The 72,089-nt window shown below is 37.7% G+C and overlaps 1 protein-coding gene and 1 long non-coding RNA gene across 2 annotated transcripts; both read right to left on the reverse strand.

Moving 5' to 3' along the window:
- Positions 1 to 24,010: 24,010 nt before the first annotated feature.
- On the reverse strand, positions 24,011 to 29,918 carry LOC107079197 (uncharacterized). Its single transcript, XR_001480158.2, has 3 exons — positions 29,842 to 29,918; positions 29,259 to 29,406; positions 24,011 to 24,334 (listed from the first exon to the last, which is right to left on the reverse strand). It is a non-coding gene; the product is annotated as an uncharacterized lncRNA (long non-coding RNA).
- Positions 29,919 to 30,681: 763 nt separating this feature from the next.
- gmnc (geminin coiled-coil domain containing) lies at positions 30,682 to 36,104 on the reverse strand. Its single transcript, XM_015361559.2, has 5 exons — positions 35,999 to 36,104; positions 34,448 to 34,622; positions 33,837 to 33,922; positions 33,118 to 33,234; positions 30,682 to 32,858 (listed from the first exon to the last, which is right to left on the reverse strand). The coding sequence occupies exons 1-5, from the start codon at positions 35,999 to 36,001 to the stop codon at positions 32,199 to 32,201; spliced, it is 1,041 nt and encodes a 346-aa protein (XP_015217045.2). The 5' UTR covers positions 36,002 to 36,104; the 3' UTR covers positions 30,682 to 32,198.
- Positions 36,105 to 72,089: the final 35,985 nt, after the last annotated feature.

The raw sequence follows: 72,089 nt of genomic DNA on the forward strand, positions 1-72,089 counted from the left end.
TTTTGCTAATATTATTGGAATGATTACTGTAATGATACAAAGCATTAACACTTAACAATTTGACTAAGCTATTTTCTATATAATTTTAATTAGCTTAAAAGTACTTTTCCTAGAGGACCTACCTTTTCAAATATTTGGTTTAAATCCACTTACTTGAGGATAACAAAACACAAATTCAGTAGTTTGGTTAGATTCTAAAAGTACAAAACAAAATGACAAATACAAAGGGATAGTGAGCTTAATACTTCAGCTCACTACTACTTAATACTCACTTGGCTAAGTAAATGACAGTGCTGATCTTTGGCCAGCTCCATCGGAACCCCCTTCACGTGTAAGGAATGAACCCGGGAGGCAGCTGTAAAGGTGAAATTGGGGTGAAGGGAGGGGAGCTAGTGAAAATGCACAGAGCCAGGGTAGCCAGGGAGTATTAATATACAGGAAAGTGGAAGTGCAAAATTGAACTTTGACCTCCTCCCAAATGTCTTTCCAATGTAATACCATGAGGTGCCAGAACGCAATGTGAGTGAGAACAACCTAAAGCCTTAAATCATTCTGAAGGGTATAAAATGTTCAACAGACAAGTGTCTACATCACAGAAGCTGTGCGTGTTTTGATCTCCCAGGCTGAGTACAGCTGGCTTGGAGCCAGATCTAATGAAAATAAAATTTGTAACCAATATTTTTCACTTTCCACTGCCAAGTTCTCCTCTGACAATTTTTCCTCAGCAGGAGGCAAAACACTGTTCCTGAATAAAATAGAGAAAAATGTTGAAAAACTGCCCCCTTAACATTTTTCTAATTATTGGCAGGCTTACATCCTTCAAGAAATATAATACTCTCTCGCTACTTTAATACTAAATTAATGGAACAAGCAATGAACAAAAGTCTTTACGGATTTCATCATAGTAAACTTTATATTCGCTACCCTTTGACAGGTGATGACATGCATTGTTGTTCTATGTTGTTAGTCAAATGACTATCAGGTAAGAAAGATTGTTGTTGTCTGGGAATAATAACTTACTAAGGTATCACATAGAGCCTACAGATAACTACTTCTTAAAACTGGTTTAATCCCAAAGATTCCTAAAGTGCTTCACATAAGAGAAAGGATCCATTTAATTTACCCCTAGAGTGCTTTCATATTTGTGGCTCTCAAAAGCCATTATACAGTACATCAGAAGCCCCACTACACAGCTGATCAGAAAGAGCAGTGAGAAAATACTTCACCATATACATTGAGGAGAAAATTTGGCAAGGCCGACCCTACAATCCATCCACATGACAAAACCCAAATAGGTATTTAGCTATGACAATAGGTTTAACAATTCTACCCTCACAAATGGTGCAAATGTGCAAATGGTCAGGACATTACATTATCATCTCACCCAAATTGTGGCACCTCTTACAGCACAGTGGTGCCAATCACCACACTGGAGCAGTACTATGGAACTTCTTGTCCAGAGGAAAAGTATCCCCGAAATAACAACCAGGTTCTGGTGTGCTATCTGCATGGAATTTCTATGTTCTACCCACATTCGCGTAGGTTTCCTCTAAATGCTCCAGTTTCCTCACATCGTCAAAAGACATGGCTTCAGGGAAAATTGGCCCTGGTGTCAGTGTAACCCCCCAGGACCCTGAATTGGATGAAGCTGTTAGAAAATGGATGGATGAATGGTCTAAAAGAAAGTGTTGCATGCTTCTCTCAAAACAGAGGCTTATAAAAGTATGTAAGTTGTTCTTTCTGTGTCACAAATACAGCTTTATCTAGCTCTACCAATACTCAACCAAATGCAAGAAGGCCCACAGTGGCTCCATGTTAGGGTTAAGTTTTCATGAAATGTTTCAATGCCCATTGTTCTCCTGCTTCTGTTTTATTACTGACCTGAACTCATTTTATTTCTGAATAAACTCCCCACATTCTTCACTGGAAAAATATCTGAGTGAACGAAAGGAATCTCATTCTTTGTAGAAATGGCATTGTACTCCTGGATTAGGGTGCCAGTGTCCTATTTTGTGGCAGTGCTGTTGGTGAAGGTAATAATTTTCTCTGAAAAGAGGATGGTGTTTGTCTCCATTGGTGTAATAATAGAGGCAACTACTTAATTGCATACCTGAAAACAGTGGTGTAACACGTGCCAGCCACCTTCCTTGTAAACAAAAGGACTTATCCATTCTTAATACTGTACTTCAATAAAGTGGTGTGATGTGAACTCAGCTAAAGGAAATTGTAGATCTCTGTCAGTGCAATGCAATTGGACATGAAATAAGTCAACAATAATAACAATGATAAGTAAACATAAACAGTTGTATATACAGTAACATGCAACAAATTGTTTATTGACCAAGCTAATTGAAGCAAAGAAGAGTAATCCTAGAATCCTTTTTCACAGAATTTACCATCTTCTAAATCTAGCTAAAAACAGCACTCTAGAACATTCTCCAGTACTAGGCAATAGATAGATAGATACTTTATTGATCCCGTGAGGGAAATTGCAGTGCAACAGCAGCTTAACACAGACAACACAGCCACAGTGTAACAAATTATATAATAATAGTACAATACATACAATACAAGAGTTACTCACAGTCCGGACACACAAAGAACAGACTAGAACAGAACAGTACACAGAAAGATCGTATCACACATATGAATATAAATATAGATGTAAATATAGATATAGATATAAATATAGATGTAAATGTATTGCACAGGTCCCTGGCATATATTGCACAAAAAATGGTTGTAAACGGGAAAAGAAAAAGAAAGAGAACAGATGTAGCAGTAGATGTGTAGGTGCGTTCAGTCCAGAAACAGGTCATTGTCAATGTCGCCTCTGCCCAGACGCAAGGTGGATGCGATGTACAGTCTTATGGCAGAAGGCAAGAATGACCTCCTGTAGCGATCTCTGTCGCACCGTGGATGAATCAGTCTATTGCTGAACGTGCTCTTCATTTCTGCAAGCCTGTCATAGAGGGGATGGGAGATGTTGTCCATGATGGCCTCTAGTTTGGACACCATTCTCCTCTCAGCCACTACTTCCAAGGGGTCCAGGTCAGACCCAATGACAGAGCTTGCTCTCCTGATGAGCTTGTTCAGCCTTTTAGAATCCACTGCTCTAATCCCAGAGCCCCAGCACACCACTGCGTAGAAAATGGCACTCGCTACCACCGACTGATAGAACATATGTAGCATCTTACTACTACACAATAGCTATTTTTCCAATTTTTCAATCTAAAACTGATAAGATCCAGAATAAGATTGTGGGGGGCACAACAGTTAGCATTGCCGTCTTGCTGCACTGGGGCCCTGGGTTCAATTCACAGCTTCCAGTCTTCTTGTCTTTGAGTTGTTAGAAATCTAAAAAAACTGTTCAGTGACTCATTTAGATTCTAGGCATAAAAGTATGTGGTTGTCACTGTTAGAACTACCATTCTTAGGGCCAATGTGCATCTCAGACAAACTAACTTGGTTTTATACACAGTACTGTTAAAACCTGTGCAATAATAATAAATTACCTTGTCCTACTCATGTAGGAACAGCTTTCTAGCAAGAAGAGAGAATGTGACAGTTGTGATGTGAATGCCCCTCTTGCTGGACTTGAGCAAACTGAACGTCTGAGGAATGAGCTAGAATGAGATGTGGTTTCAACTAATTGAAGAACAGACACTTGCTTATGTCCACAAGAAATCATATGCAACCTTATGGAAAACATGAATAACTGATATACTGTTTAATAATAATAATAATTGCTTACACTTATATAGCGCTTTTCTGGACAATGCGCTTTACAGGTAATGGGGACTCCTCTCCACCACCACCAATATGCAGCCCCACCTGGATGATGCGACGACAGCCATAGTGCGCCAGAACGCTCACCACACATCAGCTATCAGTGGGCAGGAGAGCAGAGTAATGAAGCCAATTTATACATGGGGATTATAAGAAGGCCATGACTGGTAAGGGCCAATGGGAAATTTGGCCAGAACACCGGGATTACACCCCTACTCTTTTTGAGAAACGTCCTGGGATTTGTAATGTCCACAGAGAGTCAGGACCTCAATTTTACATCTCATCCAAACGACAGAGCGGAGTTTGATTTGTTTCCAACAGTGGTCACACGCACACGTCTAGCCTGTGTCTTTCACAGTAGCTTTCCTCTGCTGATGACAAATGTTAAGAAGCGTAATAGCTTTAACTGTAAACCAGCAGCTATATCACCCTCCAACACAACTGGCAACCCACTGAAGCTAAGCAGTTATGAGTCTGATCAAAACCTGGATGGGAGATCTTCTGGCAAAACAAAGGTTGCTTCTGGAAGAGGTGTTAGTCAGACCAGTAGTGAGAACAGTACGGGGTGCTCACCCTGCGGTCTGTGTGGGTCCTAATGCACAAGTATAGTGAAGAGGGGAACTGTACTGTCACAAAGCCGATATTCTTCGGAGTTCTGAGACATGACTCCGAGTTCCTGATTCTCTGTGGTCATTGAAAATGAGAATGAAAATGAGAAGGGGTGTTACCCCAGTGTCCTGGCCAAATTTCCCCACCTGGGCTTTACCAATCATGGCCTCCTAATAATCCCCACCTATGACTTGGCTTCATTACTCTGTTCTCCTCCCCACCGACAGCTGATGTGTCCTATTTTCGAGTGAATTTATGGGAACTATAAGTGATAATGTTTCTTGTAATACTGAGAGTACTAGGAGAAATGGTTATTATAAACACTTTTTTTAACTTAGTTTCATATCTAGACATTCTTCATTTAAGCACAGCAATGTTTGTGCTCAAACATAAAAGAGTACGACCAGGTCCAACATTTCCATTGTACCAGGCTGTGTGCCACACAGGACTGTGGCAATGACCACAAGAGGGAGTGTATCACACGCTTGGTTAGTCATGCATTAGCATAGTGATAGGCAGTCCTTTCACTATGGAGGACGTGCAGTCTGCAGGTTTTCTTCAGAGCACAAGCGCCTGAAAAAAATACACATTTTTGCCCCCATTAAATGCCAATAATGTCTTATGAAATAAGATGGAATAAAAACCTGCAGACAAACTGGCCCTCAAGCTCTATGATTTCCTTTTGCTGTTCTAGCAATATGTTACAAGAAAACTACCTCTTTATTAGCATTCAAATCGGGGGACAAAAAGCTGTACAGGAAATCACGGTATGCATTAGAGGAAGCCATAAAACGCGCCAAACGGAGCTACAGAGTACGGCTTGAAACGCAGTGCGCTGACACCCGGAGGCTGTGCCAGGCTGTGTACAGTCAATCACAGGCTACAAGGGCTGCAGCCAGGAGATTGACACGAACAACGCATCCCTGCCTGACGAGCTGAACCATTTCTATGCCCGCTTTGATGCTCTGAACACGGGCAATGCTGAGAAGACACCAAGTGTGCAGGGCGAGTTTGTTCTAAAACTATCAGAGCAGGACGTGCAGAAGACTCTGAGTAGGGTGAAAATCCGTAAGGCTGCAGGGCCTGATGGGATACCACCTTGCGTCCTGAGGACATGTGCAGCCCAGCTGACCACAGTGTTTATGGACATCTTTAACTTCTCCCTGTCACAGTCCATGGTTCCCACCTGCTTTAAAATAAACACTATTGTTCCACTCCCCAAAAAGGCAAAAGTGACTTGCCTGAATGATTACCGCCCAGTAGCATTAACATCTGTGGTGATGAAATGCCTGGAGAAGCTGGTGTTGTCACACATCAACTTCTCCATCACAGAGTCCCTGGACCCCTTGCAGTTCGCCTACCAGAACAACAGATCAGTGGATGATGCTGTCTCCCTGGCTCTGCATACAGCCTTGGAACACCTGAACACTAAGAACTCGTATGTGAGAATGCTGTTTGTGGACTATAGTTCAGCATTCAGTTCCATCATACCCAGTCAACTGGTGACAAAGCTCAGGGGATTAGGTCTCTGCAACTCTGTCTGCAACTGGCTGCTGGACTTTCTTATCGAGAGAGTACAGGTGGTGCGGATAGGCAATAAAACATCAACACCACTCACCCTGAGCAATGGAACCCCACAAGGCTGCTGTCTGAGTCCAAGGTTGTACTCCCTGTTCACTCACGACTGCACAGCAAGACACAGCAACAACCGCATCATTAAGTTTGCAGATGACACCACTTTAATAGGACTGATCAGTGATGATGACGAGTCCACTTACAGGGATGAAGTCGTACAGCTGCTTAGGTGGTGTCATAGCAATAACCTTGACTTGAATGTAAAGAAAACGAAAGAGCTAATACTGGACTTTCAGAGACACAGGCCACACACTCACAGCCCACTCAGTATTGATGGAACGGAAGTGGAAACAGTCACCAGCTTTAGGTTTTTGGGAATTTGCACCTCTAAAGATCTAACCTGGACTGTGAACACTGACTCTATCATGAAGAAGACTCAGCAACGCCTTTATTTCTTGAGGTGCCTCAAGCGATGGGGGATGCCAATACATGTGTTGGTGAACTTCTACCGCTGCACCATCGAGAGCGCCCTCACCAACGGGATCACCATGTGGTATGGCAACACCTCTTCGCGAGAAAGAAAGGCACTGCAGAGAATGGTCAATATGGCCCAGAAGATCATCGGCTGCGGTCTCACCGAGATTAAACAGCTCTATGAGGACTGCTGCCGTGGTAGAATTCTGGCCATCACAGAGGACAGTCACCACCCCGGGCGTGAGCTCTTCACCCCACTGCCCTCAGGCGAGATATAAGAGCATCCGGACACTTACCACTAGATTCTTCAATAGCTTCTATCCACAAGCAGTGAGATTGGCGAACACATTTAGCCATCCCCCTCGGACCACACCTACACCATCACCATCTACCTCATTATGATTTCTTATCTATTGCACATCTCCAGTCATTGTTTACACATCTGTATTGTTTACATTCAACTGTCTTCATGTTTACTTGTACATTGTCTACTGTTTGTTTGTATATTGTCTTGATGCACTGTTTGCACTTTGTTTTGTTTTTTACACTTGTTTTACAATCGAGAGACTTTCTGTAAGTAAGAATTCCATTGTACCAGTACCGGTTACATATGACAATAAAGTTCAAGTTCAAGTTCAAGTTAACACAGAAGCTAACAGATTGTGAATTTGGGGGATATCATAGCTTTAGGAACAATGGGCATCATGGTTGCATAGTGGTTAGCATTGCTGCCTTGCAGCACCGGAGCCCTGGGTTTAAGCCTTGGGTTGCTATCTGCATGGAGTTTGTATGTTCTCCCTGTGTTCATGTGGGTTTCCTTCAGGTGCTCCAGTTTCCTTTGAAGCCCAAAGACACACCGGTATGCTTCTAAGAAAACTGACCCTGGTATGTGTGTGTGTTTGCTCTGCTGAGATCCAGCTTCCCTGCATAAATAAAATGGGTAGATAATGGATGGATAGACATCAGGAACACAGAAATGGTAACTGCAACAAATCAGCTGTGCAGGAGTCAAGAGTGATGGCTAACAGTGATTTAAGAGCAATTACACTGTCAAGAGGGGGTTGGCTTGATTTAGCCAGGCTCTATACAGCCTGCTCTGCAAAAGCGCCAAGCTAACACATTGGTCTTGCCAGATGTCTGTGAATACAGTAGTTATGAGTGCTGCATCAGTCCTTCCTTCGACGCTGACTGTGCTGTGAGCACTGTGGGTCTCTGACACACAGCAGGTGGAACAAAACTGACTTGTACTGGCTTAAGGTTAAAACTGGTATACTTTGACTGACAATGAGCCATTCCATGTTCTTATATAAAGAAACAACTTTGTGGGGATTCTATTTTATAGTCACAAAACTGTTAGAGGGTGGCACTGTGGTGCAGTGGTCAGCAGTGCTGCCTCACACAGAGAACCTGGGTTCAATTCTGGCCTAAGGTGCTATCTTTGTGGCCCTGGCATTTCTGTGTCTGTGTCTGTGAGAGCCCTGCAATCAACTGGTGTCCAGTTTAGGGTGTATCCCACCTTGTGCCCAGTGCTGCCTGGGATAAACTCCGGCTCGCCCATGACTCTGTATTGGATAAGGGGTTACTGAAAGTGATGTGATATGAACCCTGTTATGCAATGTTATAACAAAACAATATAATAACATTGATCATTGATACTGCTCACTGACTGTATTAATAAAACTAATGGCATCTGAGATAAAGATATTCCAAATTATCAACAGGACTTTACGGCCAGCAACTTTTATAGATAGCAACTGTATGTCTGATTTTCTCCTCCTTCCCTTTCCTTTATAGTTTCACTGAAGGATAAAGGAGCTAAATGCAAGCAGGAAGCAGCAGACACAAATGTACACCCTGTGTGCCAAAAGGAGGCCCTGCCCATGCTAGGCTCTGCTGTAGCTTTTACAGTTTGTATATTAGCAGGTGCAGCAGGACTGCCTTGTTCTTCCTATCTGTCATCACCAGGTGCAGATGGATAAAGGAAAGAATCAAAGTTCATGTTTGCACATAGCTGCACTATCTGTTTTTAGGGAAGAATTAGAGCCTGACATTATGACTGACAACACGCTTCTCTGATTGTAAAAGATAAGCGAATAATAAAAAAGAAGATGAACTTCAGTTTATGGAATTCTTCTATCTCACATGCTTGGAGACACTTAAGAGATGTTGATCATTGCATTTCAACATTTATGGCAGGTGTAATTGAAGAAAATGTGATTGTAGTGGTAGCACCTCACCTTACTGCCTCGGAGTGAGTGATGGGTTATCATTTCGGAAGAATAAAAAAACAAAGTAAGGAGGGCTGAAGTATAAAATTTGCACTTCTACACAAAGAGGGGGAATCAATACTTCTTTGCGCCATTTCTTTATTCACTTCCTAGAAATCTCCTATCTAATTAAATTAATTAATATACCTTTATTAAAATGTCTCACATTCACACAAAAACAGAGTTTTCATATGACCTCAAGTTCCTAAACACTTTGCTTTTACAAAGTGGCTTTGGTGTTTCTCTGAAGGTATTAGTGTGGGGAGTAAATAATTACATAGGTGTGAAGAGAATAAAGCATTTCAAGTGCATAATATGTAAATAATTCCAAGGGCATAATATGTGAATGACTATGTGGAATTTCTTTACTAATTCCTGATTTCTGCAAGGATCAACATTAAAACGATTTAATCCTGCCAAACGGGAGTGACTTCTGGCTTCCGAGGTGCCTATCTGCCTACGCTACCATTTGAAATAATATAATAGTCTACAGCATAAATAGCAATTATAATGGACATTATTATTCATGCAAAAAATACTTTAATTCGATATCTTCACACCCTTCAAATTGTCAACTACTTCCTTTGCTCACGTAATCTCACAAACATCCCTTATGTTTAATGTTTTTTTAACAGTTTAGGACAAAAGAGAAGCTGACATCAGTGATAAATTAACATAAAGATACTTTAAAGTGGAAAAATTAATGCTTCTCATTCCTGTAAACTGCAGCTTGAGATAAGAAAAACATCTTCATCTCAAAAATGTATCTTCATAGCTTGACTGTAGCTTTTTTTGGTCATCTGTTCCTAAATGATGGACAAAACTGAAAGATAAATCCCCTTCCACACACACTCACTTCTTTGTGTAACTGGATAGCTGCATGATGCCAACACTTAGGACCTTGACAAAATGGACAACTGTCCGGATCAAGCAGTTCAGCATCATGGGACTCTGAAGGCTAATATATCCAAGCCAGTAATTCCTGACTAGACATTTAAAATCCATCCATAAAATGGATTTAAATAAAAGAAAGTAAACAGCAAACAATGAACCCACTACAGAACGCAATTCTTCCAGTGATTGAACTTCATCCAAAACGAAGCATAACTGATATCCATCAGGGGGACAGTATTCTATTTCCATTCAATCATTCTAACTGCCATTATATATTTTCTAAGGATTATGGTGACATACCTGTTATTAAAGCATTGCTTGAAAATCATTGCTTTCAATATCACAGTAGTGCTTTGTGTTTAATTGAGGTGCAGAGCAGAAATCTGAAAAGGCGCCTCTTCTTCCTGTTGGAAGTAAAGATTGAGAAAACTACCCATAAAACCTCTTTTAATTGTAAAACAACTGTGTCATTTAAATACATTTTCTCTCTCTTTCAAACCTTTGTATATTTTAACCCTCACAATGTTTCTGATTCCGGCTTGTTATATTAGTTTAAATTATTCTAAAGATACACTGTAAATATGTGGGCCCTAGGGTGAGAGTGTGTGTGTGATGGACTGGGGTCCCATCCGGGGTGTACCCCGCCTTGTGCCCCATGTTTCCCATAGGTTCTGGGCCTCTGTGACCCTGAACTGGATAAGCGGTTATTGAAAGTGATAATGATATGATAAAAATATATAGACATATGGTATGTATATAAATATGTACATGTATACAGTATGTACAGTATGGGTAAACTCTAGGATTATCAACAAAGAAACTCTCCCATGAAAATAATTTAACTGAATGCTGACTGAAGCCAGGGAATTCACTGAAATAACGTGGATTCTGCACCAGATACTCTATTTCTCCTTACAGTTCAGAGGATCAGAGCAGAAATTATATCAGTGATGTAACTGTGTGTTCTGAATGTAGCTACTGTCTAACACCTGCTGAAAGGCTCCTGTAGCATTTGTGATATTCCAATTTAAACCTCTCTGTAAACTTCACAAATGCACCTCCTAACGTTACCACTGGTCCTAATCTAGACCCTAGCTGTACAGAAACAGTGAGTATTAACATCCCTTATCAGAATTTTCAAGTTGAAAGTAATCCACAAGGCTGTGCAACTTCTTCTTTCTTTCTTTTTGACTAACGAGTCAAATTGTTCACAACCTAACAGTATGGAAGGATATCTCTTCGTAGAGGTCGGCATTAATCACACAGTCCCTGTTTTAATTTTAGTAGTAATTTTTAAATTTTTCACTTTCACACCCCTTTATTTATTGAATTAATATTTATTTACCTTTGGTCCTTAATTCTTAGTTCGTAAAAATTACTCCGAATAATGTGATTTGCCTCACAATGGGCCCTATATTTGAACAGGTGTTTTTACGTGATCAATTAGCAAGGATTTTGTCTTTCATTTTTGTTTTGTTTTTTAACTTGTGACGGGGGAAGGGGTTGATATCTCAGACAGGTGTAAAACAGCAACAGATGGCAAACGTTGTGATAGCGGACGTGGTACCGTATATATTTCCCAGCGGTAAGTTACACTTTCCTTACAAGGTTTGAGAACACTTGAAAGAAAAAAAGCACTTCATATCTCTCGGGTAAGTTTGCCTTTTTTAAGGGTAAATGTCCAGCTATGAATTAAGATTCCTTTAAACGTTTTATAAGAACGCCATAAATATAGGCTAACGAAGTACAATTGCTGACCCATTCACTATATGTTAAAACTCCAATAGATTTTAATTTCAAAAGAAATAATTTGCATTTTTCAACTTTGTAGGCGTTAGTGTCTTACTACCAATACGAAATCCTCTTTTATTACTGATTGTGAAATTTCGACCATCAAGCGGTACAGTATGTGACGTGTTCTCGATTTTATTCTGAGAAGGTTCGAAGTACTGTACATTGTGAATCGTGCACTATTGTCTGTGTGTGTTTGCGTATCTCATTTTTATGTCCACATATTTGTATCGTGCACTGAGAATATATTTTGAAGTATTTTGAAATATATTCGACTTACCTGTTAAAATATCAGTGGGTGTTCGAGCTAATTCATAATACTTGGATTTCAAATACGGCAAATTCTCGTTGACATGTGAGGGAATGCGATCTTTCAACCCTAGACAAATTCAGTTAAATTGAAATAATGGTTGGTACGAACTTTAAAATGTTGGCCTATTACCGTTAATAGGCAAAGCGTAAATATGCGTAAACAAGGTTTTGCTTCACAGATTAACAATTGACTTCAGGAGGTACACTGTGCTGGACAGCGCCGAACATACCTCGCAAAACACAGTTGTAGCGACAATTCAAGAAAGAATTTAAAGTTCAACAAAATTGCAGCGATACGACATTTTGCAGTTTCTACCGTATTTGTTCAACACACAAACTGATCTCCTATGCCGAGGTCTCTAACTCATATTCTCTGTCATGTGATGAAATCCTCAAACTCAGATTTTCTTATCTCTAATCATTACAATGTCATCACTATCCAGGGAATATTCAAACAAATTTCTTTGATAAAGATTATTTTGATCACAAATCGAAAATGAAACGCTTATCAGCTGAAAAGTGTTCAAGCAATCGAAGTGTTTATTGTTCAATATGGATTACAGGGAAAATGTTCTCTGCAGCCTATCACTTTTTTAAATGGTTACAATTTTTATAACACTTAGACTTCGAATGACTAGATGCGCTTTCCACGCCGCGGACTTTCTTTCACTGACTTCGAGGTAAAATGACAATTCTAAAAAAGTTTTTTTTTGGGGGGGGATTTGTATGCACGTAGGGTGTTATTTCTTATTTACTGGAGTTGGAAGCTGCGTCAGTTTGTGAGCTGAAACCCCGCAAGCAGAATTTTGTTCCACACTGAAAAGCAGCAACTACAAGACTAAAAATGTTATTTTTTTACTTCTACAGTCAGTGTGGTACGGACTCTTCGTATTACTCACACTGTAATCTTTAAATGTATCAAATTAAGTTAGAAGCGAAACTGAGTCGTTTTTCGCTTTTTGCCTAAACACTACAAATGGATGCAAAGGAACAAGTAATAGGTTTATTCCTTGCTGAAAAGAGAAGAAAGAAAACACAACGTTTCGGCTGTGGAGCCTTACCGAAACGTAATGTATTGCCTGACAATGCAAAAGCTTATAAATTAGCCACCTTTAACCATTTTAACCAGTACAGGGTTCGCGGGAGGAACCGGAGCCCGTCCCGACAAGCAACGGGCGCAATGCAGGGTACATCCTGGGCAAAACACCAGGCCATCGCGGGCACATACAGGCACAAACACGCAGAGTCAGACCACGGTCAAGTTTCTTAAAAACCACTGCACTTACCATATGTGTTTCGACTGTGAGAGAACATATACATTTCACGCAGATAGCGCCTCAGGGTCTGAATTGTACCAAGGGCCCAGCGCAGCGAGGGAGCAATGCTATCCACTGTGCCACCTGCTTACAAATTAAACAATTTAAAATCTAATTGAAAAACGTGATATATTTAAAGAACACCATGGGTCTTACGTAAAGCATTTAAAGTTTTATCTAAAAAAATGTTTTTGTGTACAACACGCCTCACGTCTTTAGACTCAAATGCTTTAAAATAAAACAATCATAGTAGCCCAGTGTTGCACGAGTTATTTTTGTTAGATAAACATACAAGTTCATAAATCAGTTGCTGCTAAAAAATTATGCATTAAAAATGTTACCCCCTGAAACACGTTTTATAACATAGTGCAATGTGTTTTTCATGCCAGTAGGTGGCACATAATACGCGATGAATTGTCATTTAAAGAAATTAATAGTTTGATTTATAAAAACAATTCTCAACTCTTATATTAATTTCTCATATTTTCTACTGCAAACATATGTATAGATATCTTACATTTTGCATATGTTTATGAAGTTTATTTTTTTATGTTGCATGGTCCGTATCTGGTTTACATTTATTCAGGGTTAAACAACATTACTTTTATGACATCTCAACCTCTTTTAGGGTATCTATGATTGATATGATAATCTTCTGTATTTACAGCCTCCAAACCATGTTGACTACTCCCTTTTTTATTCATTAACCATCTCTAAATGAACTTGTACAACATGCATAATATCCTTTTGGTATAAAGCTGGGAACTTTGACCTGCTATAGATGTATGTTTTAATAAATATTAAAGTTTCAAACATTCCAGTTTGAATTAGTTTTCAACACTGCTTAGTGGGGATATGGAACATTGGAATGTTTCTTATTGTCAACACATAGCAGAAACACTTGACTAATTGCACTCAGGCACTGGATCAAAGCTTCAGCACCTGTGTAGTTATGACATTTACTCTTCAAAGGCAGCAATTGAGACCCCTCTTTGGATATTTCATCGATCCAGTTTAACAACCTAAAGCACATTGGTGGACTCATACTCGTTTCTTGTGACAGCATCAACATTTTAACACTGTTAAAAAAACAACAATTTTGTGAGGTTCATGTGTGTTTTCCTGCAGTCTCTTGACAGTTATTCTTTGCCCTGAAGCTCAAGTCCTAGTTGGTTATTTTACATTTTAGAAAATTGGATTTTGCTTCTTCATGTCCTCAGACTGATAGGCCCAATCTGCAACATAACTCCTACATACAGGAGGTTCAAACGCATGATCCTGTCAAATCAGTGATGCAAAGACCCACCAGAATATAAAACATGAAATTTTTTTTTTTCAACAGATGTTGAATTCATTGCATGCATTTTAACAGAGCTCTTTGGGTTACCTAAATTGTGATTTATTTTGTTCTATGTATTTTAAAAAACTCTAAATTACACTGGTAATTGTCTTTTTGTTGTTATCTAATTGCTTTTAATTAACAGGATTATTTATGCACCTGAAGGGGTTCTTTGTATATTATTCATTTTTGCCCAGCTGTAATGTCTTTAATTGTGCACTTCATTGTGCTTTCATGAGGCAAATTGCTGTAGAGGAAGGAGAGAATGTGTAAAGGTCTTGGATAAAAGGCAGATTAAGGTAATGAAACCTGTTAAAAAAAGAGTACAGAGCACTGCAATAATGTGGGCGTAAAGTTTAGACATTTACTATTCTTTGCACCCACAGCCACGTCTGAGACAGATGCCCAAATGCAACAAGCACAGGGTAAATTAAGATAGATCACATATTTGCCCCAGCAGAGAAGGCCACAGTAACCCCGACCTTGCCTCGATGTTCCCAGAACCCTTGGAGTGTGAATTCCGAGCAGTTCTTTCCTGAGCTGGGGAGGAGTCCAGCTGGGGTGTGCCTCACATGCTTGATGAGAACGCCTTGTGCAAGGTCAGGCACACGTCTTCTGTTCCTGCCGCCCGCAGTGCCTTTCAAATGTTCACTGACCGAGCCGTTACAATGCTTTAAAAAAAAGCACATACACCTCTAGACAAATAAAAGATAAAGGGCGCTATTTGATAAGCCTCAGGTGTACCAAACACTGCCCTGAGTATTTCATTAATATTGGCTCTGCTTTGGCACTAACGTTCAAGAAAGTGTGCAGGACTGTAGGAATGGTAGAGTTCAAGTTGAGGAGAACTGTACAAGTGAAAATAGGTCATTATCCATCCATTTTTAGTAAGCTGCTTATTCCTGAGGAGAGCCACTGTAGCACAGAGCCTAACCCACAGAGCATTAGGATAGACTACACCCTGTACAGGACACCAGCAAACAAGGACTATTTAGAGATTCACCTTAGATTAAGATTGACCTATTTTTTTAAATGTGGGAGTGTAATGGAACCTGGAGAAACCCACCCAAACACTGGAAGAAAATACACCTAAGATTCAAACTCGGAACCATGCCCCTGTACCACCTAAAACAGCTAATTTTTCTGATGCTAACCTTTACTTGCACATATTCATAATTGATTCAATGTCTTTAATACTTCAGGTCTTTTAATTTTATTTTTCGGATGATGTTGGGTTTTACTGTATATTTTAGATTGTTTGTATTGTATAATTTCTATAAAATGCTTTGAGATTGCTCTGTATTGAAAGGTGGTAAATAAGAATATATTGACTGATGATTTACATTGATTTGATACTTCAGGAAAGCACAAAAGCATATTCGAAGACTGTCACCTTACAGTATGTATTACATTGGTTAATTCATTAGAACATCTTTAACTATCACTTACTAGATTAGGTTCAATAACCATGAATTACATTAATTATGCTTAATAAACCACTAATGTATGCAACTATATATGGAACCAGTGTTTGTTTCTACGTACCATTTTGAAAACAGATCTAAAATAGAGCACTCTGTTGTACTTTGCTGATATTGGCAATGCTAAAAGAAGATGGGGAAACTGCAATCATTTCATTGTGAATTGCACTGTGTACATTTTAATTTTAAATTTATTTTTAAAGAAGCATTAAAGACCACAATTATATGATCAACTTTCATCCCACCCATAAAAAGCCTTGGATTGTTGTAGCTACCAGGATCTAATCTTGATTAATTATTGACCACAGTGCCTATTTTATACCCAATATGTTCCTTGCATTCTTGAGGCATTAAATACTCTTTGGATAGATTATTTACTTAAAAAACGTGCATATCATAAGGCCTTCAGACACAACTGCAATATAATGTTTTAATTTGAAAACCACAAGTTACATAAGAAGGCATTATCAACGCTATGCTAACAAGAAAACGCCCTGAGTACATTTATGTGATGTACACAAGCTAGTAAAGCACTCTCCCAATAATTTAGAAGCACAGTCTAGAAATTTGAAATTTTATAGGATTTTTTTTCCCTATAAGTGTTTCATTGGGGACCTCTGATCATCGATTTCTCGGATTGTTTAATGTTGATCTAGTGAAACTCAGCCTTCCCCCAATGTCTTGAGAGGGAAAATGATAACAGTGTAATGGAAGGAAGGTCCTCAAACACTTTTCAGAAGAGCAGTGGGGACTGTGCACAGTGGGCCAAAGTTTTTTCACTTTTTATTTATAGGAGGACACTGCCACTGTTTGAGAAAGTTAGGTAAGGGAAGGTAAGGTAACTAACTAATCTATGTCTTCCCTCATTGTTTTCTCCCCTGGATGACCTGATGAGAGGATTATAGGGCTCAACCAGCACCGACATCCGACTTTGAGTTCAGTGAGTTCAATGAGTTCACACATTTTTTACTTTAGCATTGTAAATTTGTGGAAACACATTTTAAGCAATTTTGATCTGTGTTCTATTATTTTTCAAACAAATCATCAGGGTTTTATTATTATCTCTATATTAGGTAGACTTTTAAATTATTTTAAATCCAATAATATAATGTAAAAAAGAAAATAAAACTGTTAACACTTCATCTTGGACAGGTTTGCCTTTTTAAATTGTCTGTTTAACGTCTGAAGGCTTATCTTCATTTTCCTAAAGTGATTTATAGGTGTTATTGAATATTTTCATCACAACTACAGTAAAGTTAATTCTACAGTAAAGTTCTTTAATTCTAAACAGTTTAATGAGTGGGCAAATGTGCAGGACGGTGAACTGTTTTATAATTGTCAGGTTTTGGAAGCACATTCAAACTGTACTCCAGGACACTACTTCTCACTTCCCTGAATATTACCATGCTTTGTAGAATAGTGAAAGTATGGTAGGTGAAACTTGTCATCTTTTTCTTTAAGAGTCCACCTTCACTTGTTGCCCAACATATTACATTTCTGAAATTGGACCACTTGCCTCGTGCATTGTCTTAACCCTATGTATCCCTTCAGAAAGAGAAGAACACCAGCAGCCCTCCGTCCCATCTTGCACGACTTGAGGCTTGACCACAAATCTGACCTTTCTCTGCTCACTCCACCGAGCCTGCTCTTCTCTCTTTGCTTGGCTTGTGCTGTCTCCCTCTCCAGCGGCTGTTTAATTTTCCTCCCTTATACTCCCCGATCCTCTCCCACTCATATTGCCCACAGATCAGCAAAATCAGATCCTTCCAACTACTCTACAAGTGTCTGGTCCAGACTGCTGAGGTGTCCAGCCCTAGTCCAGGAGGACCACTGTGTCTGTGATATTTCAGTCCTACTTGGAATGAATGAAAGACTCACTTGCCATCTTCATCAAGAAACCGAGAATTCGTCTCTTCAAGATATATCTAACTTCAGAGGCTCATGACTATCCAATACTATGGGTTACTGACTATGGCCTTATGTTATTGCTTCTTGTCTTTCAAGGAGCTCTGAAACTCTTTAGCATTGTGCAAGAACGTAGAACTGAATTCATGCTGCTCTCACTGTTTTTTATGGTTTTATTGTTCGTTTATGCTACTGTTGTCCACACCCTTTGCAGTGTGCCAGGGTCGCTGTGATTGGCTAACAGCATCACACACATAAGCTGTGACTTGCTAACAGCATCTGCCAAATGAATAAATGCAAACTCTTAATGAGCTAAACCAGCTGATTACAGTCTGAACTGGACCTCTTAGACCGCTTCTCAAAGCATTTCAGGTGCTGCTGCTTGAAAACCTGCAGACACACTGGCCCTCCAGGACTAGGAATGGACAGCTGGTGTCTGTCCCAACCCTCCCCAGCTCTTCCAGAACTCCTCAGCTCATCTTTTCTCTTGGCTCCCCTTTCCTCCAGCAGGTCCTCTCTTCTAACTCAAAAGCCACACTCTTCTCTCTCCCAACACCCTCTCTTGCTCTCTTTGCTCCTCCTTTTCTGCCTGTTTCCATTCTCCCACTTTGCAGAGAGAAAGGATTGACTCACCACCCTCTCTCCTCAGTGATGGAGAGTTATCTACCTCAATAAGAATGGCTGCTGATACGGTACCACTTGCCAGAGGGCAGTGGGGAGAACAGTTTGTGGCTTGAGTGGTTGGGCTTTATTGCAACAGTGGATGGTGTGAATCTCACCAACTGATGGTAAATCACATCCTATAATCCTCTTTGCCATTGCCACAACCCTTTGCAGTGTATCTTTAGCGTTTCTATTGTTTCCTTGTATAACTGATCTTGATATAAAACTTCAGAATCGCTGACCCTGGGCAAGGATCAAGGGTTTTAAGTAAAAATAGAAGCCCAGTTGAAAAGACCACATGGTTAATGAACAGAATGACAATTTCAAGTACACGGAGCTACCATCTTTTGAAACTGAAGATCACAGAACTCAATGGAATTGAAAGCTGTCTCAGTTCTTTATGTGATTATCTAAAACACAGACATTTGTAAGAGAACTGTATGGTATTTTCTTTGCTGGAATTTTTACTTTTCTACTGCAGTTATCCACTTTGGTAGTTACTCATAAAACAGATTGAAAATTACAGGCACATCCTAAATGATCTTCACGACATTCACTCCTGACACAAAATGGCACAATAAAAAAACATTAAACATTAAACACTGTGGAATTCAGCATTAAAACTAAAATGAATACAATTGTCTAAGGAAACCTCATTTTATGTTTGTTTTGGTCAACTTATGACCCCTCAGTTTGTGTCTGACATGCTTCTAAGGATTAGAGATTGAACAGAAGTATATTATACATTATGTATTAGTAGAATCCAATTAAGTTTCTAGATAATAAGTATTGTTAATTAGAAAAAGACACATTGCCTCTGGATAAAATTTAACTCCTCGTCTGTCAAGGCTCTGTAGTTTCAAAAGAGTTACCCCACCCTTTTTCTACTATTTTCTAATGCCAGTCAGATGCTTGAATAGAAAAATAATTAAATCTGAAACAACAGCTCATAAATTTAATATTTATATTAAAATATAATTTAAAAAAGTTAAATAATAATAGATGACCAAATAAGTTATTCTTCTGATTCTTTTTTTTCCTGAGACATCAGAACAATCATAAATAGAAGAATCTTATGACGGCAGGAAAGAGTTGAATTGAACATTGGTACAGTTCATTGACATCCTCTTTCTATACCAAATTATTAACTGATTTAATAACTGCAGTAAATATTTTTTGTTCTGTGCTTTGGGTCAGCGATACACCCTTTACATTTATCAAAGTTCTAATTAATTTACAAAAGTAAAATAAGATATAAGGACTAGTAGTGATGACTACTATTCCTTAGACATTTACAGAGATATTGATAGAAGCATTGATAAGCTCATTAAAAGTAGAAAACATGTCTTTGACAAATAATTAACATACTATATTTATTACATTAATTGGAGAATTAAGCTTGTTTCAGACCAATAGTCCTAATGTTTAGGACTGCCATTATATAACACCTGTTCAGGATAAAATGCTTATTCACACATTGAGTTTATAACATTAAAAATGTAGATTTGTCCATAATAAATAATAATCCAGCTCTGAACTGTTTGAATTAAGAAAGAACAGGAGAAAAAAGATAAATACCAAATGTATAGTCACTTAGTTGATCTTGCACATGTGATTACTATAAGCTAATCGATCAGAGTGGACCTGATCAGTCTGCTGCATCATGTTTTTAACCATGTGATTAAGGATTCTGCTATTGTCAGTTAAAACGAGTTCAAAATCTTATGTATTGATTAGTTTGCTTTCAACCTTTTTTAGCATTACTTTTAACATCTGCATGGAGTCTGAATGTCTTTTGCAATTGTTTTCAACAAAGCAGGTACAGACAAATTAAATTTCTCAACTTGGACTGATTTACAGGTTAATCCCAATTTGTTTGACTGAATCTGCCACTTCTGCACACATGAGCAACTTTGATGGGCTCATTTAAAATGAATATGTAGCTTCACGGGAGGAAGCCACGTGGGGGACCAGAGTTAATGCTATACTGACTTCAACTGCTTTCACTTAATCAATTGCCTAAGACTGACATCTGGTACATGCAGTGCTGGTTACCAGCTACGCTCCTCAGAACAATACTAATCCCAAGTGAGCCAAAGAAAGGACCTGCTCTTAAAAGTGGCTTCCTTCAAATCAGACATATTTGTGGTTAGAGGTATTTAAATAACACCAAAGCTGGCTCGCATTAAAAGGGCAAAGTAAAATTACAGACAGACCCACTGGATAAATATAGAACTTGCATCAAAATCCATAGTGGCCTAGACGTGTAAAGTACATAACCTAAACTCTTTTTATAAAGCCTTTTTTTATCTACACTCAAGATCGCAAATATTTCACGAACTCTTACAGAAAGGATGAATTGCTGACGCATTAGACTGTATCCAAGCAGAGCAAGGCCGCCGCCTCGGACGTCTACACAAAAAGGCCTTAACTGTGACCGTTTCCTCCCTGATTGTTTTTACAGCGTCTTGCATAAGTATTCACACCTTTGTAGGTTCAGACCATTGCGTGTCTTGTTTTTAAAGTAGCAAAATGTGAAAGCTTTCACATTTTATTGTTTTAAAAAGCTGTAGGCATGGCACATAAAAGCAGCAGTTAATATTTGCTATTTGCAAAACCCACTCCATGTGTTCAAAGCAAAAATAAAAAGAAGGAAGTAAATTATATGACAGAAAATTTAAAATCCATGAATACAATAGTATACAAACCGTTTGTGTGGCAAACCTTAATTTAGGTGCACAAAATTACCATAATGATTGAGACGATTAGTTTCATATCCTCTGTCTGTGCGCAATAACAGTTTTCTTATGATTTCAGAATAAAAACTTCTGCCTCTGCGAGGTCGTATGGTCATGCAATGAATTTCAAGCAAAAACGTATCCATGAAGACTGTTCATGGTGCATCATAACATGTAGATACTTCCTAGATTAGGCTGTCCCTCCAAACTCAGCAGTCAGGTAAGGAGGAAACTGGCGAGTGACACATCTGTGAGGCCAATGATATCTGCCAAAATGCTGCAGAATTCTGTGATGTGGAAAAAGTCAACAATATCCCAGTCACTTCACAAATCCTGCCTGTATGGCAGAGTGGAAAATCCTTCTTATATCCCACGGGGAATGTGCAACAGAGCACCTAAGGGATCCTGAAAGATGTGACAAAAGGTATAGTCAGAGAAGAAATGGGAACTCTTTGGTCTAAATGCCAAAATTTACATTTGGCACAGACTCAATAGAGCATGTCTCCATGTAAACAATATCCCTACAGTCAAGCATGATGGTGGCAGCATCATACTATACGACCCCTCAGCGATAACTGGAAAGTTTGTTAAGATAGAAGCAACATTAAACAGAGAAAAGGCAAACACTAAAGGACAAAATGGTTCCGTCTATTAAAGACCTTTCAGCGGAACAATGATCCATAGCACAGGGCCAAAGTTACACAGCAGTGGCGTAAGAAGAAAAGCCAAAGTTCTAACTTCAATCCTACTGAGAATCTGTTGAAGAATCTGAAACCTGTTGTACTCCCATGAGAGAACTTGAGCAAACTTGCTAAGAAGAGTGGGCAACATTTGCACCAGGCCAGTGTGTGGAGTCCGTAGAGAACTGAAAGACTTGTGGCTATAGTTCCTGCCAAAGGTTCTTCCAACAAATACTGAGTTTATAGGTCTGAATAATTGTGCAATCAACATGATTTTTTTTTTTTTCTTTTTAGTTTTTGTTGACATTAACTGTAACTTAACTTCAGTCTCCAGTTTGAGCATTCAGTTTTAGAATATAATATAAATTCTAAAAAATGTCTAAGCATCCTTCTGTAATATTACAAACTGGATCTGAAATCATTTCCAAGACACTGTATATTCAGACCTTTAGGATGGCTGTCTATTCTTTTTCTTTTTTGACACATTTGTCTTACTTTTAAAAGTATAATATTTGTCTTATGACCAAACATTCTTTACATGTACAAGGAGAAACATGTTAGGATTTACTGTAGGTCCAAGCCAAAGAAAGATGTGATACAGTATTTAAAATAAAATTCCAGATTTTTAACCAAGCCTAATTTAAGGCAGCTGTTTTACATTGACTTATCACAACCGTTCTGCTATTTTTTAGGCAATATTTATTTTGCTGATGCTGTCATTCAAAGCAACTAACATTTTGTGCATTTACACACCTGGGCTGAGTGAAGTATTTTTACGCAAGGCTAAAAACAGCAGAGCTGTACGCAGGACACAAAACCACAACCCTCCTCTAACAGATCCTTAACCACCGCTCCCCACTTTGGTCAATAAAGCTGCAAGACCTTTTCACTACTGCTTATGATTATACTCTCTATGCTACCGCACCTACCTCTTACTATTTGAAATGAATGATAATTATTAAACTTGGTTAATGGGCACCAATAGTAAGCCCTCAGGACCAGTCTAGAAAACCCAAACACACCAAGTCTGCATGTGGTAGGAAACCAAACTGCCCAGAGAAAACGCACACAAATATGAGCAGAACATGAAAACTCCATACAGACAGATCTCTAGGGCCAGAACTGAACCCAGTGCCCTGGAACTGTGAGGGAGCAGTTTAAATGACAACCAAATATTTTAAGATAATACAAGGTAAAGAAGAAGCACAATAAAAAAACTACGCTCTCATTTCTAGTGTTGAGTGTGACTCTAAGTAATGCAAAATCAGTCCTTTCAGTGTCAAACAAAATCAGTTCAAGGTCTTCACTTAACAATTGAAAAAATGTTGTCTTTCCTGATACTCAATGCGATGTGAGTGGCATAACTCTTTCTCTGAAGAGTACTACCCATTTTATCCTTTAATTGTGAACAGTGAGTCATTACACTCATTAAAACCAAAATACATACACTACACTATAATGATAAATGTTTGCAGTCATAATCCATAGAGTGGACTTTTAAGCTTCTTTAAAGTTGTCTAAAGGGAGGGGAGGAACACTGGATTGATTTGCTTTCATGGTTTCAACAATTATGAAGTGATCAAAGCGGCTTGTTGTCAGCCGTAAAATTTGTTTAAAGAAGTTCATATTTACAATGAAAATCCATGGAAGAGGTAATTAGATTGTTGACATTGCACAGCACAATTTTTGGAAGCTCTTTTTAAATCACATTTGTAAAACATGTGTAGGCTGTAAAGACTCGTCATGAGAAGAACTCCAATCATGAAGTGTCATTTCTTCTCCAGTAAAGAAAGACGGTTAAAATACATATGACACCTACGTGCAGCTTCACCATGGACGTCTACTTCTCCTGAGAAATAAATCCACAGTTGCCTTGATCGGCGAAGCACATCCATTTCTGATTAATGCTGACTCCCATACGGAGGAGGACCACGGAGCCAACACAGGCCAAATTCTGTGTGATGGGTCTGTTCCTTTTAAAATGGGATGATTTATTTAAGAGTACATCAGTTCAGCACTGTAGATTCATCATGGTAGATTCCCATGTGTCACCCATGGGAATCCTGTTGTTAAGATTTACCTGTGGCTCACAAACAGGTTCAGTCAGAAAAATCAGTCAGTTCAGTCAGAAAAATCAAGGGCTTTGATGGAAAAATTAAATGAATCTAATACATGAATGATGTTATCGCACACTCTTTACTGATGCAGAAGCGTGGCTGCAAAAAGATTTTGTTAAGCAGTGGGATAAATAAACATTTTTGAGCAAGAGGCTTTCAGGTGTCTCAGACAGTAAAGTGCTGTTTGAACTCTATGGCAACTCATTGCAGCCTTTAACCTGGTTCACATCACTAGGCTCTCCTGGATGAACTGGAGATGTGGTCCTCCAATGAGTGCCAGTTCTCCCAGGAAGAACTGTGGAGCCTCCAGCAAGCCAAAACCTTGAATGTATGCGCTGTCTGAGTATGCCTGCCCTTCTTCATTCTCTTCAAGCTGTGCGGGAGCTGTTGTAAAGAAATACAGGGTAGGAATAAAATGATAAATACATTTAAAAAAAGGGAAATCTATGTAATGATTGATGAAAAATGCCCCAATGCAGCTTAAATGTACACTTGGCACTATATACATTTTATCCATGCTGCTCTGATTTGAGGGTGATGCCATGGGATCAACTATGGAATGGAATCATGCCAGTTTATATTCAGTTTTTTAATTCAGAAATCTTTTTGATAATACAAACGCTCTTCATTTGCAATACAAATTATATGGAAGGTTTTAACCCGAAGACCTCCCCTATTCACAGTTTGCATTCATGTATTTTCTTTCGAAGGTTTGGAGCCTTTTCATGATCATGATTTTTCGTGAAAAATATTCATGATCATTTTGTACTATAATATTGCAATATGCTATTTAGCAGGTGCCCAGGATGATTGTTGAAGTTAAGCGTCCAACGTTGGACTACAAGCAGTCTGATGTTCAGAATACAATAATACAACTGACTAATGACAGTCGTGTGGCTATAGTAATTTATACAGAAACACCATTGTATGATACTGCTGTTGAATTTCCCCCAGGATGATAATTTGGATAGCTTTTGAACAATAGTAGTTTACTCTGTCCTTTGATCAGTTTCTGTGCTGCTACAGGCACAATTTGTGGTATAGGCCATGCATCAGCAAGAGAACAAAAGGGCAAACAGGAACAGTCAACCCTTTAATATTGCCATTTGGATGATACATATTATGCTTGGAATTAACTGGCCAAAAAGCTTTTTTACAGGACCAGCCTGTGTGTTATTGATGTTTTACCAAGCAAGCCTATTGTGGGTATAAAAAACCCATTACAACTCAGTGAGACAAACTAATGATCAGACAGCTGTCCTGTTTTGTCATTAGAACTTATTTGGTACTGTAAGTTGGGAGTCATTAGAACTTACTTGGTAAGTTGAGAGCTAATTACATGGTTTTAGCATGGCATCCATTTGTGGAATGGAACATTGACAAGAGGATAAAATGATAGACAGGCAAGAATTTTACTTTTTGAGGTGCCCCTGTTTTCTTATATCCTAATTACACTGGCAATAGAATAATCCAAGTCTGGAGTTAGCCAAAGAGTTGCTAAACACGAGCAGTTAGTGGTATGAAAGAATGAAATGAAAATAATACATGGATGATGTTATTACACACTTTTTGCAACAATACAAAGTACAGTATTCCTGCTGCCTTGTGAGCTGCAAATCAGAAGGAAATTGCTGAGGAGGTGAGGAGTTTATTTCACCAGTTGAATCAAGGCTGAATTTTCAGTAGACAGGGTTGATAATGCCTGAAGACTATAGCCAGGACATAAGACTTTGACCTACGACTCCAGTTAGGACCTTTCAATCTTTAATGACCACAAATAGGTAAGACCTCAGTTTAATGTCTCAACTGAAGGATGATCTTCAGGATGACCTTCAGTGTTATTCTACTACCATACCAGGGAGCTGGTTAGAAATTACTGGACCAGAGGGAGGCAACACCAACAAAAGCACCTGCAGTGGCAACCTAGCTTTCCTTAGTCTCCCATCCTACCACTATCCAAGTCCTTCCTTGTTAAGCTTCTAGGATCTGAGGAGATCAGGCTTCATGGACAGACCTGCTCCACAGCACTGATAAAGCTGTTCTACAATTATAATTTACATAATTAATTATATTAAATATTATATATGCACTAAATTAAAGCCCTTTTCTTCTTACATCTGCCACTTTCCTTTGCTTTGGAAAACAGATAAATAATTAACCTTTTTCTTCCTTGTCTTTTCCCAAGAACTTTATTGCTGAGGAACCACAATTGATTAGGCAGAAAAGGAATGTAAACACATTCTTTTGTTCCTTTCTAGAAACAGGTACAGGATGATCACATATTGGTTAAGTAATTATGAAATTCATTTCTATTTAGATTGAAAGAACACTAAAGGCAACGTCTTAAGAAGACTGCGTGGGAGTGGTTTAAGGATGTCAGAAGCCTTGCCAGAAGAATGACAGATTCCTTTATTAACATCACACATGCCTTATAATTGATTTATATACTACTCATAATGAAGTACTCATTAATCACTGAAACTCTCACCAAAGAGACACCTGCTTTTGTTTTGCAGAGATAATTAATTGTATTCAGGTCTAATGTGTCATGATGCTTTTAACTGGCTCAATAAGCAAAAGCTTCTGTGTAGAGTGTAGTTCAAGCCCTGTAATACAAACACCATTGGGATGAAGCTAGAGTAAGTCACTAGTCAGCTGTGACTAAGATGTCCCAAACACCAGTGCACTGTTGCCTGAGTGTCAGCAGGGGCTGGAAGGGCTTGTGTTAGTCAGGAAAGACCCTAGTTCAGTTAACTGAACCTTTACCTGAACCCAGTTCCCTAATTCGAATATGTTTAAGGTTTTCAATGACTAAAAAGTCAGAAAATCAAATAGTTAAAAGGAAACTTCTACTGTTTAAAAGCTGTGAATAATTAAAAGAGTTCCAACAAATATTTGGATTATACACAACACATAACTGAGAGCGAATATGGAAAAAAAAACAGTAAGTGCTGGATGCCCTGTGCAGTGCAGTCTGATGTGAACCTGCAGTGTGGTCAGTGAGAGACGCATCCCTCCTCCGCTGGGAGTCAGATTTCCTGCAAGGCTCTATGGAGCTTAGGACCTGACCTGCCAGCTTGTAGGATGGCTCTGGCACTTGGACTAGTCTTCATCCTCCCTGTGTGACACACGGTTTGTATCACTAAGCCAAACTGAATGAATCAGCGGATTCAACAATTCTTCGACTTCTGCAAGGATACTATAATAGAAGTAATGTTAGAAAAAGGAACGCCTATACTGGCAGTCCCAAAGTGGCAGCCATACTGAAAGTGCTGGGATTTCTAAGCTCTACATGAACCCACGGCTTCTGAGAAGTCCCTGGTGTCTGTTCACGTGCAGCTTCATCAATGAGGGACACACAGCTCCTCCTACAGGCAAAACTGTGGTGCTGGTATACTGTCAGACAGTGAATGGCTTTCAATGGGCGGAAAGGTTGGCTACTGCCCCTGTAGTAACCTGTGTTCTAATAAAAGCTGAGGATGGTCTTGATGGATGTCAAAAACTAGGAAAGCATATTCAGAAGATGTGTTGAAGACTTTTGTCATCATTTAAAAAATGCATGATGTTGCTCTGTCCAACAAATAAAATAATATGTAGTTAATGTTATTTCTACACCTTTCAGACAATGCACCTAGACACTGTAATTGTAAGCTTCTTGGAAATCACAGCTGATACATCTGTATTGTGAAGTTTTCCCTCTGTTGCTGTAAACCTTTTATACTGTTACTGTATATTGTATGTGTGTAACATACTGTATGGCTGTACCCCCCTGTTTTATCCTCATCAGTGTGACCTACAGTATGAAGTGTGACCTAGGATTTACAGGTTGGTTTAATTGATGTGGGAATTAAAAAACATTCAATTTCCATATTTTGACCATGCTAAACCAGGATACCACTCTAAGATACCATGTCAACAAAATGCAGGGATAGTAGTCTATTCCATTTTTCAGTTCTGTTTATGTTTACAATAAGACAACGTGTTTCCTTCATTGTAAAACATAACATTGTTTTTATATATTAATATTTGTACACATCAACTTTAAGACTACTCAACAAAAACGATGCATTTTAGTCATTTTAAAGGATGCCGTTACATTATTAATCCCAAAGTGGACGGGAAAGTCAGAGTAATCAAAGCCTTTGTTTATAGTAAGTTGTAGCTTACTTACTTTGTAGACCATAAGTAGTGTAGTAAAAAAAAAGTTTTTTTTTAAATTCTTCTTGTATTGAGCAATTGGATTATTTCAAGCGTGAACATAAACTATTTACCAATTTAAAAATTATCCTTAAACACACAAAAAATGAAAAGATTTCTCATGTCACTAACTCTTTCCCCTAGGTTTCCTTCTGACAGCTAAATTAATGAGTCTCTGGTGGCTCATTATTAATTTTTATTTAGCACTATTTTGCTAATAATAAGATAACTTTGACTTGATTTTTAAAGAGCCTTTTTAGCTCCACTATATGCAAAAGCCTGTGCTAGGGGTTTTAACCTTAAAGCTTTTTTTCCACCTTTACTTCCAGAAATAGGAAGCAGATTTTGCCTGGAATAAAATCTTTGAAAATACCCAAGTCTTATGTTATCTGGAATGTCTTTCAGCCTTTTGGCTATAGTTCAAGAGAGGAGGGAATAATGTCATACCTTCCAGCAAAACGTCTAAAGCACCGTTTCGGATTAGATAGATTCCACATAACTTTTAACGTCAGCTTAAAGGTAAGTCTTAAGTAGCAAGTGTTTTAAATAACTGACAAGTGTCTTTAAACCACGGGCTTGCCCTTATCAAGTGCTTGTGGTTTTCAACGTTTCAGATAATAATGACGATGTTACAATCCTTTCACTTTTCCTTGCAATGTGCTGTTACACTCTGACCACGACAATAAATATTCCTCTCAAGCTACCCAGGTACTTTAATGTAATACTGCTCCACCTGTTGCTACCGTAAAAAGGTTATGAAAAACGCAAGAAAAACAGGCTGTAAAACAAACACATAAATTAAAAAGTGTGTGTGGGCGTGTTGGGGTCGGAACGCGCAGCTCGAGCTGTGAAAACAAGGTTTTATTCAGTGTCTTTAATTTAAATCATCAAGGCATGCAGAAGGTTTAATTCTAGTGTTATTTAACAAGGCAAAAATTTAATTGTGTTGACGATATTATGACATTTTACGCGGTGTCATCTTAAACAGTTAAATATAAATTTTACCAGGTGGGCAAAAGAGAACCGTGCTTCTGCGAACCTGCTCTTTCTTTAATAGTCATTCATAATGTTTCACCTTTGCAATCTGCTTGATGTTTGCGGCAACTTTTACCTTGTTATTACATCCTGGTTTGGAGAGAGGGCTGGTCAAGGTGTTCCAACTACGGTTTCCTCTTGGGAAAGCACGCGGAGTAGAGACCACGGCCCAGGACGTCTGGGAGTCAAAGACATCCCATCTCTCGGATTTCAGGCTCGCCCTACTGTATTTGCAATTGATGGAGATCAGGAGAAGGGGGGCAAAATTACAAAACGATGTTAAAAAACAGGCGCTGCCATCAAATATTCAGTTAAAATGCCTGCTTGAGCGAATGAACTTTAATACATTCACTACGGTTAAAACGTCAGAACCTCCAAAACATTCGTGCAAAATCTTTTACTGTGCCGCAATTGCTTTGTACAATTGCATCTTATTTGACTGGAATACTTTTTTAAATGTACTGTAAGTGAATTTAGTGATCTAAGAGAACAATTCCCTATCTCCAGAATGCTACACAAATGTCTAACAGCGGCCATAAAATGCAATATATAACTTAAGAAAGTGCTTTCTCAACGTCGTTATAGAAAATAATTAGCCAGCATCCTTTCTAGATGCTAGTAAAACGTCATTAACAACATATTAATGCAAAGAAGAATACCTCATACTTGTTATAGCTCTATATGCGGCAATTATTCGATCATTCTCTACCTGAACAAATCTTTAACCCAAGGTTCATTTGGGAATGTGCGACTTTATTTCCGCAAAACCCTCCGACCAATCAAATTCGAGTTTTGTGAACCGTGGGGCCACCCTTCTGCCAACACCTGTGCCCCCCATCTCCCCTAAACTGCGGTAACTTCGAAGGGAAATGCTCGAGGAAACGTTACATCACGGAAACATACAGTATTCTCCCCGTTTTTAAATATATGATCTAAAATCGTAGACGTGAGTAATGGTATCCTACATTTCTTGCGCTGTTAATGAGTAATTTAATTGAAGCGTAATACATATTGCTAAACTGTAATTACTTGAAATTAACATCTTGTTCTTAATACTCGCTCATCCAAGTTAAGTGGTAATTAATTTTTCTAGTGACACAGCATAAAACTTAAAACACCTGAAGCAAATAGTCCTTTTGGAGTTGATTTATTTTAAGGAAGGGCTTTGTTAACAGAGTGGACAACTTGCATTCTCCAGTGCGTTTTACTCTATCTGGGCATTACCGTTTTCCCAATTCAGATAAATAAATAGGTCCATACACGGCCATTTTCCTGCGGACAGGCTTAATTGTGTTGTTGGAGTAAAGGATAAAAGATCAAAAGACTCTGACCGGTCTAAGCCAGCAGATCTGGAAAGCCCTTATTGTTCCCAACAGAACACGGATACCAGCGGTACCTACCTGCCTCATAAACCCCATTACTCTGCGTCGTTCCTTACTCAAGGTACCCGCTCGACTTCATATTAAAAACCAGAAGACGATTAAGTTAGACGGTTTTATTTATTTATAGTAAAATAATAAAAAAATTAAAAATCTATACTTCATTAGTCTTTTTTACAGTTAGAATATATTACAAGAGTCACAAACGTCAAAATGCACAATTAAATTACATTAAATGTTACCGTGATTAAAGTACAAAGCACATTTTAATGACATATTTTAGTGTCCAAAGACAATATTTGTTCAGGACAGAAAAAAAAAAACCAAACATTTAACAGCAGCAGATTTTTAAAAAGCAGCTACAAACTGCTTTAGTTTAATCCTATGGCAATAAAGTTTTTTTTTTTATGAGACAAATAAACTAGGTTATTCAAGTAAAAAGGAGTTCCATGTGTCATTCCAATGCTATTTAAAAAAAAGAAAATGCAGCATTCACAAAATGAAAAAAATAACAATAAGAAAAACATAAGATGTAAGCTTTAAGGGTTGTCTTTATTTACGTAATCTATAAAATTAAAGAAACAATTGAAAATATTATCTCCCTGTTAATGAGGTAAATTACACATAAAACAGGCAATGAGACATTTGCTCTATATAATCTAAAGGAAAATTTACTTCATAAATTTATGGTATGTCATGTTTTACTTTATATTTAGTTTCTTAATTTACAGTAAAGAATGTAGGCCTTTTTGTATTTTTAATGGATTTTACTTAAAAAATACTTTTTTACCTTAAATACAGAAACTCCTATGTGAGAAAGTACTATTATGATGTATTTGTACCTGTTTTTTTGTATCTTTAATGTAAAAAATGATGATCCCTTACTTTCAAAAACTGTCATGCAGGTTCCCAACTGGAGAAACAACTTAACATTCTGTCATTGTTCTGCTAGTGAATTATAGGTGTGGGGGATTCCACATAAAGGTTGCTAAAGGTCTAGAGAAGAGTAACACACATACATTTGCATGTGATATTGTGGCAGTGATCTAGCAAAATTTCTTCAAAATCTCAATGGAAATTAATAAGTCTCTAAGGATAGAGAGGTAACTATAGTGCATCATACTGTGTTACAGTACAGTTGAGACAATTACTAAAGGTGTAAAATTTGCGTATTACAGATGCAAATAGCAAGATCAGAAATTAAGTATAACAATTTAGACTTTCTGATTCTTCTTACGGACATCAAACTGTTTTGAAATGTGCAGGAAGTTTCATATCAAAACCTATTTTTTAACGCCGTTGTTAATGAGCACATTTCAAACTATGTGCACTTTATGAGGTAGTTTATTTAGCTCCTGCTTTAATCATGTTTAAGTGCACTTTAATTGCACTACATTATTATTACTTTGTGCATTATGCTACATTATTACGAACTGTATCAAAATTAATCAGCTTAGGGTCTGTAACTATAAATATTTTATAAAAATAAATAAAAGTAAACCCCCCACACGCACACACTGACAAAACAATTGCTCTACTTTAATGAATAGCTCAAGTATTATCTGAGCTTATTCAAGTGCATTATTAAGTTTGTAAACAATACAGGTTTCTTCTGCAAACGGCAGTGGTAGTTGAAGCTAATCAGATTGTCGGGGGACCCATGTAAACTTCCAGCCACCTTGCTCGTCCCTGCGTATGAATGCTTGGCCCTGCTCAAAGCTGTGTGTCTTAACATTGCTGTGGGGGTTGAGGGACATGGTAAAGGCGACTTCTGTTTTATTTTTGGAAATGTCCAATCCATAAGGTGACACGTACGGAGGAGGCGCAGTGTTAATTGGCAAAGGTTGCTGTTGACCGATGCAAGCTTGTAGCAGGCAGCTTGAATCTAAGCTACATGGGTTGGCAGTGTAGTCCATTTCTACCCTTGGCTCCGGGCAAAATCCTGCAGCAGAGGGCATATGACTGGCATAGTCCATTGCACTAGTGGTCTGAATGGCACTCGGACCATCTAAAGACGGCAGGCGATCCTCTGAGTTGGCACTGTAGTTAGCTGAGTCGTCGATTGTGTTGATGTCCTTCAGACCCAGGGTTTGGAGGACCCAGGAGTCAACAGAAGGAGTACTGGCAAGCTCCTCAGCAGAGCAGAACTCCAGCGACAGGTTCCTTCTCGTCCTCTTCCGGTTCGTCCCTGGGAGCAGCTGGCTGGCAGTGAGCCCCCGGAAGCTTCCGTCGCTTTCCGACTTCCGCTTCCTCTTTTTCAATCTTCCTTCTCCTCCCTGAGAGCTGTGCAGAAGTTTCTGTTCAAGAACGATAAACGCACTGCGTTACTGATGGAGAAATGGAAATCAATAACTTTTTTTTTCACTAGGCTCTCCGTTTAAAAAACAACAACTTTAAATTGATTAATATTATGCAACTCTTCCTGTTACGTCCATTCAAATTAAATAGGCATTAGGAGTTCACATAAAAACAATCAACCATTTAAAACATTTCTATATTACATATTTTTATGACATTGTAGTTGTTTTTTTTTTCAGAATGTATTAATTAATTTACCATCGTTTTTTCTTCCAAAGATTTCACAAAGGCAGAATTCAGGTATTCTCTCAGTTTGTTGTTTTCATCGTGTAACCTCGCCAGCTCTTCTTCTTTCTGTAACAAAGTGTCCTGAAGCTTCACCAAAAAAAGAGAGAGAGGGGTGATATAGTTAGGATAATTGCTTTGACATTTAATAATTTCTCTTTCCAGTCATGCTGTTTTTCTCTTAGTGTAAATGATTTGGGGTTATTATGCTTATTTTCTCATAGCTAAACTCTATAGTGCTTGACAACTTCAAAAGTCAAATGTGTGATTTAGAAAAAAAGAACACTGCTGATTAGCTTTGTTTCCATTATCTTAGAATTAAATGTCTTACAGCACATAAAACTGGAGATTTAACAAATATTTCAAGTGCACAGCACTGCAATCTGAATTATATTCTTCAAATGCCAAAGAAAGATTTACACTTTGGAAATGCCAACTAGAATCTCTTTGTGATTTCTAAATGAGATATCAAAATATGATTTTTAAAGACTTGTTTAAAAGTGAAAATTACACCCACATGATGAGAGAATTATAAACTATAAAAATTATAGTGGTATTTATCTGCTAACATATGCATCTTTCCAAGTCATGCAACAACAGAGTTCTGATATACTGTACTACATTGAAACATCATTCTAAACCATATATTCAGGGTTGTCTGAGGTAACCTCGAATTTGAAAGAAATAAATACCTGCTTATTTCTCTGCAGATGTGGTGATAAGTGGTCGTTCCAAGTAAAGTCATGCTGGGTTCCAGAATCAAAGTAACAAAATTGGTCTGGAGCAAAGAAAACAGCAAACAGGTCAGCGTGCTGTACAGTATGCATCAGTAAGATTTTCATACTTATGGCAACTATATCAATACACTTTAGTTATGGTCTAAAATAATTTTGAAATAAAAAGAAAACCCCAAATGAAAACAGTGGTCTAGTGACTGAAACTGACATCTACCTCTCACCAGGAATAAAGAGGTGAAGAAAATCGTACATAAAATAAGTAACAGGTCTGTAGTTATTACAATGATTATAAATCAATGCCTGGGTTTAAGGTCAGATTGCAGAAAAGGGAACATACATATTACAATAACTAAACTGCATGAAGAATGCAATGCAATAGTTCAAATGTATGCAGCAAGCTAAGCCACTCAAAGAGGTTTAACATTGTTATTCTCCTTATGAGCATCGATTTCACTGCTGAGAACACAACTTGTCAAACTGTTTTCCAGTAGGGTTTGCGCAGCGCGCCCGTTGTAATGGCGCGCTTCCCTATGGTCGCCTACTAATATTGATTTTAATAGGCTTACCCTGCTGCTGTGGCTCGTGCTGGCAGGCTGTGTTGTCCAGGAGACCAGCGGCCCAAAAGGAGACCAGTGTTTCCTTGGAAACGTCAACACCGTCTGCTGACGTCGGGACGGAATAGGGGCAATCATAGTTCTGGCCCCCTACAAAGTACTGGTCTTGGCAGGGAAGTACAGTGCTCTGCAAATTGAACAGGAGATGAAAATGAGCAGCAGCACGAGTGGAAATTAATAGTAAACCAATTTTAAAAAAAATACGTTATCCAGACGCTTTGAGAAGCATCTGAAAACTTAACTGGAAAGAATGCCGGAGACAATTGCGGAGACAAATACACCGTGTAAGGGTGCAGATATGCGATTTTAACAATTTTGGTAATTTCTCAAGACGTGCGTGTACTCCTTTGGGGTTTATAACAGGTAATAATACACGCACAAGCACGGATATGTGCAAGTATGCAGGAGGAGATTATTATATATGGTCGACCTGGGTTTTAAATCTCCCATAATAGCTAGAAAAAAAGTTAACTTAACCCTTAAGTATGCTTTTCCCTAGCAGTGCGAACATTGTTTAAAGTTTCCTTAAACTGTTTTTGTTTTAAGACCATTATTTTGTAGGAAAAAATAAATAAATGGCCAAACACGAAAGGAACTCTTCGCGTCTTGTAAGCTCATAAGAACTCGTGTCTATTTGCGCATTTTACCATTACCAGCTACAGAAACATAACAGCGCTCTTTCTCAGTTCGCACTATATGTGACAAACCTACCTGTAAGCAAAGCACGGCATTAAAAACTAAAACATTAGTATTAACAACATATTGATGTTTCACACCACATATAAAAAGTCATGCCTTAATTAACTCAATTTGCTGTTAAAATATATTCCAGTTTAAGAAATATGAATTAAACCAAACACGGCCATACCCGTGCTAAAAATACGGTTTCAAAGATCCAGTTTCAATCACTGCTCTCAAGTGCTACTCGCCAAGTAATGACAGTAATTGCTTTGAACTGCAAGCTCACATTTGACCAGTGAGCAAAGACCAAACGCAAATGCATACAACATTATCATGTTATTCGTTAAGACGTATAAATAACTAAACGATATTCATGGACACACATGACCTTAGCGTTTTTTTCAGCAATAAGAACTGAAGAGTATCATGTGCTTTGAGTTTGCCTGTTGCTTTTCCCACTCGCAGATGAAAAACTCCAGTCATAGTCATAGTCAGGAGTCACACGGCGTGATTAAACCTGCACCAACTGTCTTGACAGACACATACCGGACGCCCCAAAATATGTTTTGCAAAACACCAACAGATGCCCCAGGTTCGAGAACAGCAAAGCTCAGTCAAAATAAAACAACCAGCGCCTTGCAATCATCTTAATACACAGTACACAGCAGCGCACACACAAAGAACAGGTGTAAGTAAAACCGTTGCAGAGGAGAATTAATCACTTTAGGATTCGGGGAAAATGCACCAACATCTCTATTAAATACTGCATATCACTTTCTGCAAACCCTATCAAGACCTTCGAGAACTTAAATCGAGGCTTACCATTATGCAGGAAGGGATACAAAGGGTATTCCTCAGAGCTCCCTAGACCTTTAAAGAGAACTGAGCTGTCTGAGGGAGGTGAGTTGTAATCTACATCAACTAACAGTGACGCCTCAGGACTCCCCTTACATCTAGCAATCTGATTTGGTGTGAAGCTGTCAAGCTCGTGACGTGATTAAGCAGCAAACTTGAAGCCGAGATAAGCAATCCTCGCACCACAAATGAGGACTTCGATTCCACTTCAACAATACATAAATTGATTCAATAACATAGATGAGAATAAGTCTAGAGCCAGCTAAAGAGTTGACACATTGCATTTAATGCGTTTCAAAGCTAGTGTTATGTCAAAACTGGGGAGATTTTATAGATACACTCAAATTAAAGACGCTATACATGGCCTTAAAATCTTGATGGCATAAAAATATGCATACATTTTAACAAGGGTATTAAAACGGGGCCACGAAATAATTTATTCTACCGGTAAATAAAAATGGATCTGAAAGGTTGTGCGCAGCTCTTGACCAGTTGTTTAATTCGATTAATCTTTGGCTTTCCCTCTTATAAAAACTGCTGCAGAATATGCATTTCAATATATCAGAACCGTGTTGTACTGGCCATTATAACTCAAGGCGTCGTGACCTGCTGTAGAGAACAATGTGAAGGCAGTGCTGCTAACTTATAACCTGATCTTGTCAAGAGATAGAGAGAACACGTGTTTACCAGGTCATAAACAGTAACTTCACATATGTGCCTACAAAAATGTCTCGCCCACTTCATTGATGGGATGCATTTCAAAGCTCTTGCATACAAAAAATGACCTGCAGGGCTTATACAAAGGAATATTTCAGCACGAGACTCATTCTGTCACCACAAATTACACACGTAAAATACACCACTTAATGAAATGTCACAACATAGCTACTGTCCAAATGGAAGTAGTGTAAAATGTCTCCCTACAATTTAACCGATCTATAAATCACACACCAGAGACAGCTGTCGACTTGCAAACGAACGCCTATTTTGTTCATTGTGGAGAAACATTAACATCGTGAATTTTTACCAGTGGAAACTGAAAAAAAAAGATGCAGAATATTGTCTAGGCATTTATTATTTTCTAATCGCATCTGATACTATATTTTAGTTTTTGTGACTAGAAAGATCAAGTATGAAATCAAGAATGCGTGATACTTACAGAAGACGCCTTACAGTATTCGTATGGAGGGAATCTGAGAGAGTACTTCTGGGGCGGAAGGATGCTCGCGGGAGTAGGATGCTGCTGCTATTTTGCTAGGAAGGCTCTGTGGTACCCAAAGCCCAAGGCTGGACCACACAACTCCCACCTTCTCGCCGAAATTTGCAAAACGCACAAAACGGAGGTATGTCCAGATCGACAGTGTCAAAGCCACGAGGGCAACAAGTCGTTGTACAGGCGTATGGTGGCCTGGAGTATAACAATAATTTAATATTTGGATAAAATGAACATTTTTTCCAGAGAAACTGGTTGGAACAGCGGCCATGTTGAAAAGTTGAAAGGTTAGGAGAGTTTACAGTTCGACGTCATCACATTGCGTCCGACAGCTCCGAAAAAACTTTGTAAAACTTGGGGTAAAAATACTTTTTTTAAAATGCCCATCCCCCACACTGTGCCACTGAAGGGACCAGACCTAGGTCAGTTTCTGTAAAATGTTTTTGATTGCATGTTTTGGGGATAACAATAAGAAATAAATTACGATTTGTTAGACAGAAATAATATTTTTAGTGTAAGTAAAGACTTAGAAATTTCTCCCTAAAGAATCCTAACTGATATATAATGTCATCCAAAGGCAATAACCACACAGGATAAACACAATAAAAATAACACTTTTATGCATATATTTTTCTCTTACTTTTAATAACCAGCTAGACTACTATACTTTCCCACAACTTGTTTCTTTTTTTTCCCAGTAAAGCATGATTAGAAATTCTGAATAGCTTGTTTATACATCACTGTTGACCTGATAATTGAATGAGTGTAATTCAAGTTTAGTTACTGTCAACATGGTATAATTGTGGCTTTAAATAATCACATTTCACGGTCTGGCATCAGTATGTTAATATCTCTACACAGGCGCTCTTTTGAATTGGATACTCATAAAAGGGGTGAGAGTGAAAGAGAATATTAAACATTTCTAAGGGTTCACCCTGATCCTCCACTGGATGGAAATACAGATACGGCAGTAATAAAAATCATGTTTATGTCTGTTGACCCAGAGCTGTTGACATGAGATTTCACATATCAATATCAAATCAATTTTAAAAAGTACTCAAAATATATCGATAATAAATATTAATAATAAGATTTCCAGTGCCCACCATTTCTTCTGACACTTACCATCTGCTGTTTTCATAGGAGTGACATCTAGCGGAGGAAAAAAAGAACAGCTTGCAATTTGCGACCTCGCGTTCTTCTCTATAAACTACAGTGTACGTACAGTTCAAAAGTTAATTCCACTCGCATCTGTATTTGAGATCCGAGGAGACATTTGCTTTAAATTCTGCAGGCTTGCCGCTCGTCAAGATCTTAATTGAATTGAATGTCACTCTTATACACAAGAAAGATTACCAAGATGAAAAACACCAACGTTGGTTTTAATTTAACAAATTAGCTTGTTTAACACGTTAGTTTCAATATTGCTCAAATATTTTTGCATATAAAGTACATGAAATAAAGAACCATGGTGCACATATACAAGTATGTGACATATATATGCAATATACAGTATATGTCAAATAATAATGGGTTTTATTTTATTTATTAAGTTGACTTTGCATATCTTTTTCAAAAGGAATATTAGTGCCACTACAATTGCATAACATACCATTATAAAATATTGCAAGTGAAATACTGCATAACAAATTACTTCAATTATAAAAATAAGACCATGTATGATACCACTGGGTTAAACGTGCCATACATCTTTCATATTTCCACTTCCTAGTTACAAGCTTCCTCACTTATTATATAACATTAAGCAATGAAAGGATTTATTGACATTAAACACTTGTGGGTGGCTATGGGGTGGGGACTACACAACAATTCAATAATGAGAACTTCTCACAAATGTGCACTAAAAAGACCACTTGAAACCCAATTAAAGTGGACCTAAATTGCAATTTCAAAGCAATGATCTCTTTCATCTGAGGCAATGGCCATCATCTGGATAAACCTACTGTACCTCTATATAAGTATGCAAAGCTCAGTGACAAAGCAATGGGTCATTAGCATGCATTTTAAAGTTGCTTATATATACACATTGGAGATGTTTGTAGTTCTGAGCAGTTGGTTGGGGGTGGGTGCTATCCCCTTTATCAGAGACTATTGCTTGATGATAAGCTTCGAGCTGCAGCCATTTTCTTCTTAAAGCAATGAAACAGGTTTGTTGAAGAAGACACCCTTTGTTGGGAAGGTGGTGATAATATCTAATGTGAGGCCTCAGTGAAAACAGCTTTAAAAAAAAACAAATAATACAGTATGACACAGCACTGTTTGATAGGATTGTTTTTTTTTGTTTTAGTGTGCTGTGTCAAACCTTTTTTATATCAACACTACGAAATATTGTTTTATTTTTATTCATATGTGCAACACTTCTCACAAAAGGTGTGGCTGTCATCCAGCTAAAACTCAAATGGAACTAATAATCGGAGGCAGGAAAATAAACACAGAGATGAAAGCAATGGGTTTATTGTTATTCCTTTAAGGTGTCAGGGCAGTTTTGAGATGTGAAACTGTGCTGCACAAAGACAAAATCTCAAAACTGCTTTCCTTTCTAATGGTTAGCCACTGCATTCCTTAAAGGATTTTAGCAGTTCTTATAGAAACCTGTTTTTTTATTTCTGAATAGGTGTCATTTGGCACAAGATGTAAAATTCCAAGGGTGTGTGGGGTCTTCTTTCTCCTAATTGTCAGGTTTTAAAATTACTTTGTCATGCTTGAAGGACTTGGGTATGTGTGAGAGTGGGTGTCAGTGTATGTGTATTCAAATCTATCACTGTTCTCCTGAGCAGCAATCGTAAAGCAGCTTTGTGAAGTTTTGAACTGCAAACAGTATGAGTATTTAATCCTGATACACACATATGCCTACCACTAACATACATTTAAAGAAACACACAAATACTGTATATATACAGTATATATGTTATATACTTGTAGGAACAAGTAATAGGTTTATTCCATGCTGAAAAGAGAAGAACGAAAACACAACGTTTCGGCCATGGGGCCTTCTTCAGGCTGCTCACAAGTCCCCTTGTAATCTTCTTTGCCCAAGTATGAAGAAAAAAAAACTATTTCACCCTGCTGTAGTTGATTTGGATCAAGTGTGGGGAATTCTATTCTTGGGTGGTACAAAATGATATGTAGTAAGCCAACTAAAACAAAATCTATTTATCAGACTCCCAGGGGCTAAGTGTAAGAGCTACAGTCGTTTCAGCACATTTGATAGGCTGTTCTTTAATACCTCAGCTGTGAAAATGTTTTCTTTGCTACGGTAGGTTATTATGCACACCAACTTTGCCCAGATATACACACAAATGCACTCACATTCTGTTTGGATGCTTAAAATTGATTGCAAGTCTTCCAGCATCTTTACAAATAAGGACCACTATGGGAAAACCAAAAACATTTTTTTCCTGATTGTAAGCATTCTACAAATAGAAAGGTAGATCTGGGCAGGAATATGAATTATTTATTATATGGTATTCTTTAATCAAAACACATTTGCAAAATTCCCTAGTAAATTTAAAAATTATTACAAGAATTAGCAACATGGAAATATACACAGAGAATACTTTAGGAAAGGGCAGAATATTACCTTATATCAATAAGAGTAATATAAATAGATTTAATTACTTAAAAAATAATTTTGAATAACATGTATTGGTATCTATTAGTAAAACCTGTCATCCATAGCATTCTTTTTATAATACAAAAACAAAACCTAAACAGATGTCTATCATTTTAATCATGTACAGATGACATAATTAGTTTAGCTAAAAACTCAGTAACTTGACCTTCAAGTGTAAGAGTCCAACTTAACCTTAAACTAAATTAATTGTAAAATAAGGTAAACTAAACTTTTTGAGAGTTTCTTTCATGAACTAAAGAATATCTCACAAATAATGTCTGAGCTTGCTTTCGTTTTAGACAACAGGTTCCTAACTGTTGGGTAGTACTGTATAAGGGCACCTATTGATGAGAACGATTTCACAGCCCAGTTTCAAAGAACAGCCTGGGTAAATGTACTGAAACTAGTTGTTAACTTAGCCCCTGGGAGTCTTATAAATAGACTTTGTTTTAGTTGACTTGAGCTTTTGTACTTCAGCTTTATAAACCTATTGTTGGCTATTGAGTTAATAGTATGTTTAATTCTCTTAATAATGACCACAAATCTGGAAATGAAGAGGTCACTCCTCTTTGATTATTTTTTTTCATGGCAAGTGGGAATGTGATGTCTTCAACACCCATGTGAGAGAAACACTGTTCTCCTTTTCATGTGTCCCAGTCAGCTATTAAAATGCTAACTAATTATGAACATATGGATGGATGGACAGAGGGAGACAGCAGACACCTTGTTATTACTGGAAAGTGGGAGGATGGAGCTGTGAGATTCATGGTTCAAGTCAAGGCGAAGGTGTGGTCTAATACCCCACTGATATACCTTAGTGGGGGCGTGTTTTGATCTTAATGTACTCTCATTGTTAAACAGCAGCATGCTCCATTCGGCAACAGCTTGGTAATAACAGAGATTTGCCGCCACTGAAGCCTCGTGGTTAAGCTCGGCACGCGCCACTCAATTCGCCCTGACTTGGCTGGTCGACTTTTAATTGGCCTCCCTCTCAGGGGCTGTAATAAAGCATATTAGGTAAAGGTGAAACACATGTTCTTACTGTACCTGGGAGTTTAACCTATAAGTCAGAGCACAGATGTCTAGCCCTTTATGAGCTTAGGGACTTACAAGAGCTCCTTTCAGATTTTTTTTTAACCAAACTGTTCTCCTCATCCTTAATCTTCTGGTAATTGTAATGACAGGGGTCTGTTCAAAAGCTTGAACCAAAAGGATTTGTTGGGCAACAGTTGTGACAGGCTGTCAATCTGCAACCTGTAGTTAACTAGTAAACATATTCCAAATAGATACCCAAGAGAGGATCATTTAAAAAAGGAGATCTCTAAACAAACAGCTGGGGGCTGCGAGTTTTCTCCCCTTTTTTTTAAGGACATTTAAGTTATCTAACCACACCACATTATAGCAGTAGCTAATATGTTATAATGCCTATGAAATACACTTGGATAAAAGGGGACAAATTCAAAACAATCTATCTTTTTGCATGCATTATTCATAGTTTCAATTCTTAGATGTGCACATAAACCAGAATCTTCATTGTTCATGTTGAACTTTTGATATTGAAACTCTTGTTGCTCATCCCATTGGGCAAGACCCATTCCTTTTTCTGCATCACCTGTTTTTCCTGTTTCCTGTTCAGGATTGACACAGAAAAGTCATAATTCATATAGATCAGAAACTTTAAAATCAACCTCCCATTCTGATATATGTCGTTAAACAAATCATAATCTGAGCATTTTAGGTATGAGGGTTACCACTTGAGGCAGATGGTAAAAACCAGTTTTTTTTTCCTGTTTAACTACCACATTATATCTAAGTAATACACCTTATACTCTTACACCCGCAGAAGGCTCCACAGCTGAAACATTGTGTTTTCTTTCTTCTCTTTTCAACATGGAATAAGCCTATTACTTGTTCCTTTGCATATTTAAGTAATGTCTTTTAAACCAAGACTGGATCCTTCCATCAATAAAGTCAGGAATTATGGCTGTCAGGAAAGCGCTGTGAATCCTTGTGTTGTAATTTACATACACGTTAGGGTAAAGCCCTTTTGATAATTAAATTAAGTGTAATGGCTCTTAGGCAGTTGAAGATAACAGCAAGATCCTGGCTGGAAATAGTAATGGTTTGAAGAAACTACATTTTTCCATCCATCCTAGCCCTGTAGATAAAAAATAATTCTGCCGGTGTGGCAATTACTGGGACTTTGAAAGATTGTCCCTCCACATTCTTCTATGTCTTTTTATTTTTAAACATATTATTTCCTAAATCACAGCTTGTGTTATTTCTGCACTCTGTTCAGTTAATTGGAATATTAGTCATCTTAAACCCATGTTTTAGGTGACATTAACATTCTAAATGATTATATTATTAAAAACAATGATTGTTGCATCTCAAGAAAATGAATCATTATTTTGCCATGTATTCTTTTCTCAATTATGCACCTGTCACTTATATCGAATCAGTAAAATACTTAGATTGGGGTGTGGTACTCTTCTCTTGTTTACCTCTGACAGATACACCTGACCTCATTCAACTGATCACCATGGCACTGTCTTGAATCGGGAATAAATTGGGCACCATTTAATAATTAACAGGTTTCAAGGAAGAATCACAGTAAAGTGCTTCTGAGAGAGGGAGCAGATACAGTATATGTTTGATATAGACCTGAATAAATAGAGCTAGTCAACAAGACTTCTCTTCATGATGAGGCTGCTCTTCCTGATTTAATTTGTACTGATTTAGCAGTTTGATCCACCAATTTCATGTTGTATTATATTGGGCTATATTAACTTGTGGGTAGCTGCGTCAGCATGCCCAAGCTGCAAAGGAACAAGTAATAGGTTTATACCAAGATGAAAAGAGAAGAAAGGAAACGGTGTGTTTCCTTTCTTCTCTTTTCAGCGTGGTATAAACCTATTACTTGTTCCTCCACATTTAGTGAAGTCTAGCTAGAATACAGGATAAATGAGTGCCTTCTTTATAAAAGTGCAATAGCTCCTGTTTCCAAATATATTCATAAACTGGTTTAATGCACTATTTTAAGTGGAAGGCTTAGTCTGTGTCTTGCCAGGATCCGACTCCAGCAGATGGGTGTGAGAGTTTGACGGGCTTCAGTCCGTCCGCAGGTGAGAGTGGTCCTTCTCGCAGGACAGCAGGTTATTAAGCCTCAGACTCACCGCTGACCAAATTAACTTTTGGAAAGTGGAATTGAAAGAAGAATTTGAAAGGTGGCCGTCCATATGGTGTTAAAAGGAGGTAATCTGTGCGCGAGCAGCAGGTAGTTCGAGCCGGGCTGTCTGCTGCGGGCTGCTGGTAACCCAGCGGCGGTGCCTGAACAGCGGGGCACGAGATAATACCTCGACTCCAAATACGGAGAGGAATGTCTCCGCGAAAGAATAGCTCTGAAGGAGAACGTGACGGGGAAAAGTCATTAGACGGACTGGGCAGCCTTGTGCGGTTAATAATACTAAACATCGATCCTAAGCATTGCAAAAGTAATGAAGAAGACAATATACTTTGAAATGATAAGTTTTTTTTTTAAAGAGTCAATTAACTTTCATCTAACATCATTCTTTCCGGGTGGTACAGCTTTTCAAAACTGCGCTCTCAACAGAAGTTCTGCGCTTCATCATGAATAATTTTTGATTTTCATGTTCTTTACTCACGAATACAATTTGGAAACCAATTTGACACATTCACATTTCATCACATTTGTGCCCAGTTACGACAAATGTCGTAAACTACTTTCATTCGTCACATGTACCGATTTTCGTGGTACCATAAATGTGATTTTTACAGGGCAAAAGCAGAGTACTTAATTCCCTGGTAGCTTCACAGGAATTCAAAAACATAACATCGTGGCTTCCAGTTTAAAATGAATTGGAAGGAGAGGTACAAATGATAAGGTACTGTATTTCAGGTCTGAAGTGGTAATGGGCATGTTGTAGGAAAAAGTAACTGCATGATTTCTGTATTCATTTTATTATGAACTCTAAGCATCGTGAATACGTCAAAAACAAATGGGTGTCTGTACTGTGTTATGCATTGCATGTAAAAAGTTAATAAAGTGACGTTATGAAAATTGAACGCACTGTAACTGTCGTAACTGTAGCTGTCGATAAAATACGGACTTATACAGTAGGTGTTAGTTACACATTCTTAGAAATTCTCATTTTCTATTTCGTCTGGACACCTCCTAATGTCCAGCTGGAGATCGTGGGTGTTTGATTTCCAGAGCCCGACCTGTACAGGCCTGTACAATTTAGTGTGACGTGTCACCTATTGTGTCTGAATGTATAATATTGTAACCTGGGCGGCACAGTGATGGGATGGCAAGTGCTGCTGCCACACAGCTCTTGTGTCCAGGGTGCCAGACTGGGGGCACATTCTTTATGGAGTTTGCATGTTGTTCTCATGGGTGTTCTCCAGGTGATCCAATTTCCACCCGCCTTCAAAAGACATGCAGGCATAACTGGAGTCTCTCAGCTGTCCCCATGCATGTGTGTGCCCTGTAATGGACTGTCTAGGGTGTGATCATGCTCTGTGTTTTGAGATGGACTGGTGTATCCATGGTGTGGCTCTGTCTTGTGTGCTATGCTTATATACAGTACCATTGCAATGAGGATGCAATGACCATTACTAGGAATACATTTTAATTCAAGTGCTTTTTGGATGATAGACAGATATTGTTTACACTAAAATTTAGAAGGATCTAAATCCTTGTTCATGATTATAAACATTATTTCTTGAAATCTGTTACATGCACAACATTGTAATTGTGCTTTATTCTAATCTTTGCCGTCGTGCTCTGGTATCCTAAAAAGAAAATATATTTTTAATATTAGAATATAGAATTCAAGTAAGAAACATACTTTTTGGGAAGAGTATAAAATAACAGAAACAGATGTAATTGTAGTTCGATAATGTCCCATTTTAATTAAATAAAGTACGTATTTACAGAGTATTTGCATAAATATATCATATTTATCATATATATTAGGATTTTCTTGCCCATCTGATTTCATTCAAAATATTTACCACTCAATATAAATGGCTTATCTGACCTGTAGTACTGCTTGATTGCAATTGATATTTATTGTTTTGATTTGCTTAATAGACAGCCTATTGTAGGACAACTGACAGTGTTTATAATGTTTGTCATTTAATACATGTGGGAAGGGAATAATGGATATGTTAAAAATATATTTAATGATTTATTTCAAATTTTGATCTCTACATTTTACATACAGTACAGTACAGTACAGTACTAGGCATTGTTAATTCAGGTGTTAGTATCTTCAGAAAGGCTTATTTAGGACCACATTTTTGCAGGTGACATAGTTGTAAATGATGACCAAAAAACCTTTCTCACAATTTGAATTCTTAACTTACAAGACTTTGATTTAATTTTAGTATTGTGTAACTTTACTCTTACTCTTCTCATAACAGCAATATACAAAATCAGTTGTTTGAAAACTATGTATCTTTATGCCAGTATGTGTGTGAGCTGCGTTGCTCACATTACATCTATGGAACTAAGTCAAGCTACAGTATAGGAATCCTTTTATGAGAAGGCAGCTTTTTTCTCTAGAGTGTAAAATTGGTCTAAGGTTGTGAAATCAGTTCTAAGGAATATTTAAATGCAACATTTTAAGGTCTTCAAATGCTTTTCAGATAAATGCATGTTGCTGAAATCCGCAGCACTGATCTAGTAAAATAGAAAACATAAAATTACAAAGAAGTATTTCATTTATTAATGTATTATTATTCATTTCACCACTACAATGCACCGTGAATTACAGTTTGTTGTGCTGAAAAAATAATTCAGTTCCTTATTTTTATACTAATTTTGTTTTCTTTAAAAGAGAAGGCAATCAAGGTTCAGAAGTACAAAGCAGTTTACTGTAATTTCTTCGAAGCAGACTAAGTATAGCAAACAAACAACCCGCTCGGTATCTCTAGGATAATGTTCTTTTGTCACTGGGGTACAAAAGTCAACACAAAAGAATATAATCTCACACCCTTGAAAGACCCGATTTTGCTGCTTTTCCCTTTTCGCTTAGCACTTCTGCCATCAATCAGGACATTAAAAAGTCAGCGCCTTCTGTTCATTCAAACTGCGGCTCGATTCATCAGCTCAATTTAACCTCCAATTAGCCAAACACAAACGGGAGAAGAGCTCGGCCGTCTTAATTCCTGCCACTTCTTGCCGCCCCAGGAAAGCCAAGTAGCTTTTTTTTTTTCCTCCACTGCACGGACCCTCAGTTTGCCACAACCGTGAAAAGAGTTCACTTTTGGAAAACTTTATTATTATTATTCCTTAATCATCTGTCTGTCTCCCCCCATGCCATTAAGCTTCTTTATCTGGAGACAATCGGGAGACCATGGGGAGCTGACTTCCAATTAACGAGCCAGCCCAACGCTCAGGGCCCCCGCGTGTGGGTAGAGGGCTCTGTTTACAAACACCATTCGCCTCGCCTGTTGTAGAGGGGAAGTTAAGTTCCCCCCACTGGGGAGGCTTGTTGTGAGTCACAGGGCTCTATTAAACAGAGCCCTTTGTGTTGACCAGGAGAGACATATTGGTTTCAGTGGGACACACGTCGCCCTGGTGGTTTTCCCCCTTTAGCTTGGCGGGAAGGAAAGGGGGATCGTGACCGAAGGGAAAAGATAAAGAGAGGGGGGACAGGGCAGAAAGTTGGCATCTCCAGGATCATTGTGCTTTCAGCTTTATGTTTGACTTTCAGAGCTTGTCTGCCTGTATTTTGAGAGATTTTCAAAAAACTCCTTTGTGTCAGATGGCAGTATAAAGACGGGTATCGTTTTTGCATAGTCCAGTAAAAAGCATGACATTTGAGTATGTTACAAATATGTGTTATGGCATAAACACATTATAACCCCCCGTCTTTCCATTGGTAGCAGTTTTACATCTCACCAGTCAAAGTAGGGGCACTGTGACTGTGATGGAGGAAGCAGCATCAATAAATCTCCAGATTTTCCAGATTTTTGAGAAATTTGGAAAGACACCTCTGTATTTTGGGAGTGTGGAGCAAGCTACCCAGGCCTACACCCAATAAGATACCCCAGCTTCTTTCACAAAATGGCTGGATGAGATTATTTTTTATGAACATTCAAATGGGCTGGCTGCCCTCCTCTTCATTTGTATCTGTTCCTGTGTTCTTAGGAAAGCTAACGGTGCCCTGCTCATGTACACCTGGAGGAACACTGTGCATTCACTTCGTCCTTAATGAAACCTGAACTTTCATTAATTATTACAAGTAGATTCCATCGCACAGCTCTGCAGGTGAGACAAAGAATACTGGAATTACCTCATGAATGAGAGAAGAAAACGATTCTGCATTTTCAACATCAGAAAGGCCACAACCCCTTTAATTCTCAGAATTCAAGAAGATGATTAAACATAACCCATGTATTTTTAGGCGGGGAAAAAAACAACACAAATTTAGGGAGAACGTGCAAACTCCACACAGACAGACACTTCAAGCTTTATCCGATCCGCAATCCTAGAGTTCTGAGGCAACAGTACTAGAATTCTGTGAAGCCACCTGCTCTTGTTATTTTGATCGAATATTGATTATTTCACCTTTGGTTTCAATTGTGTGAAGAATGTGGACAAAACAGGAAGATAAAAGTTCTGCTATTGGAGAGAGCTATGTGAGTTCTGCTTATGGAGAGCCAGAACAGAACAAGGACAGGCAAGAAGCCAGACAATGGTCCTGCAATCAAAGTTGAAAGTACATCATGAGTTTGTCATTTTCTCAAATTGTTGGTTTCAGCATTACGGCACACTGTGTTGTTATAATTAAAAAAAATACATTTGTACTAATTATTAATTTAAATGACTCATATGTCTGAGGTAAATACAATGAAAGACCGGAATAAACATAAAAAATTACAAAAGCCATTTGTACATAGGATAGAATAAAAATCAATAGTTTAATACAAACACATCACACACTGCAATTACCAAAACAAGGAACAAAAATAATTAAAATTCCAGGCTCTAAAATTACAGTCTGCAGTCACTGAAGCAAAAATCCACCTGATCTTCTGTTGGTGCAAGGTTTTCATCAGTAACTCGATGCTTTGCTGAAGTAAGAATACAATACAAACTCTGATCACATACTGTACGGTACAAGTATTTCACTGTATTACTTAAGTGAATTAAGCAAAGTAAGTGAATTAACCTTGTTTAACAAATATATGCCACTGGTTTTTCTCACTAAAACTGATGTACTGTAAAGTCCAGCCAGAAACTTATTTTTTTATGATTGCGTATTTAATACAGCTACAGATACATTAAGTATTTAGGTTTTTATTGCATAGCTGATTATGATGTAAAATTGTCCTTTAGCTTCATACTGTCAAGCTACCCTTGTCCCTAAACCACCACTGAGGCTGGCGCACCTGTCCAAGGTCAGTGTCTGGGGAGTGGAGGGCGTATACAGTTAATCTCTCTAGGACAGAGCCAGGAAGGCAGCAGGTTAGTAGATGGAGTTAAATATCTTTCCTTGCCGTTCAATTGATGTACCTGATTATTGATCAGCTAACAAGTGCCAGTATCTTATCTGTAGAGCTATTTTGCATAGCAGAGAGCAAGGGAAGAGGCAGGGATTAATTTGAGTTATAAGCCAGGAAAATGAGTTCCCTGCCTGAATCACAAATTCAGACGACAAATACATTTGTATTGTTGTATGCACATTAACAAATCACTTTTAACAATATTGATTAGAGAAACCAAAATAAATGCTAGTCCTTCTTTCTGTTGTGTTTCTGTTGACATTCATTAAAAAAGTTTTCATACATTTAATCATGATAATAACAGTATCTTAAATCTTGACAAAAAGTTATTTCTTTCTTTGCAGTTACATTTGGAGTTGAAAAATAATTTCCACCTCATACAAAATCTTTGGTATTAAACTTTCCCATCAGGTTTACATAACAATGTTGTAAAGTTTCACTTGGTACCTCAGTACAGAAGTTAAGGATGCCACTAACTGCCAACTTCACTTAGTTTATGTTTTAAGATGCACAACATCAACCTTTGACAAGTTAACAACAGTGAAGCATTATGGTTATTAAGGGATTACTACTGTGAACATATTAAACTTTGCTATTTATTAAGGAAAACAATTATCTCAGAGGTGGCCATTTAGATTAACTTGCTCAGCTGCAACATGACAAAGATAACTGGCTTAGCAGCTTATTGACACCAAAGTCAAAAGTCTTGCTGTGTGAGCAGCTGAACTACAGCATGCATTATATTTAAAATGGGTAAGGCATCCCCTACTGTCAACAGGTACAGTGTATTGTGCTTGCTTTCACTGGTCTTTTCTAGTCTTTGTCTGATGCCTTTTGAAATCACCCTGAAAAGGAAAATAGAAATCTCTGAAAATGGATCTAAAACCTGAGCCAGCAGTTTAACCAAAATGGTTAATTTTTATTTTCCTAAAACTAACATTCAACACTAGAAGGCAGAATGCATATCGATTTTCAATAGTCATGTATATTTAAGTACACGTACCATGTTTACATAGGAAAAGTAATCAATTATTACCTCACACAATCATAACTGGTGCACAAGAAAACTGTTTGCTGTTATCTGTAGTTGAGAAGTGTCATATGGTGGCCATTTTGCATGACTTTGTCTTGAATTCTTTTTTCAAAGGCAAAGACCAAAAAACAAAGTGATACAGTCATAAACATTCTTCAAAAAGAAGTGTAGCAAAAAATAATAATAACTGAACGACCTTTAAGACATAAGGAAAGGAACAAGTTGAAGTTATCATATGCCATTTAAAAATATTAAATACTTGACTCAATTTATTATTTCACTTTTGTTTGCCATTTGACTTTTAGGCAGGTATTCACAACTTTCTTGGTTGTTTTTTGTCATTTATATTTTTGTTGTCATGGCTGTCATGAAACAGGAATTACAAGTGCAGTCTCTTCCACAGATGAAAATGATTAAAGTTTGCATTTTGTTAACAAGTTTCAGGACACAGACATGAGTATATACAGATACAGACTACATAAATACAGAGTGTGTAAAAGGTAACTAATTTACAAATGGTTTTATTTCACTGATAAATGTCAGATTAAATCATTCAATGTACAAATTTCATACTAAAACTTTACACAAGCTTTTTGTAGCACCTTAGATTTAGTTACAAATACATTTATTAACAATTTATTAATGGAACAAATTAAAGTATTCATGGTTTGATAAGTGTGTTAATATAATATAAACTATACTGTAGATTAATGTACTGTACTATATCTTTGATTAGTATAGTGAAGTCACACCTGGACCTGTAACTGAAAATGACGTGTTCCATTTTTAGCATGTGAATTGCAAACCCTGAAGAAAAGTGTGACAAAGTTTTCTTTGATGCAATAAAGCACTAAACTTTCACTTAAAGTCTTTTCTAATTGACTTGCTAACCTCTTTTGTCCTGTAATTGTACAGTATTTCTTCTCAGAGGAAACACGTTTCAAGAACAAGTAAGAATGGGGTTGAAGTACACTGACAAAATACAATAATTTATACTCTTTGTTCTAGTGTTGCCAGAATACAAGATTATTTATTTAATTACGTAAATCCAGACAATACAGATGGAAGAACTCATTTAAGAGTCAGTTACTACTTCTTCGTGCAACTCTGTAGTCAGCCAGGACATTTCATAATGAGATTTCAGCTTCATCTAGATTGAGGGTAGGTTAAGGGCTCTTGAAAAAGATAGAGGCACTCTGCCATTCAGAGAAGTGTCCTTACACCTTAACTGAAGTACACTTCAAATTGATCTGTTTGGATTAATGCCCAAAACTTTGCTGTGTTCAGACTGTAAGGAAAGGTCACAACGGACTCAACTTCCTGATTGGGTTTTCGTATCCTAGAATTACCAAAGGGAATTGTGCTTTTCAACCTTAATTTTACTTGCCTAACTTAAGATGGTAGTACAAAATAATTTCATTTCATGTGCTCTGAAGAAGACTAGTCTGTTATGGAAAAGGGGGTTCCTTTAGATTATTTTGAGTGGGAAAAGCTAACTAGTATACAGATATGACTGTATATGTATTTATTCTCTTAGTACTCACCGAGTTATATTAAATAATACACGTATTATAAAGAGATAATGATTAGTTTTACTGATGGTACCTTTCACAACTTTGGTCTTCAAAACTAAACACCTCTACAAACAAAAATGTGTTTTTGATTGAACTTGTCTTGAGTTTTGTATAATTCACTATCAGTTTATTTTTGGAGGGGAGTACAAGTTCACATACTGTATGAATTGATTTTTAATTAAAGGAAACAATATTTTTGCCTTAAATTATATTTTTAGCATAGATTTAACAGTATGATCTCACTACTGCTCATGCAAACCTGGACCAGTATTTAACTTCTGTAGAGCTCCACTTTCGGATTGAAAACATCAAGTCAGAAATGTTTGTCTACCATGTTAACCACCAACTGCCATGGTTAAGTTGCATTCCTTCACAGTGAGTCATCATTTTCAAACAATCAGAAAACCATGCTTTCTCCTTTTATTCTGTGATAAGTATAACAGATTGGACATAAAACAGCACTTAAATAGAAGATTATGGTAATGTGAGAGCTATAGTTTGTCTGACAATGGTTATTGAAAAGAAATAATAAATTCCTGGGTGAAAGAGGACTCCTTTCACATCTGGTTGTGTGTGCACACGTGCTAAGGAAGTAAAGCTAAACCTTACTTTGGCATTATTAAGATAAACAACACCAAAGTAAAACAATGGTATAATATCGAGTGACAGAAAAACTCTTGTCTCAGAGCTCAGTGTTAAACATGCAGTCATGCCGTTGCTCTACCCCAATGATGTCATTAAACTATTTTAGCATCCCTATTTGCTTACTGGAGTTCACGTGATGCTCAGGAGATCGTTGTTAGGGACCCTGAAAACAAGAATGTTTTTTTCTCTACTATTGGCATTTAAATATTTAAGTTTGCATTTGCTCATTGCATGGCCAAGTAGAATTTGGAATGTTTCCTGTACTTCATCCTGCAACAAAAGCTGTGAAACACTGTGGGGATGATGTCAAAATAGGTCAGAATTGGGCCTTTTTTGCTGCTTGAAGATATTTTCTTATCAGAACTGTCAGCCAGTGTTTCTACCTTTAACTACATTGTGGTACCCCCCTGGTGTGAGAATACACCCCCCCACACACACACACCCCTCAGAAAAAGATTTTATACACAGAGATAGATTTTTGTAGCAATTGCCTGCTATCTATAGTAAAACAAATCCCAAGCGCTTTACTGAAGTAGTAGACAATGTGAACACAAGATAAAGAAACCAGTTTATGGGAAGCATGCTGGTGCAGTGGTTAGCATTTACTGTTGTCTCACCCTTGGGGCTCTGGGTTCAATTCTGGACCTGGGTTGCTATTGGTATGGAGTTTATATATTCTACCCATCTTCATGTTGGTTTCTTCTGCACACTCTGATTTCTTCCCACTGTCCAAAGTAAACTGATAAGTAAATTGTCTTCTGGGAAAACTCGCCCTAGTGTGAGTGCAGGTGTGTGTCTCTGTGTTTGTCCTTCTGTCCATTGATGACAGAAGGACAAGAAATTTATGAAGGTGCTTTGGTACTAACTTGATTCTTCTAGTAACAACCTGGAAAATTCTAAACTGGGATGATTAGATAATGGGTAGCATGTTGTAGCTAAATGACTTTACCCAAGTTTACTAATGCATCCTTGGGTAAAAAGTATAAAAGAGAGTATGTTAGAGTTAGACAGTAGCTCAGTGTCTTTTACTGTTATCATTCTTTTGTTTAGAACAAAGCAACACAACAGCACTATTGGAAATCAAGCAATCTTAAGTGCAATGACGATGCATTTTATTTTTCACTGAATTACAATGAACATACCTTTTGAACCAAATTTCACTGCAAACTCCATAATAAATTCACATATAAAAACAGTAAAAAAACAAACCAAGACACCATTAAACTAATATAACTAACTTCCTTTGTCTCTGGGTTTGTGCAAAGAACCACAATATCTACACCCTATGTGCCGCTGAGAGCCTGCAGATTTTTGCTGGTGATTGCAACGTGGAAGCGATGGTTTTCAAGGCACAATTTCAACCTTCTGGTTCAGTCCTGTTTCCAACTCTGGCTTTTAATTAAAAGATTAAGAAACGATTTTATTAACTTCCATCAAACAGGTGGCGTTCGAAAGGCTGCCGCCCCTAGAAGTGTTGGTGAGTTAAAGTGGAGAGCCAAGTTTAAGCTCGCAGGGGGCAAATGGCCTGTGCGCACCACACGTACAGATTGAGACTTGGGCCACCAGTCCTCGCGCCAGACTACAGGGGGTCTCGGTGCTGCTGCCTGCGCACCACAGTAAAGACATAATCTGCCCTAATCCTGCCGGGAATTTGTGAAATACTTATATTTCCCTTTCAAAACCTTTCATTACTTTCATATTAGCTGGTCATTTTAAGCCCGCAAAATACAATAATTGCCTTTTTTTTATAAAAATGTTTGCTTTGCGCAACATTGACAGCATGTCAAAAGCACAATCATTTGATATGGATCTGGATGTAGACGGAACAACATATAAAACGGCTTCTTTGCCTGTCGTTGGAGAAGAGATAGGGGTTAAGGCGGAGGGTTTATTATTAGGTAGTTCCTGGTTCAAGACCCAAGTCTTCTGTTTTTTCTGTCAAAGCAAAGTCACTTAATCTCTTTGTGATCTGTTGTTTTGATGAGACACTGCGAGTGTACTATAGCTTTCGAAACATAATTCACTGCTTAATCTCTGTGACATTCTTTGAATAACATTGGCTGTTATGTGGCCATTTATTTTATGTTTTGTATTTAATTATTCAGTGAATGTATTTAGTTGTTTGAGTTTGTTTATGACAAATGCATAGTATATCTTGTGATAGAAATGTGGAAAATGTGGGTTTTAGTCATCCTGTGAGCTGTTACACAATGCCTGACAGATAGCTCAAAAGACTTGGGTGCAGTTACTTACCGAGTATTAAATTACAAAAAAGTATTTAGTACAGTGAAAATAGGATCCTTTGTACAAAAAAGTGCAATGTGTCAATAAAATGGATCCACAAGTTTTTTATTTGTTAAACTTAAGAAACAATAGAAACCAAAACCATTTACCAAACAGCACCACCAACAAACAAAAACAAATATTCTAGTGTCAACTACTGCATCATTTGTAATATAATCCTCTTATACCTCTTTGTGTTATTGCATGGTCTCTGCTTTTCCTACACACTGAAATGCTTTGCTTATTGGACAGTAGCAGGTAACTAACTATGTGTGGTATTTGCTGAAACCCACGTTGGACTTTGACCTTGCATTCCCAGGTCAGAAGAAAGTATCTCCATTAAAAAAAGGAAAGAAAAACCTTGTTCTGCTTGGATTAACACAGTAAATTAGACATCTTTTAAGTCCAGTGTCACCCACTGCTTGTCAGTTTAAGCTGACAATGAAAATTATTTCCTGTCTCATTCATGTCTGATGTTTTTCATTTTTGGACTGTTGCTTATCTGAAGAAATTAAATAATTTACATCTTCTAAAGGAAAGAAACAGAGTAACAGAGTTGTGAAAGTGCACATCTTGCCAGTTTCATATAGCTCAACTACTGTATACTATTGCAAGGAAACTAATTCAATCTAAAATAAAGTAAGAATTCACAAATATATCTTTCTCCAAGTTCTTAAGCCAGGCTGCCTTCAACAACTGGCCTGAGAAAATATAAAAGATTTTGAAGCTGCTTTATTTAATAATGTCTAACATTAATCTGAAATGTTCTATGCAGTACCATTGGATAAATGAAGAAGAAAGATACACGGTATAAAAGTATTAAAAGTGATTATTTTAAATTTACCATAAAAAGCAGTCTAAAAGCAAAAATTGCCAAAAATAATTAAGAACTAGATTATTTGTCCTCTTAGCTCAGCTCTCCAATTTCTTGACTTAATCAGAGTTCAATCCTTGAACAAGCAGCATGTTTCTTGCAATGTGTAACACATCATTGTCAATAATACTATGAGAAATTACCCAGTTAAGAGCTCAGCAATCTGGAATTTAAATTGAAAATCAATGCTTACTGGAAACTCTATGAAAGTTTAATGAGAATGAGTCAGAATATGGAAAATAATATGACTGAATAACCTAAATAAGGTAGGGCTTCTTTATGAGGAATCCAACTAAACACACAGTCATAAAAATATTGCTGAAAATGAATGTTTGTTATCGAGGTGAAAAGCAATGATCATTTAGCAAGATTATTTTTATTCTTTGTGATTCCAGTAGTTCAGGGAATCTGAAACTGGTGATAAGTTCCACAGACCGATTTTCTTCAGTGGCTATGTGTGAACATTTTTGGTAAACTCATTTTAAATTTTTCAAAAACAATACATATTTCCACAATTTCAACCCACTTTCAATGGAAGAACCTCTTAGATATATAGTAGTCTCACAGACCATGACAAAGGCACCATGCAATACAAATTTGATCACATGAACAGCAACACCACCTCCAAGGATGGATGTTCTATCAGAGCAACAGAGAATAAGGTCAAGGCAGGACAAGATCCTGCAAAGCTGGAGTGAGAGATGTGAGAAGATGCAGAAACTCTTGATGCAGCACACCATTATGTTAGCTGTGATCTGATCAGTCAAATGCATCCTACCAGAAGCAAAGAATCATCATTTAACATAAATGGTGACAGCAAGGAAGTATATAGTATAAACATTTCAGTCTCACAGAAAAAGCAACCTTTTTTGCCTGCTTATGACTTATTTTAAATAAAATATGGGAATAAAGTCACGTTTATCGACATTTGGGTGAAGGAAACTTGTCCTTCCCCCTCTCAAATATACCAGAAATCTAGATTTGCAATCCTTTTTAATCATTTCTGAAACATTTACATTTTGTTTCACAAGATAATGAAAACACAGGAGGCGTAATATAGTACTGAGACCTCAAGGGGTTTTCTTGAAAAAGAAAAATGAATGCTATACACTGTAATTTCTGCCTGCTGTGTTTGCAATGTAAGAGGTACAATGACACCACCCTCAGGATATTTACAGCACTGATAGACTGAGGAGGATTTAATTTTATTTTTCATGGCTGTGGGATCAGGAACTAACAGATTTCTATCCATCCGCTTTTTCAAAATTTTCCAGTCTCCCATAGAGCCTGAACCTATCCCAGCTGGCAATGTGCGCAATGCAGGGTACACCCTGGATGGGATACCAGTCTATCACAGAGTAATAGATCTCTCTATTTAAAAATGTCTTAGCATCCTTATGCAGCCAAAACCTGCTAAAACCTTGTATTTTATGATAGCAGCATCAAAAACTAGAAGTGTGACAAGATACAAACCATTTGAAAATCATCAGGAAAACATTTAAATAATTTTCTGATGATATCATCTGGGAATAAATATGACAGGCTAATGTACAGAAAGCTATAGTCTGAAATATATTCTCTCACAAATCTAACACTTCTCAGTAACTAGCATAATAATCTTTTATTCTTTTTTGCAGATATAGCCTAATAAGGTCACAATTAATGACAACATTTAAAATACTGAATTGGCTTGATTCTTGAAAATACAATAGAGGTCACATACTGTATAGTAGAAATCAAAGGCAAACAAGACGGAACAATATTGTTTTCTCCTTTTAACTGTGCATGGTGTTTCCAAGCAATTGAATGATACTCTGAGTCCTAAGAAATATTACCTATATTACCTCAATACCTGTCTGAACTTTTATCGCCCTACTCCCCACCTTGCAACCTCCACTCTTCAAATTCTGCCCTCCTTACTGTCCCCCAAGCCCGTCTACATTGTATGGGCGACAGGGCCTTCTCCTGCTATGCCCCCAAGCTCTGGAACTCTTTGCCCAAGAATATTAGAGAGTCACCTTCTCTAAACTCCTTCAAATCCAGACTCAAAACCTTCTTCTTCAGAAAAGCCTTTACTTAACTGGTTCCATTCTTCGCCCCTCTGCTCTTCTTAATACCACCTTCCACGGTCTCCTCTATTGTTATTGTTGTATTGTTGTAATTATAATTGTGTCCTATCTTGTGAAATCTTCTTATTTATTGTTGTAGTCTTCTTATTGATTGTTATTGTCATCCTGTAAAGCGATTTGAGAAGCCACCTTTAAAGGCGCTATATAAAATAAAGTTTATTATTCTTATTATGCCAAATTCAAATCCTTACATTTTCTTGCATGTTTTTATTCTCATAAAACTCTTACCTGTGTAAATGTACTTGCATGTCCTACACTTACTTAAATGGCCACCTACTTGCTTCTTTATGTTAACATGCAATAAACATAATTTGAGACAATTTTTCACAGATAAAGTATTACATGCTACCAGCCTAAAACTCCAAGCCTAAAAAGCCTAGTGCTCCAGCCACAGTTCCAATGTTTTACAGTTGTCTAATTCAGGTACACATGCTCTACATCAGTCTCATCGGTGGCATTTTATATATTAGAGTTCAGTTGGTACCTCAGTTGTTTGAGTTCAAAGTGCTCTGTGGATTAAGACAAGATTCAGCCATTTGTGGTTTTTGATTTCTGTATTCTAGTTCTAAATCAGCTTATATTTCCTTTCATCTTGCATTCTTGAAGATTTAACTTTATGTGAATTTAGAAGGTAGGAAGAAGGTAAATTCAGAAGATAAGTGGGTTCTGTCCACTTGATTTTAATTAGTCCATCATATTTTTTATGCCTCATCTTGTATTTAGACCTTGCAGCCGCACACAGGACAAGAAAGTGTAGACGGACAGACTTTTTTGATCCGTTTTTGAGCTGCTCGTCTGTGCCGGAGGTTCAGTGCTGATTGGAGGAATGGAAAGTCCCTGACTCACAGCATGCAAGCTGCCCAACAAAGAGCCCTCTGAGCCAGCTGGTCCTGAGGCTTACTGGCCTGAGCCATACCAACACCAGCCAGCCTCTGGACTGCAGTGCTAGAGGATCAGAAATCAGAATCAATCACATCACAGCCCAGATCAAACAGTAATATCTCATACACTAGGACATGCACACACAAACACAACATAAACTGCAAACCTACAGAACCCTAAACAGACAATACACACTAGCCACATATTTGACCAACAGCAAATTATTTAAGTAACAGCAAAAAGAAACAGACCCTGACAAAGTACAGGCTCAGCGACCACAGCCTGTCTATAGAAAGTGGGAGACACAGGCAGACCTGGCTGTCCAGAGAGGACAGGCTGTGTTTCCACTGCCAATGGGGAGAAACAGAGACAAAGTTGCACTTCCTACTGCACTATGACAAATATTCTGGGATTAGACAAAAATTCTTCCCCAGATTTACAAATCTAATCCCACAATTCCACACCTGCCAGAATCACAACAACTCCCAATCCTACTAGGAAAGGGAGGAGGGAACTCAGTTGAACTGGAAGCCCAGTATGTGATCTCATGTCACAGCCTGAGGAACTGCGAGCCTGTCTCCCAGTAATGCTCCATATGTTTATACAGGTCTGTAAATATGTTATGATGTGTCTGTATTGTAAATGTAAATGTAGATTTTTTATGTTAATTGTATTTGTTTTGCTTTGGGAACAAAGTTTTACTCATTGATCATGCCAATAAAGCATCTTGAATTGAATTGAATAGGGAGTTTGCTGCAAGGGGAGGTAGGTAGGGGTATGTGAGAGAGACACAAAGAGAAATCAGGGGTACAAGACTTGTACAATTAGGAGAACAAAAGTGTTTGAGACTAGGATCTAATCTTCCTCTCAAAATTCAGTTACAAACTCTTTTTGTTCCAGCTAATAGCGTGACTTCTAAAAGATCAAGGTGGTCTTGATCTTTTTTATATCTCTTTTCGAAAAGGTGGTCATGGAGCACTAATATTTAATATCTTGCAGCATAGGGGCATCACACTGTAATCATGGTTATGAGAGAGGAGCAAAGCGGCATCCTGACAGAGACTCTTGAAATGTGGCAGCTCCTGACTGCAGCATTTCATGTCAGATACATGACGGCTTCAATCGATCTGTGTGTGTGGAGACATCGGCTCAGAGAGAGAGAACTTTCTCTAACAATACCAACCACGTGGTAGCTTTACAATGAAGAGCATGAGCAAGACGTCTTCCTCATTTTCTTTAGTTTTTCAGATTATTGTCTGAAGTGCCTTCTGTAGGTGCCTTCATGTGCACAAATGCATACAGTAGGCATAGATTACACAACATACTAACAAATACTAGCATTCTCACATCAGCACATCAGCTTTTGTCAATTTCAGATGTCCTGTAGTGTAGGAATAACTACAAGTTATAACTAATAAGAACTGGGACTTTAATATATGCTCTCAAACATAGAAGAAAAAAAAAACTAAAGAGAAAGTAAATGTAGAAAACCAGGGTTCTTATCTATGAGGAGTTGTGCACCTGTTCTATAAGGGATTCCCAGCCATAGTCCTAAGAACCACTACAGCTGTCGGTTTTAATTACAGGTACTGTAACCTCTTGACTTACATAAATTTTTAAGTCAACCAACAGATTGCTTGGTTGTAACTTTTGTTTTTTTTCCTACCCAAAGACTTCAGATCATAAATAACTTCTGAAACACAACAGTTAAAAGGCAATGTCCCACATTTTCAGGAACTGTTCAAATATCACCGGTTATGGGATCTGTTTGGGGTTAAATTATTTAATTTGTTTCTGCTTTCAGGTGGAACAAAGGACCCTTCACACCTTTTGTTTAATGAATTCCAATTACTCCCCTCAGAATGCAGATACAGATTTCCCTCTTTAAAAACAAAACGTTTGAGTTCTCATTTCTATTTGTGCCCATAACCTTGCTTAACAAATTATTGTTTTGGGGTTTTCTTTATATTGTTTGCTGCTGTACAATAAATTGCCCCTTGGGGATAACAATGACTCTATCAGGCTCTCAAAAACCAGCAGAGGTGTGGACTCCTAGGTCCGGGATTGGGAATGCTTGTTTGCTGCATGCTCTTTGACTTGCACTGATTCAAACTGCAAGACGTTCCTGTTGGGAAGATGAGTGACCGATGCCACAGTACTTGTAAAATTGCTCGTGCCAGCGACAGGGGCTGCTAGCGTGCAGTAAACAGAGCAAACCCCATTTGACTGCAGTCCCACTCAGCAAGGATTCTTGTCACATCTTCAAAAGTCAGGCTCACAAGCAGCTTGTGGGATGTCCCAGACTTACAACCGCAGCTTTGGACTGATAGAATGCCTGCGTGCCAAGACACACTTGAGAGCTTCCACAAATTACCATGGTTCAGTAGATGGTACTGCATATTACAAGGACCATTTGAGAAGTACATTTGAGATCATTGTTGTTTTTTGTCGTTTTGGAAGCGGTCATATTTTTTAAGCGATTACTGATAAAAGCATTTTTTTTGGTAACTTTAGGAAACTCAGAACGACCTGAAGTGATCGCTAAGGATAAAGAATGGTAATTGCCCTTAAATTACTTGGAGATGACACAAACACTGATAAAATATTTTCTTTTTTAATTAACGATTGTTAGAAAGAATACAATTTATAGATAAACTAAATGGTTGTAATTTTAATTGTGATATCACTATCTGCACACAAAGCATTTCTGCTTTATTAAATACCAGCACTAGATTTCTATATTTGTAAGATTGTCCATGAATCCCCAGTGCATACACAATGTACAGAACATGATCTGATTATAGACAATTTGTCACGTAACTGCTATGATGATTGTATTATACAGTACATCAGCCATAATCTTAATGCTTCAACACCATTTTGAAATAACATGGCTACCTTTGACCTCATGCATGATTGTAAACAAGTGAGCACAGTCCTCACAGGTGTGCCTTCATGAAAGATTAAGGCCCCCAATGCATAAGGTGACAGATAGTTTATGCATAGTCCTGTTTAACTAACTTATTTCCAAAATTAAGCAAGAAAATGATAAATTTGCGAGTTGTCTAGTGGTGTCTAGTAGTCTAATTTACTTTCTTCTCCAACCTGTAGCACCAATTAATTTGTAACATTTGTATCAAGTGTTTTAGGCATAGAAACACATTTTGTTGTCTTTTTCCAAATGACATTACAGTCCCTAGATGTTCTCCTTCTTGATTAGATACTCCCCTTTTTAATGTCTAAAAATTGTACTTTTCAATGCTTGTTAGAGAGATGTTCAGAATTAGATTTTTTTTAAGTATCCAGTATTCTGACATTTTTAATTTTGTTGCCGTTTTTCATTAAACCACTGAATACTGAGTTTAAACAAAGATCCTATAGGAGTCAGAGCTAGCTAGTCAGTATTCATAGTGTCTTTTCACTGGATTTCAGACTTGGCTTAAATTTTGGTTGCCCTCCTAATGAAAGCGCCCTTTTTTCCAGCGTTGTGAACTCAAGTTACCCTCAGCTGGAGAGTATCTGGCTTGATGAGAGAAAACTGCTCAAACCTAAACAGTAGGACAAGAAAGCCGAAGAAAAAGACAACAAGAGCTGAGGTAATGGGGAGACTGTTTGCTAGGACACAAAGTTAAAATCCAGAAAGATTTGAACATCTGTGGACTCTTCAGTCTGACAAAAGCTGCATGCCATGTATTGAACACAGCAAGTTTTAACATGTGATTGGGTGATAATGTCATGATGTTGAAATAGATGTTATTTGAGTCTGAATAAGAGGACAAAAATACTAATTACTTGCATGCAGATCACATTGGAACATTTCTGTGGTAAAATTTCTGCTGCACAACCTGTGTTTACTCCTTTGTACTGTACATTACAAATAACATTAGTCATTACAGAGACTAGTGAGTAGGAAGGGGCACATCAAGTCGTGATTTGTGGGAACTCGGATGCGAGTTTGCGACAACATGGCGATTTATAGTACTTTCACCAAGTTCACGGTTTTGTGCTTAAATCAGACTTTTTACATTTTTTTCTATAATGTCAATGAATTTATTTTGTTACCAAGATTTAATAACCTGTTTGAGGAATTGGGACTGCAGTTCCTCTTTAATTACTGTGTTAAATTGCTTAGTAGCCATCTAACTCATTTAAAGATAACGCATCAATGAGCAGGGCTGAAATATAAAGTATTTCCAGGTGTCAACAGTGATTCACCATATATTATAACACATATACTTCCTTAAAATGGAGGCAATCAGAATAGCTGCTTGTTGTTTTAGGAAGCATCCAAACTTGGGGATTTTTAAATTAATCTCAATTTATTTTCACTCAATTCATTTGGAATATTAGCGTAAGTTATCTTCCAAAACACAGGACATTGTGCAATTTAACTCTAACACAGCAACAGCCTGTGACTGTTACACCATTACTGGTACTACAGATTGACTTTTACTAAGGCTGAAATCCTTTACAGAAACTTAAGAGTTCTGTCTTATACAGATCAGTGGAATTATTTCAAAAGCTGAGTAAACTTTGCCACATTGAAAAAATGTGCATTGAATTGTGAAGTACAAAATTTCCTCACTCAAGTGTGATTTTCAAGCGGCAAGAAAATTACTCCATCTTACTTGTTTTTTTTTTGTAATTTTGAATTAGGACTTCTGACTCTCTTGAGTATATGTACTGTATTGAGAAAACAATTAAGCCAAACCAGGAATCAGGCAGGGGACTTTCTTCTGGCTCTTAACATCAGAGTGCTGAATATGTTCATGATTCATTTAACACTTGCTTAATCACGTTCTGTATAGAACCCCTATTAGTCATTAGATAATCACTAACCCAACACATCCAAGAGTCTTCACTGTTGAGTTTTTTAAAATTTACCTCATGCAGCTATTGTCGGGTCCTTAGCTGCACCTCCCTCTCCCCAAGATCCTGTCTGCCTTTCAGCTTTGTCTGACTGGGCAAAGTGGCTGCACACTGCCTCTGCCCAGGGGCTGGTTAGGCAGGCTAAGCATCAACAGCTACAGTACTGGGATAGCAGGGATAGCAAGGCTGAAGGTCAATAATTCACTTTTGCATGTTTTGACTAATGAATAACAAATCTCATAGCTTGTTCTGTCTGAACTTTCATAACAGTAACAAAGAAATAAGGAGAAGGGGCTTTCACTAGTGCCTGTATGGTCAGTGCCAGGAGTTTCTTTTCCTTGATAAGGCTGTTTATCCTGTTTTATCTGCAGGAAATCGTTCTGGCAGGACAAAACCCAATATTCCAGCCTGCCATGACACTTCCATGCATACAATGAGCATTTTGAATATGAAATCCCAAAGTACTGTATGGATAACACACAGGTTAATAATTTCAAGCTTTGATTTGATATGTTAGCACATTGGATTAAACACACCAGAACCTTAATTGCATGGCAGGGTAACTGCCTTTCAGTGATAACAAGCAAATATAAACAAGCAACTACCATTCTAACTACAATATCCAAGCAGTATCACCAGGTTTGGATTAACACCAGGCAGTGTTAGATTTATGGGTTCATATAAGTTTCATCACATCTTTTACACACACGCAACATTGTACTCTGCTTAAAAAAATGAAGTTCTTTATCAAGGGATTAGCGTTATATTATGCAGAGGGGAATTTGTAATTACTTTATGTACGTCATACAGTGACAGTTGATCTTTTCACTAGTGTCACTTCTGTGAGCTCTTACTTTGGCTTCATTCAAGTCTGAAGTGAGAGATGATGCTTTTCAGGGCAATAAGAGGCAATCAGAAGACACTTATAAACAGATTAGTACCATCACAGCCTAATTACGGTATTAGTGCTGATCACTGGCAGGTTTTCGGTTTATTATTTCAAAGTTCAGGAGTCATGTTGATATTCTCTAGAAGGCTTGTTGAGTCACTATCCAGGTTAACTGTCCACTCTTCTATCTATATCCCCTGCCCTTCTGTGAAGCATGTTCTTATCACTTCCTGACAACGAATTGAACATTTTATCTCCCAGGCATGATAATCTGGCTTCAGCCTCAGTACTACAAGGTTCTTCCTGAATAAATATTTGCGAATTAAATCTTTTATGATGAATTTGTTTAAAAACACTACAGAAAGAGTGAAAGGCTGTGGACGATTATGAGTGTGGTAATTTCACCCTTTAGGTTACATTTTTTTTCTTTTTTTTCTCTCTTCTGTGCCTTATGGTTACACTGTTACTCAATCATAAGCTAAAATTTACATACATTTACGTTTATTACCTTTTGACTTATTGAATAACCCTGCCTGTGTAATCTGTGTAAATAACTGTACAAAGAAACTAAAGAACTCTGTGACATTTGTGAAGAGTGCTGTAAAAAAAAAAAAATGAAAGTACAATTTCCAAATTAGGTGTTTTTTACTGCTAGTTAGAGTTTTATCCCATTTCAAGGAGAATCAGAAATTATTTCTTGAAATTTGTTTATATTATACAAATATGATAAAAAAACAACTAAAGAGTTTGGAGATGAAAGTATGTGGTCTCATCTTAAATATACTTTATAATCTCTAAAACAAATCTATAAAACAAAAGTCTTATTAAGCATAGTTTTTGATTAATTGTCTGGAAACTATATATTTCTATTTCGTTTCTACTTTGTTTTAATAAAACATCAGCATCATTCTTCTTCTTCTTCTTCTTCTTATTATTATTATTTCTGTGGGTTTTTTCTGAGTGATCAGGTTTCCTACCAGAGTCCAAAGACTTGCTGGTAGGTTAAATGGCTTCTGGGAAAACTGGCTCTGGTATGAATGTGTGTGTTGTTGTGTGACCCGTGATGGACTGGCATCTTGTCCAGGGTGTGTTCTGCTTTGCGCTCATTGCATGCTGGGATAGGCTCTGCCTCCCCTGGGACAGCAACCTAGGCCTTTTGAAACTGAAACAAGTTTATTTTTGTGATCAGGGTCACATTGACAGCATTTTCATCAATAACTAAAATACACATATTTTGGACTGTTTGATTCAATATTAAATCAAATATAAAGTGAGATAAAGGCAAATGAGAAAAACAATGACACAAAACCAGCAACTGATACAGAAGTGGGGAGCTGAAGAGGAAGATCTTTTAAACTGCCTGGCTGAATTCTTTCCGTGTTATCTGCTCTACAGAATGAAACCTTTCTTGTAGTTCTATTGTTCACCAATTCCTCTCTCTCTCCAAACCCTTCATCCTGTCACCTGGCCTGACCCCAGCATGGCCAGAGCCTGAACTGGTCACACGCGATTTTGAAGAATTTTACAGTTACAGATATCACTTACAGTAGTTGTCTCTGTTTGCTCTGTTGTCTTTGATCTTCACAATGGGAGAGGGAGCGCGCCAATGAAAGTGAATTAGAGATTCGAAGAAATGTCAATAATATTAAAGCAATCAAAAATGAAATTAGAAATGTGGAAAGCTCCAAAATACAGCACCTCTACACACTTTTAATTCACAAGCTCCTCATTTTTCTTTATAGAAACCATTTGTTCCTAATCCTAATGAAATGGGGGTTTTAAAGGAAATTCCAAATTGCATTCAATTTTAAAACGGCCTTTATCGAGCTGGCAGCATAGACATTACTGTGTTAATATTATATTTGGCATCTGACATTGCATTTTTAACTTTCATTAGTTAGGAGGGACTTCTCATGAGAAACACACAGCTGGCTCTATTTTAAAAAGCTGGAGTTTAATTGACTCATACGTATCTGCCTGATCTGATTTCTTTTCTTGAATATGAAGAGAAATCACAAAAGTCCCAGGCTTTAAGAATCTGCGTTAGCCAGATCCTGCCAAAGCTTTCCACTGAAATCGAGACCAATTGGAAGCCGGGCTACATATCCCTATACAACAGGCTTTCATTAGAGGTTAATAAAAATTCAGAGAGAGAGCCAGATTCTAGCTGCTCAATGTGTCTGTGGACCCAAGCCGAGAGAATCACTCCACACACAGTGTCTGAAGGCTACAGATGCATGTAAACATTTTTCAGCTCATCCCTGTGAATATAAAAAGCCATTCCAGAAATAACTAAGTGGTGGGGGGGTTGTTTCTCCACTGCATTATGATAAAAAGATGTTGGAAACAGTTCTAAAATAACAAAGTAGTTTCTTAAAGAATGAAGACTTTTTTAAAAGGTGCCAAGAGAGGGGTCGCTGGGTTTTCTACTCCTAGCATGCAAATCATTTATGTGATGTTACAACATTTACATTATAGTGCTGATTCAACCATAGGTCTTTTGTGGGATTTCACAGAGTCTGAAAGAGCAAAGAAAGCATTATAGAACCACCAATGGATTAATTAAATGATTGTATAAGAAACTGTTAAATTAGAGGGAGAATTGTACTATTTAGCAAATGGTAATGAGCAATTTCCCAATTCTGAATTCTGAGAATTAATACTCAAGATGAAATGAATCATTGAATGAAATAAATTGAGTAGTGATCTGGACACTATTAAATTCCCATCATATAAATGACATACTCATTTCCTTTAAATAAATAGTATTAACTCATATATTTTTTTTCTCTTTTTGGAGATTTGGAATCACGTAATTAAAAAACAAAAATGATCTCCATCGAATTTGGAATTGTTCATCAGTTAGTTTAAGGAGAAAAATGGTCTGTGTATGTTCTCTCTCAAAACACCTGCCTGTCAGAATGATTCATCACAATCTCCCACACTGCAAATTCCAGAGAGCCGCTCAGGATAGTCAGAACTGCTTTGAGGAGTGGCATCTCTCACTGACAGCAGCTCACAGGTGCCTAGAAGCTAAGTATGAAATGATTTAAAGAAAACTCTCAAGTTTTTTTAAGGGACTTTGAATGTAGCACATTAAAGGCACGTGCGCATTCACAGTGAAAGCACATGTGCATGCATACTAAAGGCTGCTTCTCCCTTTCTCTCTAATTAAACCTTTGGAAATTTTGGATTTGCCTCTTCAGCACCTGCATAATGTATTATGACACCATTTTATTTAATGTTCCTTTTTTATGTTTTGCTGATCACTAAAAGCTTAATGTCAATCCTGTATTTTACCCAGGGCCAGTGGAAGTAAGACAGTTTTGGAATGATGTGAAATAATTGTCTCGATTCTCACAGCTTCACAGTACATGAATTTCAGTTGTAACAAAGCCTGGTTAGAGAATCCAGTAAAAGGAACTCTGCTTTATTCCAGTCTAGATGTAATAAAAGTACAAACCATTTGAGCAGCACCACTGCTTGGAGAATATCAGTCACAGCCTGGGTAGCTAACATAGCCCCCATTGAAACAGGTGATGTCTAGGATTTAAGGCTCAAACTGTGCTCCAGGTAAGTTTCTTTATCGACAATCTAACTTTGAATATAGGTACTTATTTGCATCTCAAGCAGGTGAAATGTTGCAGTAGTTATTGGTCTTAGAGGAAGTAACTCTGACAACTGACAACACTCAGTTTTTACTCTGGGTGAGAAAAGATGAGTCATTAGTTTACAGATCTCTTACAGATTTAATTCCTGTTCTACAACTTTAATCCTCATTTTCATGTTCTTTCCAGTACAAGAAACTACTGATCATTTCCCCTCAGAACTGCCTTAATCTCTGAATAATTTATTGTGAGATCAGACAACATTGACCAACAGTGATGGATGGACAGTTTTGACTGTTCAGCAATTATCAGCCAGGCAAGTGCCCTGAGTCAGATGTCAACGTGCACGAGGGCTGGAACACAGAATTACCTGATAAATGATGGTGAATAATTTGAAGAATTATTTGGCAGCTTCCTAATACATTAGATCTCAGCATGCTTTTCTCTTCTTAAATAGGAGTAGTTTGAATTTTTGTTCCATCATCTTTAGCCAGACGTCAGAGAAATGGATTTGGATACTTTCCCTATATGCTCAGCTGTATAATAAGTAATAAGCTGTACAAAACCTATAGTATGTGAGGAAAAAATTATAAGGCTTGTGACCCGGGTAAGAACTTTGTAAGAACATGTGTTTAAAGTGTTAAATATGAAAGCTTACACCCAGGGCAGGCAGGAAATGTTCTGTGCAATATGTATAGAAAATGTATTTCTATCAAACGGTTTTCATTTTCCCCCTTATGAAATGTGCTAATTACACTTATTTGTGTTATTTGTTTTAAGTCTGTGAATGCAAGATTCTTCCTTAAATGGTATGACTTGGAATAGAGAGTAAATAAAAAAGCGGTGTAGCTGCAGTTGAAAGCTTATCCCTCTAGACTGATATAAAAGTGAAGGGTCTTTATCTGGGGGATATTGGGAGTGCAGCTGACACTTTTTCCCTTCATGAATAATTTCGGCCTCCAATGTGTGGCAGAACTCCAGAGTCCCGGTGTGGTGTCGGACGAGGAGTGATTCCGCCAATGGGATTTGTATAATCCCTGTTCACTGCTGACTTCCAGGGGGCGTCTGGCAAATAGCCAGTGGTTAATGCTGTCCACAGGTCCGGCACAAATAGAGAGGGGCTGGAAAAAATAGGAGATTTCTTGGCATCTGGAGAACAGCCAAGCCTGAAGGGGCTCCTACGGTATAAAAAAAAATTAAAGAAAAAAACATCTGCTTCTTCTGATAGGGACTGACTCCTAATGCTGTGCAGTACTCTGGTACTCTCAATAACTTTCATTTTTCTGTACAGAATTCTATGACCTGAAGGGACATACAGGACTAATTTTTTGTTTAATAGTATTACTGTTCTATTGTTGTTAAAATTATTATTACAACTTCTGTTAATAGCAACAATAATAAGAAGAAAATGTCACGCTGGGCTTACAGTACATATCTTAAAGGTTCTAATTACAATTACATGTATTTTTTCTATACAAAAATGTGTTGGTGTCAATGTGAAGTAGATCGACATTTTGGCTCAGACATGAAAGAGAGAAAAATAATTAACTGAAATGTATGAAAGGATTATTTGTTGAAAATCTATGGGGTGTAGCAGAGCGCCTAACATTTCACCATTAAGGATAGTATAGAAAGACAAAATGACAAAATCTTGATATCACTATATCTGTAATCCAAATGAAGTTTTTCTAATAGTAACATACTGTATATTCATATTAAATGCATAACAACTGTGTATTTGAACCTGTTCCACCTCTAGTAGTAGACGAGCAGGCCGGGCCACTTATAGTATGTGCCATAAATTAATAGTTTAAAAAAACAGCATAACTTTAGCCGATCTGTCTGGATCCTGAGGAACTGAACTGGACTGTAAATCAGTCTGTAAAACTTCTTGATTCACGAGCACTTACACATAAACCCAATATATCACTGATGCCATGGGAAGTGTCAAGACAGACAAACAAGAACATCATCTTACTTGATTTCTGGCAACCAGAGGAAACATCTGATTGCATGTGCACCAGGCTGCTGTTCCATATCTGCCATTCCAAGGAAAAAGTAAGCAGATCCCCCACTTCTGTGTTTTTTTCAACCTTAGCATTTCATCAATACAAAAAAGGTGTTCCAGAAACAATTATCAAGGAATGCACCAAGTTAAGCAACATGAATGTACTAGATCTCAACACGTTACAGAATCCCCCCCATGACATACATAAACAAATGTAAATCACGGTAATTTGGGAAGCATTCCTTCATCTCTTTCGGGTTTTATTTGGCGTTTGAAGTGGAACAGAACTGACAGACTAAAGCGCTGCAGACTTGGAACAGCAGTTGATCTGATCAGAGCCCCAGGTCATTGTTCCACATCAGGCAGGACAAGCAGGTTGGGCCACCCTGCCTTGTACATAACAAACAACACCTTCAGGTGATAACCTGTGCCTGAAGGACTTGTGCTTATCTCTGAAAATGGTGGCAGAAGAAATAAATATGGGATTTGCTTAACAAGGAAATTCCTTTGTCAGCTCTCCAGTTTCACCTTTTACCCTCACACAGCCATCAAATGGAAGTCTCAAATAGAAAGCTTAAGCAGAAGTCCATAAATATATCTTTAATGTTACACCTGCCAAGACTACTGTAATGCAAGAGAGCTTCCTCTCTAGCAGAGAACAAATCCTTTAATGGAAATATGAAAAATTCATATATTCTGGATGAAACAGAAAATACACTAGTTCTGGAGTGATGTGAGAAATTATCCTTTTTTAAATTAAATATGATACAGCAAAATCCAATTGAAGTGAGCTATTTTTTTGGATGAGTGATCCATCATATAGAATCATACCGTTTCCTTGCTGAAGAACTTACATGAAGAGCAATTACGTAAAAACATAAAATGTGAAAAAATATGTTTGGAGTTAAAAAACCATAATACACAATACAAGGTATGGCGGTTACAGCATAAGCATGGATGGATCGTGGGATTGCAAGGCAGCCTAAATAAATGGATCTTGATGAGGTGGCGGAAGGCAGTCAGAAATGCTGCAGCCTCGATCTGCCCAGGTATCTGGTTTGACCTCAGAGATACTGTACATGGGTCGAGCATGAACAGGTATGAGATAGGAGAAACAAATGAAGGAGCAAAAAAAGCATTCTGAATATGAGAAATATTTAAATTGGGAACAATAAAGTCAGAGACACAAAAACAAGGGTCCAGAATTGACTGGAGACTGTGTAGAGTGGATCTGTGCTCTGGCTGTCTGAAGATTGACACCGGCAGTGTCAGAGTAAGTCAGATTATTGAGTGGGAGAGTGAAGCCCACTTAGACACTTAGTGTGTAGGAGTCATTAAGGCTCTGGATCATAGGTTGTGGATAATACTATTGTGCCCTTGAGCAAAATACTTCACACACAAATTAAGCAATATACTCAGCTGTATGAGTGGGCAAAGTACATGTTGCTTTTGATTAAACGTCAATCAAATTAATACAAATATTACATTTCACTGGGTATAAAACAGAAGCTAGGATACCATGATGTTTAAAAATGCAGATTTCTGTAGTGTGGCTAAACCTAATTAGCAGAGATGTGATTTAAATTAGTTTGCTTCACTCACCCTGCAGAGCAGGAGAGGTGAGAATGAAACTGACGTCATGAAGTTAAATGTGAAATTTGCGTTTGACATCCATCAATTCCTAAACATCTGAACTTTGATCTAACATGCCCCGCATTAGTATTTTGCAAGCTTTTGAGATTTTGTGGAACGATTACCAAAGTACTGTAAAAGTACGAGGAATAACAGACCTCATTTGCCGTGTAATATATTTGAAATATTTATAGCCACTCCACCTACAAATGTTAAAAAAGTGGAGTCAGCTAAATCTGTTTTATTG

This window comes from Lepisosteus oculatus, chromosome 13 (genome assembly GCF_040954835.1).
Source record: "Lepisosteus oculatus isolate fLepOcu1 chromosome 13, fLepOcu1.hap2, whole genome shotgun sequence".
In the NCBI taxonomy this organism is placed as follows: domain Eukaryota; kingdom Metazoa; phylum Chordata; class Actinopteri; order Semionotiformes; family Lepisosteidae; genus Lepisosteus; species Lepisosteus oculatus.

What these genes read in the sequence shown, in the direction of transcription:
- gmnc (XM_015361559.2), bottom strand. An exon ending in ATCTGCAGAGAAATAAGCAG is followed by an intron (nt 33,235 to 33,836) that starts GTATTTATTTCT and finishes TTTTTGGTGAAG; the next exon opens with CTTCAGGACACTTTGTTACA. An exon ending in CTTTGGAAGAAAAAACGATG is followed by an intron (nt 32,859 to 33,117) that starts GTAAATTAATTA and finishes GTTCTTGAACAG; the next exon opens with AAACTTCTGCACAGCTCTCA.